Genomic DNA, 72,089 nt, shown 5'->3' with positions numbered 1-72,089 from the left:
AAAAAAAAAAACAGAAACCAGTTCACAAAATATCTAGACTAATAGATAATTTTGTTTTACTTACTAATGAAGGGAGAAAAAAAAGTGTTACCATCCAATATGACCACAGAATCCCTCCTCAGTCAGAGAACTGCCTTTGTTAGAAACATCTCTAATGGACTTTTTAGTTATTAAGGTTGCCCTATAGGCCAAGCCTGGATGGTTCATGGGGAGAGAAAAATGGTTAAACTGTTCTGTACCAGAAGCACATGATAATTTTTGCAGTTGGAGCTGAATGAACCCAGAGGAAACAGGTAGAGGTCCAAGAAGAGAGTCAGAAGGGGTCCAGCAACACTGCAGGAGGCCTTGGAGAAGATGTGACAGGAAGTTCCCTCAGAGGACAGAAAGGCTGAGGACTTCTAAGAACTGGGCCGGTTAAATACGCAGTTGCACGTGTTTTGCCCTTCTCTCCTGTAATGTAGCACCCCCTAACCCTAACACACACATGTACACACACAGCTTCAGGTTGAATTGTGTCCCCTCAAAATTCATGTTGAAGTCCTAAGCCCCAGGACCTCAGAATGGGACCTTATTTGGAAATAGGGTTGTTGCAGATGTCTTCAGTTAAGATCAGTCTTACCGAAGTAGGGTCGGCCCTAATACAATGTGACTGGTGTCCCTGTAAAAAGAGGACATTTGGACATAGACACACACATGGGGAGAATGCCACGTGAATACTGGAGTTATGCTGCCGCAAGCCAAGGCACTACCAGCAGCTAGAGGATGGCCTGGAATAGACTTTCCCCAGCGCCTCCAGAGGAAGCTCAGCCCTACCAGCACCTTGAGCTCAGACTTCCAGTTTTTGGAACTGCAAGACAATGAGATGATACATTTCTGTTGCTTAAGCTGCTCAGTTTGTCTTACTTCGTTACAGCAGCCCTAGGAAACCAACACACACATGTGCACGCACATACACACACACACACACGCACACACACACGCACGCGCGCGCGCGCCATTGCCCACACCTTCATTAAAGTCTGCACCACATGCACAGCTGTGAATAGTGACAGTCTGAGGCCTAGGGGGTGGTGTAGAGGGATCTCAGAAGTGGACAGGACACACAAAAGGAACAAGACGGGCAGGAGGCAGAACAGAGTGGACACAAAGAAGGCAGTGACAGCAGAGATGAGAGGCAGAGGGAACATGGGCTCCTTCCCTATGCCCCACCAGCAAGAATTCTCAGAGCTTTTGGGAAAGTATCAGGCTACCTATTGTGTAAGGGATGGGGGTTTGAGACCACTTTCATTAAATTATAAATGACCAGATAAGCTCAGCAAGCTGGAGAAGTTAGGAACATCTAGTGGCTGACATCTGGCTCTCCCTACTAATGATGTCATGGGGTGTCTGTGGTTCACTGTGAGTGAGCAGTATAAGCAATGAGCGACTGAAGGCAAAATGGCTCACTGCCTTGTCCCTGAAAATGCAGCCCCTGCAACAATCCAGGCTGCTCTGTCCTTGGCCTAAGACTCATTATTTTCTGTGCAGCGATAACAAGGTTGCTGCTTCGTGGGCTTTCAGGGTAAGGGGAAGAGATGAGCTTGGTTTAGGGCTTGCTGACTCTTGAGATGAAGGGGCCATGGCCTGCCTCTGATGCAATGGGTGCACTTAAATCAGGAACAATATCCATTTTCTCTCCAGCAAAGAGGCTCCTAAGGGAGGCTAGCCAAGCATCCACAGACTTAAGAACCCTTTCTCTACTGCCGAGGATGGGGGTAGGAAGCAGCAAGGACATTCTCCCTCAGCCATCCCCTTTCAGCCCCTGTGCAAGCAGGCTGCTGCTAAAGAGAATTAGAGCAGCTGCTGATTCCTATCAGACAGAAATTAGACTAAGCATAGCCAGCACTTATGAAGGGCTGCCTATCTTACTGCCTATCCAGTTAGGCATTAACTGGATGCAAAAAGGAATCAACAATCTTTCACTCCTCAAGGAGTGTGCAATCCAGAAGGGAGTGTTAACAATGAAATGTAGGACAAGGTTAAATGAATTGCAGGCCAAACTGGGCTAAAGTGACACGGGATGGGCTGTCATAGCTGTGTCTTAGGAGATCAAGGAGAGTTCCACACAGAAGATGGCATCTGAGAGCTACGAAGGATTTCCAAAGGCAGAGAATCAGGAAATGACATTCCCAGCCGAGGGAACTGTAGGAGCAATAATACTCAGATTTTTTGGAGTCTGGAAGTATAGTTTGGAAACTGAAGATAAACAAGTTTTGTGTTTGTTTTTAATTCCATGGTTAGGAATTTTAATTTTATTCTAAATACCATGAGGAAAACAATGCAGATTTTTTGAAGCATGGAGTAAGGTAAATTTTATGTTTTAGCAAGGTAATATGTGTTCCAGAAATACATCTGCAACTTACTCAGCACTTGAACATATCTAGGCACAGTGATAAAAGTTTTAGACATTATCTCTCTAGGCAGTTGCTTTTAATATCTTCATTTTACAGATGGGAAGACTGAGACTCAGAGAGATGAAGCATCTTGCCCAGTCAAGCACCTACCATGGGGCACCAAGTCCAAAGCCCATACTCCTGGCCACAGTGGTATTCTGCCCCCCGGTTTGTAGTCCTAGTATATGTAGTCCTAAAGAAATCCATATACTTTGCAATATTCCTTAAGAGTAATTTTGAGGCTAGTAAATTCTAAACAAAGAGCTGAGGCCCCTACAAAAGTGCTTCACAAAACTGAGTTACACAGACTCTCGGGGTGCACAGAAATCTAGGGCATACACTGCCAAATAACTCGGGTCTGTGACCTTTCACTGGATGGTTTTAAAGTGATTTTGCAATATTTCCTCATAAATGTCTAGCAGTTCTCATGGAGGGCAGATGATAAGGATTCCTTTATCACTTGGCCAGGCTTGAAAGTGGAGACCTTAAAGCAATGAGAGTTTTAAAAGTTGCTCAGAAAGTCAGTAGCAGAGCTAACAAGAGAATCCAGTTTGCTGATCTTGCAGCACATGGGTAAATCAAAAATCATATCTCCATGTGCATCAAGAAGATGGAAATGGGGATGAAAAAAAGGCACTGTCTTTCTTGCTTTTAAAAGTAATACATACTTTTGGAAAATACTCTCTTTTTTTGTAAAAAAGTAAAATATAAATGTTCATTATAGAAAATTTGGAAGATACCAAAAGTTCAAAGAAGAAACGAAACCCACCAATAAGCTCACTACCCAGAAATCCAATAAGCTCACTACCCAGAAATAGCCGCTATGAACATTGGTATATTTCCTTCCAGGAGTTCATGTGGTTTTACTGTTTACAGAACGACAGCCCTTCAATCCTTCTCCCTTTTGTGAGAGCGTGGATCCAAGAGATCTAACTCAATCAATAATTAATGCCCTTGCTGTGTGCCCAGCACTCTGCCAGGCACTGCGGGGTCAGAAGGAAGACTGCACGCCTTAATCTAAGAGGCTGCAATCAATTAAAGAGACAATGCACAGACCCAGAATCAGAGAGCGGGGAAGAGTGCCACATAGGCACACTGGCTGCAGGAATTCAGAACAGGAAAGCTGGTCAGGAGAAGCTTAGTGGGGGAAGTGAGCTGGAGCTGAGCCATGAGCAAAGTTTAGACTTGGGGTTGCAGAAAGAAGGGAGAAATGCACTTTGGCATTGAGCAGGAGGAAGATGGGACAAAAACAGCATGGACAAATGCTGGCAGGACAGGGGGCTTAGGTTCCTGAGGATATTGGCCTGGGGTTAGAGATTAGAGGGTGTGAACAGAGGCCCCGACATCCCTGTTTTTGCAGGCATTGCCTCCCCCAGCACTGTATCAAAGCATTTCCTTTCCCAAGACCAATGTAGAGAACAAGGCCACATACCAGAACCCATTTTATTCACTTCCCAGCACAACCAAATCTAGAGATCCAGCCAGAAAACTGCCAACTGATGCTAGAACATGCTTTTGTTCCTTTAGGAAACAGTACAAGTGCATCAGCCTGGAAAGTCCTCAACCTTTCTTGAAGCTGATGTCCAGTAAGTGCTAGGTCAGTGCCTGCGCTGTAGGAGGGACCACAGGAAAAGTGATCATGCAAAACCAAGGCACAAAGTCAAAAACCAGCATGCACTAGGCAAATCTTGCACATATGCCAAACACTGAATTCTGCCACCTTAGTAGCCCTGAAAAAGATAATCCTCTAGGTAGGATGGAGGTGATGTTGTGTCTGGGAAAGTCCCAGGATTGGACCCTGGCAGCTCCACTCACTTGCTTTGAGCTTCAATTTCCTCATCTGTAAAATAAGGATAATAGCATCTGCCTCATACTTCTGATGAGAAGAAGAAGTGAGATAACATAAACAAAGCACCTCACAGGATATCTAGCATTGACTAAGCCCTGGGTAAACACTGGTTCCTCTTCTTTTCCTCCCATTAGTCTAATATTAGCCAGCTCAAGAGGGTCAGTGTGATTTTGGGAAACTAACAAACAGAATATGATGCTAATGAGGCTTGAAGTCTCAGACCACTTTAAAGGTCTTCAGGGCATTATTGGTAATGTCCACCTTCTTACATGGCTCTAAGATTTGCATCTGCTTGAGATGTCACCACTTGATTAATGCTGCCCCTACACGACACTTAGCATCAAATGTTAAGACAGGATCTGGAATAGGATGCTGGAGTGAGCCGGCGCACAGCCCTGAAACCCTGCTTTCTGCCCCCAGCTCAGGCAGGACGGGTGCCAAGGGGAGGTAACTGTGGGGGACTGAAATAATTTCCAAAGGTTTGGCTCACGTAGGAGGAACAGGGACAGAGAAGGCAAAAGAAACACTCCTAAGATTCAGGAAAGGAAAGTCCTCAGCGTAGAACACAGATTGACTGCCAGGAAGCCAGAACAACTTAATAACCCAACTTGACAGGCTGCCAAATGACTTTGGGTAGCTCACTGAAAGTGTGGGTGTTATCAGCCCAGAAGACAAAAACACATAAACAATAGCAGGTAAACTATGAATCAAGCTCCTTAGTGAGTCAGACTGAGAACCCATCGATTACCGAGTCTCTGGGATTCCTGCAAGACACTTACTTTCTCTCTGTCCCTTCTCTTCACTCCTACTGTCCCTGCCCTCATTCAGGCCCACATTCCCTCCCACTAGACCTCCTATCTTTCCATTTCAGTGTCTGCTTGAGCTGTTGTTTCCCAGCCATTCTCACATACCCTTTGTGCTAGTTTCCTAGGGCTGCCACTACAAATTACCACACACTGGGTGGCTTAAAGCAACAGAAACTAATTTTCTTACAATTCTGGAGGCCACAAGTTCAAAAATCAAGGTGTCAGCAGGGTTGGATTTTTCTGGAGGCTCTGAAGGAGAGGCTGTTCTATGCCTCTCTTCTAGCCTCTGGTGGCTGCTGGCAATCCTTGGCACTCCTTGGTGCTCCTTGGCTTGGGGCTGCCAGTCTCTGCCTCTGTCTTCTGATGGCCTTCTTCTGTCTCAAATCTCCCTCTGCCTTTCTCACATAAGGTTACCTTCACTGGCTTTAGGGCCCACCCTAAATCCAGGATGATTTTATCTTGAGATTATTAACTTAATTACATCTGCAAAGTCCTCTTTTCTAAATAGGGTCACATTCACAGGTTCTGGGTGAACAGGTCTTTTGTGGGGAGCACAATTTGATCCACTACACCCTTTAAGACCTTGCTCTATTGCTGCCTCCTCTGTGAACTATGTCCCAACGCCTAGCCCCAGGAAGTATTCTCTCCTTCCTTTGTTAATGCCAAAACATTTAACTGAATTTGACTCTGTGTTATTGTGTGCTTATTCACAAGGCTTATCTTTGGGTGAGCTGCCTAAATCCCCAGGCCTGTTTCCTCATCCTTGAAACTGAGATGATAATTACATGTATTCATAGCATTGTTTTGATAAAAAGAAGTTTTAAGGGACTTAGAACAGTGCCTGGTTGTAGTAAGTCATCAATACAGGCCATTATTATCATTGTCTTTATTATTATTATCATTCATCTTCCCTACTGTATTGCAAGGCCCCTGAAGATAGAGGTCTCCATACCCTCTGTGGTATCTTAAGGGTCTTGCACAGAATAATGGATGAGTGAACACATGGGGGAGGGAGGGAAATGACAGGCCAGTCATCTTGAAATTAAACAGTTATCACAGGGACAGGTTTGGAAATGTTAGGGAGGGATTGACTCCTCTATCCAACACTCCATTATCAGTGAAAAGTGCTCAGATCTTCCCCAAAGGTGGACAGTCTTGTCTTGGTCATTCCTAAGATATTCCTGCCAACAGTTCTGCCCTTTGACTTACACGAAGCACAACTTGGAGATTTGCCATTCAGCACTCCTTCAATGTAAGTACAGCATGTCCAAAGGAGAATTTCTTTTCATAAAGAACATCTTTTGCTGATTTGTCATCATGGTAATTATATCTTATTATTCTCATCGTACCTGTCAGCACTGACGTGGTTCTGAAATAGAAGGGGAAAAGGGGTGGAGGAAGGGCTGACTCCCAGTTTAAGGGAAGAGTGACTCAGTGGCCTTAGGGAGCCTCCTCTCAGGAACTGGGTAGGTGTGTGACTCACTTCAGCCTCAAGCTCTTCCCAAAGGTCGCTGCCTCTCAAGGTCCTCTCAGGAGTTGTAGAAGCCTTTAGTGGCGACACTATAGTTCTTCTTCTCTATACACACCTGTCTTCCCCCACATAATCCCATGAGCTATTTTGTAAAATTGCCTTCTAGAGGGCCAACGCTCCAGACAGATGGTTCATTCTGAAGTTTTCTGAAGCATTTTCACTGTTAGAATTGAGGGCTGGTAGTCACTCTCACCTGGCTGCAATGATAATCCCAGGAAGTCCACCACCATCGACTGGGCACCCATTATGTGCCAGGCACAGTCCTATGTGCTCTCTGATTATTTCATGTAATCTCTACCACAACTCTAGGAAAGACCTACTATTAGCTCCATTTCACAGGGAAAAACATTAAGGCTCACAGATATTAAATAATTTGCTTAAAGTCACAACCCTTGTGTGCTATTAATCAAGGATTCAAACAGAGGTCTAATACCCAAGTCCAGGCTCTTAACCTCTGTACCCCAAGCCTCCTACTATGCATCTGTACAGTGGGAAAGGCAGATTTTCTCTCTCTACAACCGCAAAAGGAGGTCTACTTGATATATAAGTAGTAAATGAAAATAACATTCTTCCTGCATTTCCCAGGTTTGAAACATTGGGACAGATCCTTCACAGATGGGTAAACAGCCTTCTGAAAAGTGTACTTGATTTTGCATAATAAGTGTAAATGTGCTTCATCTTTCTAGAGACTATCAGAATTAAGTTTTCAGATATTAACTCTTGGGGGGAAAAGACTGTGTTGGAGAGCCATTCCCAACTTCACTCTAATTATACAACATGCAAGAGCAGACACGTACAAGGATTCATTTTTTAATAAGGTGTGTTCAAACTGGAGTTCAGCAAGAAGACAGAACCTGAAATCCTTATATGTACTTTCCCAAGCAACTACTGTAAAATCTGCTGTGTGTGGCAGGGAGCAGGTAGCTACTGTCTGGGATTAGACTTCCCTGGACATGTTCAGTTTAGGAAATGGTAAAGCAACCCTCCCCTACCTAATATCAGTGCTGACTGATTTGGTTCTGTTTCCATGTAAGAACTGCCAAAACTAACCTTCTAAATAACACTTCCCAGTTATAATATGCTTTAAAAGATAATGCATACTTTACTGTAGGAACTCTCTGATGGGAGATGTTCACATGGAAGGAAAAGAATAAGGATTAATCAAAAGTAAAAAAGGAACTTATGAAATTTTAATTCTTGTCTTTAATTTTACATGAAATTAAGCCATTTTCATGGGAGAATTAAAATACAGCAAGTCTTCTTTGAGGCCAGAGTAGCTAGGACCATGGAGACTAGCAAGGTTATCTGTGCGTCTGACTAAGCCACTGCATGGGCTCCTTCCTAGGTGCTGACATTTATGCTCCATATCTCTTGAAAAGAGGAAGGATAAATTACTGTGGGTTATTTTTATTTCACATAATTACTGAAAGGACAAGAATTCATGGAATTTTGATCTAGAAAAGACCTTTAAGCAATGCTCAAGTCTACCTTCAAGTTCTTGTGTATAATATCCCTGTCTTGAAATTGACAGCTCAGTGTCAAGATTAATCACAACCAATGTCCATGGCTCCTAAGAGAAAGAGACGGCTGCCTTTCACAAAATTGCCGCAAGATTAAAAAATGTTCTCTCCTAACACGGCCTCAAGAAACCTAATCACATTTATGCAAATTCTTTCTTTTCTGTTTTCTCCTAGGCAGCAGAATTGCTTCTCACATTTAACACCCATCAAGACAGTATGAATGTATATTACTCTACAAGCACTTTTGGTTTAGCCACTATAAATTGAAACTCCTTGTATAAATTGTAAAAATATATTTGCAGTAACTAATCCTATTTATTTTTGGAAGTACCCTCTGGTCTTCTGCCATGGGGAAATATCTGAATTTTTTTTTAACATCTAGGGAATACATGGACCCTTTGTGCTCTAGCCCCAAAAGCTGTTTGCTCCCCAAACCGGAAGATATTCCCTTTAAGAAGAGGAAAGGGCGCCCCCTAGTGAAACAGTGTTTCTCAACATTTCTTCAACACAAGTTCCATCTCCATTTTTCTTGCCAGAGAATCTCAGGCCCCAGCAGCCTGTGACTGCGTTTGAGAGGCTAAGGTGCAGTGTCTAGGACCGAGGAGCTTTTCAAAGACCAGTAAAATTGTTTGAGAGTTGAGAAAAATCGACTGGCTTCAAAAAATTGTTTTAATTCCAAAACTGATATTAGTAAATTTGATTAAATGTCCACAACATATCAACTACTGTAGTGGCAAGTAATTCAACTCTTAACTTGCATTTAAGTTAGATGTGGACTCACTTTAATACTTTCTATGATGAGGGACAAGTCTTCTTAAAATAAGAGTTAAGGGCATATTTCTCATAGAGTTGACCTCTTAATGATTCTTCATGACCATTGACATGGTACATCTAAGTCTTGACATCACTCTCTTGAAGATATTAATAACAATACTTTATACATGCAAACTGCTTGGTAAAAGTTTACACAAACTCCCATTCAACTCATTTAATCTCTACAACATTAAATTAAAAAATAATTAATTGAAAGTTTTGGATAAGGTGGTTTTTTGGTTTTCTTCTTTTTATCAAAGTTCAAAATAGTATAAATTCAGAAGAAAAAAAAATCAGAATCAAAACAGTTAACAAGCACGGTTCAAATGAAAATAAGTTACTAATTTGAAATGGTATATGTAGACCTTTGATGAGAGATAATACATAGCATATGGCTCCATTCAGACATTCTGAACAGGAAGGAGTTATATGACCTGGAACAAGTTACTTAACCTTTCTATGCCTCAGTATCCTCAACTGTGAAATGGGGATAAAAAGAGTACTTAGCTCATAAGGTTGTTAGGGTACTTAAGTGAGTTCACATGTGTGAAGAACTGTGCTTGGTACAAAGAGTTCAATGAATACTGGCTTATTAGCTACTATTCAACCAATCCATATCAAAATCTTTCATTCCCAGAGACAGAACAATTTAAGATTTTGAATAAATTAACTCTCACCAAAACAACCAAAAACACCCACAGAAACAGATATTAATCTTTTATTTTGAAACTTACTTGGAAACAATTTCAAACTTACAAAAAGTTACAAAAATAAAAATAGTTTAAGGAACATTCATGTATCTTTTACCCAAATTTGCTTATTGTTAACATTTTATTCCTTTTCTTTATCATTTGCACTGCAGATTGCTGCAAATCTGTGTCCCTACTTATTATTCATAATTTATGATGTATTCATTTTCTGTTGTTAAGTAACAAATTACCACAAATTTAGTTACTTAAAACAACACCAATTTATAAACTCACAATTCTATAAGTTAAAAGCGTGAGGAGAGTATGGCCACATTCTCTGCTCAGGGTCTTTACAAGGCTAACATTAAGGACTGGCCAGGTTGAGTTCCTTTCTAGAAGCTCTGGGTAGAATCCACTTTCAAGCTTATTCATTACCAATGGCCAGATTCAGTCCCTTGCAGCTATAGGACTGAGGTCCCCATTTCCTTGCTGGCTGTCAAATGTTGGCCACTCTCAGCTCCTAGAGGTCACCCACATTCCTTGCAGCATGGCCCCATCCATCTTCAAAGTTAGCAATGAAGAATCTACTTCATGGCAAATCCTTCTCAGACTTTGATCCTCCCTCCTAAAGAAGAGCCAGTTCCTTTTAAGGGCTCACCTGATTAGACCAGGCTTATCCAGGATAATCTTTCTTAAAGTCAACTGATTTGGGACCTTAATTACATTTGCAAAGTCCCTACACAGCAGCACCCAGGTTAGAATTTGAATGACTGGAAGAAGGTGTGTATACACCAGGGACAGAGATTTTGGTGACCATCTCAGTATTCTTCCTACCAGTATGTTTTTATTTTTTCCTGAACCTGGATATTCACTTTATTGTTATTCTTCTGTTTTCTATATTTATCATTACATTACACAATGTAATCATTTTTTGTGGCCCTTTACCAATTTCTCACTAGTCTCCCCCCGCCACCAAAATGATGAGAGACTTTATAAGTCTTTGTATTAGTCTAATAGGGCTGCCATAACAAAATACCACAGACAGGGTGGCTTAAACAACAGAAATTCATTTTCTCACTGTTCTGGAGGCTGGAATTCCAAGATCAAGGTGTCAGCAGGTGTGGTTTCTCCAGAGGCCTCTGCTTCACTTCCAGCTGACAGCCTTCTTGCTGTGTCCTCACATGGCCTTTTTCTCTGTGTGTGGACATCTCTGTTCTCTCTGTGTCCACATTTCCTCTTCTTCTAAGGACACCAGTCACATTGGATCAGGGCTTCAATATTTGAATTCTGGGGGACACAATTCAATCTCTAAGAGTCTGATAAAATTAAGAGCTAATATTTATCGAGTCATTAGGTAAGTACTGTGCTAAAATATTTTTCTAGGCTATCTCGTTTGACATAAACCATTAGATTAAATTATATGCCATTATAAACCATTATATAAAATTTCAGCTTTATAGAAATGTTTTTTTTTTTTTGGAGGCTGGCTAGTGCAGGGATCCAAAACCCTTGACCTTGGTGTTATAACACCGTGCTCGAACCAACTGAGCTAACTGGCCAGCCCATTTCCTTTATTCTTGATTAGAAATTCTGTATGGTTTCTATTGTGATCTGATTCTTAGAGCGATTTGTCTGCACTATAATGCACTTCCCATGCTTTGTTCTAAGGACAGTTTTCTTAGCCCATCAAGTTTTACTGAATAGATGAGCTTGATACAGAGACACAAAGACGAGTAATCGAAATTCCTACTCTGAGAGTATGTATAATCAAGTAGAAAAGGCATATTTTATGTGTCTCTATGTACATCTAAAAATACCTTACTTAAGCAGTGTCAATTGCTTTATTAGAACCATTTTGTACAGTTAACTTCTTATAAAAGCTGAGGCACTGAAAATTAAAACAATGATTTCGGGAAAGAGAAAGCCTCTCTGAACATCTGGTTTGCATTCTCTCGAGCTGCCTCAACCCTAACTGCAGCAACACACAGTTTTGTATGTAACTTTAGACTGAATTCTCTGTGATCGGAGAAAAACCGCCTGAGATTCGAAGGTGAGAAGTAATAATAACGGAAAAATAATACACCCGATTAGATAAGGTGCCTCAAATTCCACTCACTCTGCTCAGAATTTTAAAAAGCCCCTTTCCCATCCCCACCCCAAGACACAGAAAATCCTTTATCTTCTCACTGTCCAACGCGCTGCCTTTTAAGCTACTTGGCCCGAGACCTTCTCTTCTCAAAGCAAAGGCAGGATTTGCAGGAAACCACATCAGCCGTGGGCAGCGCGGGGACCGCCCCGGGCGCACGCGGCCCCCACGCCGGCCGGGCTCGGCACCTCCTCCGCTCGGTGCGCGGGAGCCAGGCCCGCCCCGCCCCGCCCCGCCGGGCGATAAAGGGCACCTGCGCCCCGCGGGCTCCGCGGCCGCTCGCTCCCCTCGAGCCCCCTGCCTACTCGCGCCCGCCCTCCCGACAGTGGGGCCTCCGCGCATGGAGGAGGAGGAGACGTACCTGGAGCTCTACCTGGGCCAGTGCGCCGTCCAGGTGAGCCTGGGAGCTGCCGCCACTGTCCCGGCCTGAGCGCCACGTCCCGTGTGCGGACGGCCGTGCCTTCCCTGACCCTCGTAAACCTCTTAAGCACCTCAAGAGGAGGGCCTGGGTCTCCACGTCTCTCAGCGGGATATTAGAGGTGAAATGACTTGCCCAAGGTTGGCGACCGGGACTCCACCCTGGTCTAGCGTGAGACACCTGAGGCTTCACTGAGTCAATCACTCTTAAGATTTTGTTTTTTAAAAAATCTTTAAAGTATTGCAGAAAAGAGAGGAAGGAATCTTAAAACAAAAACAAAAGCACTTTTTCCTCCCCCCCCCCCCCCGGGGGGATGTTTAAAAAGACAACAATCAGTGTGGAGGTAGCAGTAGTGACTGTCCATAGCATTTAACATAGCAAAGGAGAGACCACGCAGGAGATGCTCTGGGAAAGAGGAGTTGATGGCTCTGCAAAAATGTATTAACAGAAATGTCTTCAGATGTGAGGCCCAGGATGCGGTGAACACGCTACACGTACGTCCTTCCAGGCGTGCTCCTGCAGGTGAACTTGGAAGGGGGCTGGCAAGGTTCCATTGCCATAAAACATCCCTCTTGGGCATCTTCTTAAATTCCTTGTTGAAGTTTAGTTTCCCGGGTGAGAGCCTTGTCTCCTGCTAAAATGCCATGATGGGAAAAGGGAGGGAGGCAGATATGAGTGCTTTCATGTAAATTGGCTGGAGAGGCCAAGGAAACGATGCAGAGGAAGCAGGGCCCGTTGGCCCAGCTCACTTTTCTTAGGGCCACTCCGTGCGGTGGGGGTGCAGAGGGATGGAGGCTAATTACATAATTCAAAATGAAATAGAGGTCGAAAGTCTTACTTCAAGAGAATAACTGCATTTTTCTAAGGGTTTTCTTTGAACGACTAGTCACCCCTGCCATCTGCTGGACTTGTAATAACAGAACAATTCAATAGGATCTAGCCAGACGTGTGTTAGCTGAGGTAGGCTTCGTCACCGTGAAGATGCGACTCAATGCATTAGTGACCGTTCAGTTGTCACAAGTAAGATATTCTAAGGGACGAGCTTATCCTGCAAGCAGTGCTCAAAATCTGGCCCGCAACTTGGATGAAGCAAGTGGTAATGTGTGCACCAAGGTAACAGGATTTTTTTCCATAATAAAGCACATGAATTTTACATTAGCTGCTTCCCTCAGGTGCATGCCTTGTTCCTCAGCTGCTGGGTAATGGTAGTTGAGCAGCCTTCCCTGGACTGGAAAGACAACACATTGATTTAAACTATTCTTACCATGTAAATTTCAATAACTTTTTTTTCTATTGTAAATTCAGGTAACTAGAAAGTTTTCTAATCTCTCTTTTGACTAGAAGGAATAACAACAGGTCTTCAGTGAGTCATGATTAGCATTCAAGACTATACCTTAAACTTCACTTATTCTCTTTATGAAATGAAAATTCTAATAATTAAGTCAACTAAAGTTTATAATTAAGTAGTACAGTAAATCTATTCTCTCGAAAGTATATACAATTTAGAGCATGGTTGCTCAATTGCTTTACAAAATAGGATTTAGAAAGTTGGCAACTTACTAGGAATCTAGCTACATTTCATGCAAAATGCTTTTCCTGCACTTTTAGACATACTTTCCAGTTTCTATTAAGTGTGCTGGAACCCTGTAATAGAATGTTAATGGCGCTTTGTAGAGAGGCAGGGTGTGAATATAAGCAATACTCGAACTGCCTCTCATACTGAACATGTTACTTGCCTGCCTGCCCGCCATCAAGGTATCTCTTTGGTGTAACATGCTGTTCTGCTTGTTTTGTTTTGTTTGTCTGTTTTGGGATCTGCCTAGGATGACCTTGCCCTACCCAGGTCTACCCTGTTCAGCCCAGGTGTACCTTACGATGTGTACATACCTAATCCATCCAATCCAGAGACTGCATTTAATTCACACCTTGAAGAAGTGAAAGAAACATCTGGCGATTTCTCATCTGTGGATCTTAGCTTCCTACCAGATGAACTTACCCAAGAAAATAAAGACCAAACTGTCATTAGAAGCAAGCATGAAATTGAAAATTGTAAAACTCAGAGTCAAGATAGTAGGTTGCCATTATCCAGCGAAGAGGACGTCAGGCTGGGCGTAAACAGCAGCAGTTTGTCACATTCCCAGTCACACTTGTACCCTGGTGATGCTGACTCAGTCCAGCCCTCTCCTGAGAAACCAAATTCCAACCTCTTGCCTCTGGGGTCCATAGCTCCCATGACACCAATGACCCCAGTTTCAGAATGTTCTAAAATTGTGCCTCAACTACAGTAAGTTTTTGTTTCGTTTTTTTTTAAGTGAGCAATGCTTCTGGGTACACATTTTATATTCCTGAATGTGATGACAACTAATTTCAGGATAATAGCTCAGAGGAGAGAATTTCAGATTATATTATTTTATCAGTTCTTAATGGATTGTGACTTTAGACAGTTTGGTTATCTATAAAATGAAGCACTAACTCTTGATCCCCTAAGAGGGATTTAAGGACTAAAGCACTGAAGTTGCCAAAAATCGTGGCTAGTCATGAGAGTTTAGAAAAAGCTATTTTAGTACTCCACTTTGAGATTTTACATTTTACTAGAAACCATGTTGTTCTGTATTTCTTGTTTAGAAAAATTCTCCCCAAGGAAGTTGCTAACGTATAACTTATGAAATGAGGAGGTTAATAAGTTATTTTTTTCTGTATAATTTTCTAAATTGACTTATTTCTTCAGGAATATAGTTTCCACTGTAAACCTGGCATGTAAATTGGATCTGAAGAAAATAGCTTTGCATGCAAAAAATGCAGAATATAACCCAAAGGTAAAATTTCTCAGTATTTCTTTCAACAATTAGCTTCTCTTTAGATTTACTTTCCTTCATATGACCGTGATATTGACTCATTCTTTTGATTTGTTTTTCTAAAAAAAAAAAAAGGTTTTTTTGTTAGTGGAAAGCTTTTGGCAACTCAAAAGGTTAACTATCTGACTCTGTTTTTAAGTTATAACAAATAATCTCGCTTTTTCTAAATGTCCCACCTAGATGACACTTGTGTATTTTTTCATTTACAAATTCTCTTATTTGAGAAAGCTAAATTATTTAAAACATAATTAAAGCTTCTGCTTACTCTCCTCAAAAGTTCCCCTCAAAGTTTAATAAAATATACTCTTCTGTCCTGCCATGGCCAGGCATCCTGTTTTCAACGGCCTGTTTACCTAGGGGAATTGGATTTGTTAATCTGATCAACATTTAATAATTTAATTTGCTAGGCTCTGTATTTAGGAGTACAAAGATAAGTAAGACCTGGTTCCTACTGGGGAGTAGTTCACTGGCTTGGGTGGTGGACAATTTACAGAGTTAGATGAAAAAGAACCCATGAGTAGGAACACAGAGACCTTGCAAGCATCATTATTTCTGGATTAAATATTTGTTTTTGCTATTGTGGTAGTATTGTTGCTGACATCTGAATTTAAATGTTACCTGAATGTTACCCAAATACAATATAGCTTTCCTTTTTATATCTTATACAGCTGGCTATGATGATGACAGAAATGCAAATGAGCTAGGATTCTTACACCTGCAGCAATGATTGATCACATTGTTGAACAATCAGCATCTTAAGCATATTTTATTCTCCACCATCCTCAGTCCTCCCCTAAATATTTTTTGGGTGAGGGTATATAGGATCTGTTCAAACTTGTACTTGACCGTCAAAGAAATTCTGGCTTGGCACTTAAGCTACCTTAAGAATTTAACAAAATGAGTACTGGGTGAGTGTGTTTACCTTTCAGTAAACACCTGTGTTGTGCTGACTCAGGGTTCTTTTCCTGTCTGTTATCATTTCAAATCTGAAATTGCCTGTCTGCCCTTGAAGTGGTCTATGGTCCTATGGAGTAGCCCTCACCCATGAAACTTGTAGTCTTGCATAGTACCCACCCCAATTCCTTCCCCAGCTTAGTGGGGGAGAGGAGAGAGGAGGAAGAGAGTGTCTGTGGAGGAGCAGAGGAGGGGCAGGTCATTTGATGGCATGTCCACGTGGTGGGCCATGGCTCTCAACCCTCAGTGCATCAGCATCCCTGCAAGGCTTTTTGATGCTGCTGGTCTGGGGACCACACTTGGAGAACTACTGTGGAAGGCGAGGACTTGACAAATCAATTTTTTGTCATTCATCTTCAGCATCCCTATCATTATACATATTCTGTTGTACATTTTGGTTGCTTTTTAGTACATTCATGCCTATAACATACATCTTACTCTTATTTTTTTTGAAAGATTCTTTGGAAAAAAAGGAAGTATGTCAAAGTAAAAAGCACAGTATCTGATTAATTGTGGTTTTAAATCTTTACCATTTCCCGTGTCATGTTGGAGGTTAAATAACTAGTTTCCCTGTGCACTAAATGGGCATACTAATGGACTTGAGTTAGTCCTGCCATAAGAATAAATGAGCTAAAACCTGTAAAGCTCCTAGCATAGGGCCAGAAACATAACAGGCACTCAGATTTTAGCAGTTACTGTTATTATTCTTACCTGATTTTAATAGGTACATTTTAGAATCGTAATTATTTTTGTTAATCTTAATATGGGGAGAATAGACACAGACATTTAGTTTTCCCATCTAGTCTGTTCAAAATTGTTTTCATATGCAGCTCAGGTTTTTGACTGGGATAGTATCCACTCCTAGCAGAGGCTAATTCTCCTTTTGGCTTTTGTGTATAGAGGTTTGCTGCTGTCATAATGAGGATCCGAGAGCCCAGGACAACAGCCCTCATATTTAGCTCTGGCAAAATGGTCTGCACAGGAGCCAAAAGGTATGAGGAACCACCTTTCAACCTTACCAGATAATTTAGTATGCAAAACAAGGGAGCACAGTGTCAATGTTCTAAAGCACATAGTAGCAGCAAAATACTTTTCTTTGCTGAAGAGTTAATTTCATGAAATGCCGACTTTTGGGCTAAACACACTCAGTCTTATGATACTGATTTATATCCCACACTTTCCAGTCCCCCCTATTAAACTGATGGGACTTAACTGGGCTGTTACAGCTTTTTTTTAAAAGGTGCATTTTTTAAAAAGCTACGGTAATGATAAAGTATGTTATAAGCCTGGGGAAGTAGTTATTGAGGATTTTCCTCACTGTAGATAAATGGATAGAACTTTCTAAAGGAGGTAAATTAGACATTTCCTGACCATTAGTCTCAGCATTAGCTCAGGAGGTATCTCTTAAAAGGCTCATCTTTCCTGGATCTCATGCAGAGGAAGCCCTGTGCTGATGTATATTCTTTCACCATAAGACTCCAGTGGGAGAGCTGTTCCTCCCTGTGTTAAAAGAAGAGTAGCAAATTGTTCTCCTAAAAGGTTGTGCCAATTTCTCCTCACTCTAGAGATATACTAAGTGTCCATTTTCTTCCATGAATACTGGGTGTCAATATTTATTTTTTATATTTGCTAAACTGATTGGCAGAAACAGTTATGTTTTAATTTACATTTGTTTGATTTACTAGTGAGATTAAATAACTTTTCATAAGCGTGTAGACTGCTTACCATGTCTTTTGCCCAATAGTCTATGAACATATTTGTCTTTTGTTAACAGCTTTTTGTATTTAAGTATTTTTACCATTTATACTATAAATATCCCCCCCCCATTACTGTTTCTGGTGTTTTATGATGTTTTGTTTAAGAAAACACAATTAAAATTTTTTTGTATATAGCCTACATAATTTTTTTCTTTATGGTTCTTACATTTGGTTTCATGCTTAGGAAGGCATTCCATATGCACAACAGTACAAGGTACTTCAAAAAGTTCATGGAAAGATTTGTATTATCTTTTAATTCTATTTTTCTATGAACTTTTTTGAAGTACCCTCATATATAAATATTGACATCATATATCCTGTCTTTTTCAGGTTCTGCTTTGTATTGGGGAAAGGATAGTTGGCATTTTGATTCATCTATAACTTTCTAGATGATGGGAATGTTCTGTATATGCACTGTCCATTGTGGTAGCCACTAATCACATGTGGCTATTGAGCACTTGAAATACAGCTAATACAACCGAAGGACTGAATTTTGAAATTACGTGGACAGAGTAGGTGTAGAATTTTATTTCAATGTAAGATTTTTTTTTTCAAATGGTCAGTCAGTGCCCAGATATATTTATTGAAGAATCCATTCTTATCCCATTTTCCCCCATCTGTTTTTACATATTAAGTTCTTTACATGTATCTCAGTAAGTTTCTGGACTTTCTCTTCTGTTGATCTGTGGATCCCTGGCCTGGAAATCTCCATTTTAAAATTATTATTGCACAGTTGTGCAAAATGTCTGTAAGGATGTTCATTTCAGCATTCTTTAAAACAGGGAAAACCAAATATCTAATAATAGGGTTTTGATTTTAAGTCCTAAAGTAAAATTGTATTAGACACACACACATACATTGAGCTGGAAGGATGGTCACATTGTGTTTAGTAGGGGTGAGCAGGCAACTAAATTGTAGGTTTTTTATCCAACTTCCATTGTAAAATATTCTCATTATACCCACATTCATGAGTGTCTTTCCCTATCTAAATTTATTTGGTTCCTAAAATCCGATAGTGAAAGCTTGGTTGGTAAGTTCAGATAACAAGAAGTACGTGTCATTTAAATCTATTTGGTTCTTGAAGTTAGATAGTAAGTTGTGAGAATTTGTAGATGAGATACCAGTATTATCTCCCAAAATCTACCCAGACCTATTCTTTACTGGTAATAGCAAGAGTGAGGTTTACTGTGTTGCACAGGAAAAGTGTGGATGGTCAAAATTAAGTGGTTATCACCAGTGGTCGTGATATTTCAAGGTTTTTAATCTGTCTTCTGTTTGCACAATGAACATGTATGTAGACTTTCAACTATTGTTTCGATAGGAACTTCTGTGTAATATCCCAAGAAACTTCAGGACTATGCGAACTCTAAGTTTGAACTTAATAACCTTATGGGAAATGTAATGGATCATCCAGGCAAAATGTAGTTTTTCAAAATGGAAACAGTTTATTTCACTGCTAACTTGGGGACATGGCCTTGCTAAGGACATTTCAGGAGTTAAAGTGGGTGAGGAGAATCGATGTTAAATGAGGTGAAGTAAACAATAGACACAGAGGGAGCAGTGTTGGTGAAGGATCTAGATAACAGTCAAGTGCAAACTGGCTTTTCTTTCAGGTGCTTCTGATTTACAACTTACAAATAGGGATAATCCATGAGGAAGGTGGAGTTCAGATGGCACGTCCACCAAGTGTTGCCCTGTTGTTTTGGCAGTAACAGTTGAAAAGTAGTTCATGAAAAATGAAGCCTCAAATCTTAGGACTCAGTTCTCCGAAGTGGATTTAGGGCTGGAGTAGGAAAAACCCTTGAACATACCCACAAAGTTGGCTGAATGTCTTTCTCATGTTGGGTATGAGCTGAATGACAATCATGGGGGAAAGCCTGAGCAAAACTGGGTAGGTTTTGAGGTATTTTAATGTGGGTGTTTTGGACAATTTGTCCCTTAAAGACGCAAGTCTTGATATCTTGTCTGTGCCACTCAATTAGCACATATCTTAATTCCTCACGTGGATTTTCTTATTTTTGTTGTTCCCAGTTCAATGGCACACACTTTTAGACCAGATGGATGGTTCTCAAACTTTAGTGAGCATCACAATTACCTGGAGAATGTGTTAAACAGATTGCTGGGCCCCACCCCCAGAGTTTCTGCATGTCAGAGGTGGAACCTGGGATTTTGCATTTCTCACAAGTTTCCAGATGATCCTGCTGGGCTGAGGACACCCTTCGAGGACCAGAGAGATAGCTAATTTTATCAAAAAGCACTTAAGGGAGGGGGAATACCTTATGTGAAAGGTGACAGATTGAGATAAAAATTTGTTTATGATTCAGTTCAACAACCATATATTGTACTAGACCTTTTACAAGGTGCTAGGGACAAAAGTATGGGAGGTAAGTTCTTATCACAAAGCCTACAGTTTTGTAGTAGATGAACATAGAAAGAGGACCATGGTTCAAACAGTAAAACTAGAATTGGCACAAGTAGTATAGAGGACATAGTGATTAAGACATCTTTAAACGTATTTGTCCTCCTCAGTGAAGAGCAATCTCGACTTGCAGCAAGAAAGTATGCTCGTGTGGTGCAGAAGCTCGGGTTCCCTGCCAGATTCCTCGATTTTAAAATTCAGAACATGGTTGGAAGCTGTGATGTGAGATTTTCCATCAGGCTGGAAGGTTTGGTGCTAACCCATCAACAGTTCAGTAGGTATGATGGTTCTAGAGCTTAACTTTGAGTTTACCAAGATATTAAAGTCACATTATGGGCTGCTTGTATAATGTGTCTTTCAGAGAAGGTGTGATTATTTGGGGGAAAAAAGGCGGGGGGGGGGGGCACAGTAGGTGAAAGGGTTAAGATGTTACACTTGAGTCCTCATAGGTTACCATATGTGCCCAATCTTTTGAAATAGTGGTTCTCAACTTAAATTGCATAGTAATCACCTGGACAGCTTATTAAAACAGGTGTGCTACTGACCGGGCTGCATCACCAGTGATTTTGCTTGAATTTGCAGTTCTAAAAAGCTCACAGATGATGCCAGTGTTGCTGGCCAGAGGCCCACACGTTGAAGCCCACTGATCAATAGGTTTATCAAATGGGCACACACGGCCTGGTGACAGCACTGGCAGGAAGATAAGGGGTGTGTGATGGCTTAGGCAAGTAAGAGGGGCTGACAGCTGGTGAGGCGAGAAAGTGTTGGAGAGCAGAGGAAAAAAGAATGGCCACAGCACGTTCTGTGAAAGCAATTCTATCTAGATTTGTCCTATTTTGTTTGATTGGGAGGGTTTTTTTTGGTGTGTGTGGCTGTAGCCCCATCACAATGTCTTCTTTAGTGTATTCCATTCCTAGGGGAGTATTTCTAGCTTTCCTGACTTCAAACGCAACTTCCCACCTCAACAGCCAAGTGCTTTCTCCACCCCCAGCTGCTTGGTGCTTCTCCACGAAGCTCAGGCCCTCAGAGCAGAGATGGAGGGTGAGCAAGTCCCTCCACCCTCGGCTATACACCTGGGCCAAGGCACCTGACCTGGTTTGTAATCACAGAGGCTCTTAAATTCTCTTGCTCAAGCTTGAACTTAAGTCCTTTCATTCCAATGTTTTACCTTCTCTTTGCCATCAAGCACTCATTCTGTTTAATAGACTGGATAGGGATCATATAGCTGTGCTTTCTCTAACGTATATTAGCTTCCTTTTAGACATGATCTGAACAGAAGTTTAAAATTGCTTTTTTTCTTAACATTAACATTTCTTTAGTTCATTCTGAGATTTAGCTTTTATAATATGCATCAGGCAATGTTTCTTTTTCTCTTGAATGTATTTTTCTGTTCTGCATCAGTTTTTTCTTTTTTTGGCGACTGGCCAGTATAGGGATATGAACCCTTGACCTTGGTGTTATAACACTGTGCTCTAACCAACTGAGCTAAGTGGCCAGCCTGCATCAGTTTTTTTTCAATGTATGCTTACCAAGTGCCTATAGCATACCCTGTTTTTCAAAAATCTGAGCTCTCCATGAAGTTTCCTCGCCCCCACACCGCCATGCAAGACACACTGCCTCTTTAGGTATCTTTACCTTTCTTCAATCTTGGGATAATTGGTAGATTCCTAGAAAAACCTTCATTTTTAATAGTTTATCTCAACACTTGAGCCCTCTTACCTTCCACACTCTCAAGTCATGAGCCTCCAGCCTATCTTTCTCTGAACCAACTTTTTCTGGGCATACTAAAAAGCTCTGCCTGAACTCTAAGGTACGTGTCTACATTAGACTCAGCGTTCCCCTTTCTGAACATTTAGGGCTCTAAAATGATGTGTGCAGTTCCTCCCAAGTTTGCCTTCATTTCTTTTTGACCAACAGTGTCTTCCTCGCGGAGCAGATGTTAAATCTACAGTAGGAGTGCCCCTTGTCACTAGTTGTACCTTCGGAAAGATAAAACTGCCAGTAGGGCAGAGTTAGAAGTCCTCAGGTGCACTTTTAGCCACTTAAAGTAGGTGCATCCATGCTGTCTTCCTTTTGGCCAGTTTTATGATCTCGTTCGTCTTTTTTTAATCTGGCCCCAGAGTGTGCTTGGTATTCCTATAACTGTCTATTTCTAGTCTCATTCCTTCTTCCCCCAAATGTTCTCCATCCAGGCTTCAGCCTCAGGTTATGGGTTCCAACTCCAGTGGAACCCTGTGTATTCTTGACCCTGGGGACATTAAAAACACCTCTTTCACAATAGATTTGTATCTTTAAAATGAGGCCTCTCTTTAATTGCCTGTAGCTCTGTAGGGGGACCATGGCATACATCAGTTATAATTATCAGGTCAAGTTTGCCTTGTGCTAAAACCTCAAGTTCATTTAATTCCCCAGGTTCTGCAAATTTGCGTATCAACATCTAATAATACTTTTTATTACTGGCCCCCTTCTCCATCAGTCATTCTATGCCATAATCATCTTCACAGTTTTCCCTGAGCATTTTTCCCTCTTCCATTCAATTTTTAATTCATATATCCTGATAATAAATACTTATTAAATGAATAAAATCTAGGTGACTACCATGTAGCAGATACTAGGGTGACAATGGCAAACAATATAGCCATAGTCCCTTGCTCACACAGAGTTCACTATCTAACAGGAAACAGGCAAGTCAGTGATAGTAATGAAGTATGGTAACTATGAAGTTAAGGCACCTCAGGGTGCTAAGGGACCATAAAGCTGGGTACTTAATGTAATTAGGGGTGGGTGGAGGTCAAGGAAGAGTTCCTGGGGGAAGTGACATTTAAGGTGAGACTTAAGAATGAGTCAAAGTTGAGTTGGCCAAGAAATTGGCGGGTATTTGATATTCTTGATTTCTATGAAATGTTCTCTATCCCTAAACAAAACCACTCTTTTTCTCTGCCTCAACCCTCTTTTAGAATGAGGCAGAGAATAAATAAAATGACATATGTCTTTAATTATGCTGTTAACCTTAGAACTATGATTCTGAAAGCCAAATGGAGTTTGCCATCATTTACATCCAAAGCCTTTTGTTTTCTCTTTTCTTAGAGACCTAAGATTCAGCTGGAAGATCAAATTAATTTCTTTCTTCTGTGTCCCCAGCCTTCATTTTCTCGGTCTAGACCTAGGGTTCCAGCTATTATCAAAGTCTCTCTCCCCAGTATTGGGAAGCAGTTAGTGTGTTGATGGAAGTCTTGGCAGGCTTTCTGCAATAAGCAGAGTGATGTTCCAAGAAGACAGGTCCACCCACAGTGACCTCTATTCTGTATACATCAGAAGGGTAGCCTCACCACTGTGATACCTCTTTCTGGTGCCAATAAGAGGTTTCGCTTCTGTTGTTACGGGTCTTATTGCTGAACTGAATGGAGCTTTTCCATGTGGTCTGGATTCATCCTCTAAGTGCGACGATTCATGTGTATTATAGTGTTCATTTCTTGGATTTCTTCTTTTTCTGTGTATCTGTTGTCCATTAGCCATTGTTTTGAGATTAGTTTCATTTTATCAGCCTTCTCTTATCTCCTGTCTTCTTTTTGGCAGACTCCTCAAGTGACTGTAGGACTCTGTCCTGTTCTCTAGGCTGCAGGGTGGAGAGGCAGTTGATAGGTGCTGTCATCCTTTGCTTCATGGAGAAGCCAGTTTACATGTAGTAGTAAATATGAATGAGTTAATATTTAGAAGAACAAATCCTGAATTCCAAAAACTTTTGACAGTTTAATTTACTTTATATAGCTCCTGTTCAAACACAAATAGCAGTGGTCTAGAAACTTTTTTAGATTCTAACTGCTAAAAATGTTTATCCTTAGTAGTTTATAAATGCACATAAACTGTGTTTATTGTTGGGGAACTTGGAAAATCCAGAAAAACATGATATATACTCTTAATGACAGAATTTTTTGGAAAGATAGAGAACATTTAACCAACAAGAGCTTAATATATTAACTCTGATGTCCTAAGTTACCTTAATATCTAATTACCTTTATTTCTAATAATAGCTGCACTTGAAAAACATATTACATCCAAAAATTAATTCTGTTCTTGGTTGCCATAAGAAATTACCTAAGACACTCAAGACTCTACTTTCATCGAGATAGCCAAAAGGTTTTTGATAAAATAGCTAACTTATTTACAATTGCCTTATATGCACTTCAAATGCTGGGTCTTGAATATGGTAAAGTACTACTTTATGGTAAAGTAGTTGAATAGTGCTATTTGTAACTTTTTCCTTTTATGTCTTAACAGTTATGAACCTGAACTGTTTCCTGGCCTTATTTATAGAATGGTAAAACCACGAATTGTGTTGCTTATCTTTGTATCTGGAAAAGTTGTGCTGACAGGTAAATTCTAAGATTATATCCTGACTTTCATAACATTCAATAGCTATGCATATGCTTTGTTTTTCCTCTTAAATAGCTCTGTTCACTGTTACTGCTATTATAGGATATCTGGAAAAATGAAAAGTAGAATATAACTTCCCCCATGGGTCCCTAAAATAATACTTTTTTAATGTTTTTATGTCATTTTGATATGTATATTCATCTTTGCATCCTGCCTTTTTATTAACCATTATATACAGCTTAAGTCATTGTTATAAACTCTTCTTCATGAAGGCTATTAATGGCTGCCCAAAGGAGTCAGCAAACTTTTTTGTATAAAGGGCCAAAAATGAAATATTTTAGGTTTTCTGGGCTATAGGGTCTGTTGGAACTACTGAACCTCTGCCATTGTAGTGCTAAAGCAGCTGTAGATGTTACATAAAGGAATGGGCTCTGAAATGTGAATTCCATGTCATTCACATAATTTATGTGCATCATGTTTATATTATTCTTTTGATTCTTCCCCTCCCCCCACAACCATTTAAATATTAAAAAAAAAAAAAAAAATTCTTAGCTCCCAAGCTAACAAACAGGCAGCAGTCTGGCTTTGGCCAGTAGGCCTACATTTCCTGACCAGTTCTCAAGTATTTTGGAATCACTTATTCTCCCATTGTCAGATATTCAAATGTTCCTTCTTTGTTTGCTCCTTATAAATGGCACAAACATTTGGCTATTTTTGTGTGTGGAGAATGGTCTAGACACTCAGAAATGGTCATATTCTTAAACAAAAGTTCCATTTTTAAGATTCTTGGTACAAATTGCAAAATTCTTTCAAAGGGTTTTACAATACAGTTCTCCCATACTATACATTCCTACCAGCAATGTATATAAATATCTTTTACCAAATCCTCAGCAGTGTTTAAAACAAAACAGTACAGGGCCAGCCTGTGGATCACTCCGGAGAGTGTGGTGCTGATAACACCAAGGCCATGGGTTCGGATCCCATATCAGGATGGCCGGTTAGCTCACTGGGTGAGCATGGTGCTGACAACACCAAGTCAAGGGTTAAGAGCCCCTTACCGGCCATCTTTTAAGATAGATAAATAAATAAAACAAAACAGTACAAAAGGAAACTTTTTAACTGTAGTGAAAATTATCTCACTGCTCTAACCTCACTGGTAATCAGAAATAGAAATCGATCACTTTTCAACAGATCCAATAAATAACATTTTATCTTTTGTAAATAGTGTGTACATAACTTGACTTATTGACTACTTAGTTTTTATTGTTTTTTTCCTAGGGATTTGTATGAGCTCACCAAAATATTAGATAATTACTCTTTGCTCTATTTGTGAGTTTTTCAAGCTGACTTGTTACTACTAATTTTTACATAAAGAAGGTTTTTAAAAATTCTTGAAGGAAATGGCTGAAACTCTTTTCCACCTCATACTCCTGAAGTTTGCTCTTTTTGTCTAGGTTTGTCTGACTTTTTACATTTTCTTCTTCTCTACCAAAATGAATGCCAGATTCATATGGTATGAGCCAAATTGATCTCCCTGCCTCACTCCCATATAGCTACTAGCCAGCCAACTTAACATTACTGTGTTCTTTTCCTCATTAATTTGTGATGACTGTTTTGACCTTTATTTTTATATCTGGGTCTGTTCTCCAGTTCTTCCTTTACTCCGGGATTATGCTATTATAATCCTATTGCATTTATACTATTGTAGCCTTAATTGGTCTCTATTTCTTATATGGCTGATATTTCAGTTTTCCCTCATTATTTCTCTTATGTTTCTTAGCTCCTCTTGAATATTCTTCCAAATTTTAAGATTTTATAAAATCTTGCTTCATCTAAAAAAATAAAGACTTTTGCATCACTTGACTTAATTTAAAAAGAATTATCACTCAGCATCCAGCAGAATGGAATGTCTGTTTTTAAGTCTTCTTTTATAACTCTCAGTAAAGTTTCATAGTTTGCTTTTCTGTAAGAAATAACTGTATCTTCAAAGTGGGGAAAGTCTGTTTGGAATTCAAGAGCCCTTTGAATACAGCAAAGCTACAATTCCTCTGATGCTACCAATTTAGAGTCTGGAGTAATTAAGACCCCCCTAGAGACTGACATAAAGTTTACTTCTATATGTCCTAGAGAAAGCGGGGAGAGCTGCTGAGGAAACTGAATAGCGTAGCTATTGGAGGCAAACATACCCTACTTAAGGGAACAAACTTTTCAAGACTTTTGGAAGGATTTTTTCATATGTTATGTCTCATTACAAATCAATCTTATTAAAAGTGCTAATTGCCAAGTACAGGCTAAGTTCCTATTATAGATTTCTTTAAATACCCTTAATTCAGATCAGCTTCCACACTTACCCCAAATTTAAACAAACAAAAACATGTACACAAATGCTAGAAGTTTCAAATCACAAAAGTAAAGGATTGTCATTAACAGGAAATACATTTTCCTTAGTATTTGTGTTAAGCACACAGAATAGGTAAATATAAATTTCTTCATCTTGAAAGATGTAGATCATCACTTTTGTGCAGGAGGGAATGAAATGTATTAACTGAAATCCAAATCTGCTTATACTAGGGTACCTCAAAAAATTCGCGTTAAAATAGAATTTAAAAATAACACGAATCTTCCTAGATACCTTTTACCTGCAAAGGGATTAAAAACTCAAGAACCCAATTTGTAGTGAACACATAGGGAAAAGGGACCAAGGCAGTTTCCTTTTAGCCTTGCCTCTAGACTGAAGTTGGGGAGGCTTGAGTAGGGTGTTCAGTGAACTCTTAGAGGCTCATATGTTTAATAAGTTTTGCCTAAAAAATGGTAAAGTGTTGAAGTTACAAATGCATTTTGAGTTTTGCTTCTAGAAAATTATGGATCGCAGCTCTTCAGGTAGGGAGCATAGAACACCAACGTACATAGTACTAATATGTGGCAACTTAAAAACCACTATATAACAGGCCATTTGCAGGGTCTTTGAAAATATCCATGTAAAATTGTCATACTCCCCTGAGGTGCCAAAGCTGCAGCCATCATGTCCAAGGCTACATCTGAATGTCCTCATTATAGTTAAGTGAGCTGAGGACAAAGAGGCCCTGCTTTCCTACTTTGTCATGGTCCCTGACAGCAGAAAGCAATGAGACCTGGGCTGAGCTTACACTGTTTTCCCCGGGACGTGCTTGTTTTCTCCAGGACATACTTGTTTTCTGTGGCTGGTGTGACTTTTTTAGGATCCATGTTTTTCCTCAAACCACAGTAAAATTAATAGTATAGCTAGGCTGTGCTGGAATAATATACAACAAACAGCAAACAGGTTAACTTTCACTTCTAAGGTCAGGCATAATAATGAGTGTTAACTTTTACACGGGGTCTAGTTAACTCTGAAGTTCTTTATATCTCAGTCTCCTCACCTGTAAAATGGGGACAATGGAGAGGCTTAGTAACCTTAATAGTGTCCAACAGCTGTATGTGCTGCAGCATGGTGAGGACATAAGCAGTCTGGCCTCAGCACATCATCTTCGCTGTACTGCCCTGTCCCCAGAGATCTAGATGTCTGTGAGGACACCTGTGTGGTCTCCTGTGCACCTTCCTCCTAATTCTTGTCAGCTGAAGGAATGATAAATACCCTCTTGAAGGTGGGAATCAGCAGGTGTGGGGATACGGGGATGGATTCTGGAGTCCAGCTGTCCAGTTTGAATCCAAGCTCTACTAGTTATTGGCTGTGTGACCTTGGGTGATTTTAAGTTCTCTACCTTGGTTTCCATACATATGCAATGCAGGTGGCTATAGAAACCACCTCCTAAATTTTGTGTGGAGCAGACAACAATGCCTAGCACATGGTAAGCACGGTATAAACATTAGCTAGTATTATCTCAGTGAAAACCGATTCTCCTGCTTTTTTCCCTGTCATTGAAAAAAGACTGGAATTTTGCTTTGACGCCTTGCCCTGGTGATAGGAATATGAAGTCTAATGGAGCTTTAGTAAAATGTTCACATTTACTTATTTTTCTCTAGCATAAAGGACTGAGAAACTGGGTCACAGTTACTGAGGGGTTCCCCTCAATCAGCTCAACATCCATGGTTTCTGGGAAGGAGTAGGTCAGAGGGCAACAGAAAAATGGCAAGACAGGTTAGTGAGTGGGTCAAAGAGAGAACAGAATACCCCTGTCAACCATTACTGGTAATCCCCCACTAACAGCAAGTTAGTATATGCTGTGAAATGAATACCTTGAGGGATTTAGTGCTGTTTTTTTTTTTTTAATTTGTAAGATTTTTGATCTGTGTGCATACAACGTGGCATCACTTGGGAAAATGAGATGTGTAGTTATGACTTGGTGTAAGAACAGAATTGGAAAACCCAAGTAGTATTGGAAATAGATATTTGGGCTGAGGAGCAGGGATGAGCTTACAAACCTTATTGACAAATGACAGACATTTAATAAATTGTGGGTGCCTACAGGTATATATGCTGGTGAGGTGCTGAGACAAATATAACATATTCCCCATTTGGCAGGAATCCAGCCCTGGTGAAGGAGACAGAGACAAACAAATTATATGACACTGGCTCTTGCAGAACCAAATGATAAGCCACATGCACTTCCAACATCCCTAATCCTGAAGAATATTCTTCTAGGACAGTAAAATACATCAATCTTATAAAATGTTTGTTTTACAAAAGACTTCCCACAAACGTTAGCTCACTTAACCCTTATCACAACTCTATGAGAAGGTCTATTGTCCTTATTTTATAGCTAAGGAACTAAAACTCAGAGGTTAAATAATTTGCCTGTTATTTCAAAGCTGGTTAGTGCTATAGCTGGGAATTGAGCCCATATTGTTTGATCTCAAAGCCAGTCCTTTCTCCAGTGCACCAGCCACAGAATTTCCACCTCAGTCACCAAGGTTAGGATAGTGTTTATTCCCCAATGTGGCAGTCATCACAGTCTGAAGAAAAGGAATGGTAAGTTGCCTAAAAGACAAGATCATCTCATTAGAGTCTGGTGCTACAAACTCGTTTCTAATTATTGATTTATTAATAGGACTATGGGGTTAATATAGGTTTCCTTAAAGTTTTGATACCAATATTTCAGTGAGGAAATGTTTGACTAAATTGACTAAATCCCCTCATTTTGACACCCAGTTAAACACTGGCAATGTTTATTTGATGGCTTCTGGTATAAAGGAAGGAACACTGGAAACATGAGCTCCTCTCCCACAGCTGCTACTATATTATTCAGGTAACTTCAATTTCTTGGGCCTCATTTTCCCCATCTATGGAATGAGGAAATTGTACGAGATAATTCCCCTAAAGCCCTTGTATCTAAAGTTGTTTTTCCATGATATAAAATAATGATCACTCTCAATGTCCTCTTGAGCTATGGGTGTTTTCTGCTCCCCAGGGGACTCCAGATGGTATACTACGTGCTTGAATGCAATACCCTTAAGTAGGATTTTTTTTAAGTGTTATGGAAAACAAATTATGTGGTTACCCAAAATGCTGAACCTGAACACTCTGTTCTTACACTATGTCAGTAACACCATCTTCCCCATCCCACATCTTTGAGGGTGGAGACCCACAGATAGTTAACTCCTTGGCAATGAGTAAGTAACTTTTTGCCCTTACTTCTCAAAAGAAAAAATTATAAGAATTTCATCCTTGATTCCATAATTTTTTTAAATTGGAGGTGGAATTCAATTAAAACTTAACTATTTTCAAGTGAACAGTTCAGTGGCCTTTAGTACGTTCACAGCGCTGTGCATCGTGAATGTTGTTGTGTGCCACCTCTGTCTTGTTCTGAAACATTTCCATTGCTCCAAGATAAAACCCTTTCCATTAAACAGTTTCCTCCAATTACCCTCTACCCCCAGCCCCTAGCAACCACCAACCTGCATTGTCTCTGTGGATTTATCTATTGTGGATGTTTCATATAAATAGAATCGTATAATATGTGACCTTCTGTGTCTGGCTTCTTTCACTTAGCATGTTTTTGAAGTTCATGCATATTATAGAATGTGTCAGTACTTCATTCCTTTTTATAGTTGAGTAATATTTTGTTGTGTGCATATACTATAAATTTTTATCTATTTATCTGTCGATGGGAATTTAGGCTGTTTCCACCTTTTGGCTATTGGAGTAGCAATGAAATTTAGTGTTATTTGTTTTAGTACCTGTTTTCAATTTGGGGGGTATTTACCCAGGGGTAGAAATGCTAGGTCATGTGGTAATTCTTTAAGTTTTTGAAGAACCACCAAACTGTTTTCCACAGCAGCTGAACCATTTTACATTCCCACCAGCAACCTAACAGGGTTCTGACTTCTCCAGTCTTGCTCTCACTTATTTTCCATTTTTAAATACATATCTTATAGCACATCCTTGATCCTGAATCCTGATATCTACCTACTCAAACCTGTTGATCCCCTTTTCGGTAATTCCCTCTCATTAGTCTTGTAATTAAACCAAATAACTACTTCTCAGATTATTTCTGCTCTCTTACTGAAGCCGTCCTCCTCTCCAACTTTATAGTTCTTAAGGAAGAGTCTGTATCAACTTAAGCTATTTTCCTTGCCTCCAGCCCACAAAAATATTAAATAACAATTTCCTGATTAGCTGAAGCTCCATATAAACATAAGTAGTACCAGTCATAACCCTTGACACAATGTGCCTGCCCACTTTTTGGTTTTTTTTTTTTTGGCTGGCTGGCAAGAGGATCTGAGCCCTTAACCTTGGTGTTAAGACACTGTGCTCTAACCAGCTGAGCTATCTGGCCAGCCTGTCTGCCTAATTTTGAAGGTGGAGGTAGGATGGGGGTGGTTGATAAGAGTACGGACGGACCCATAATATTTCTCAAGGGTGGAGACTGAGTCTAATTCATGTTTTACCCCTGTAAGTCCTAGAACAGTTATGTTGTTTCCAGGGATCTTTAATTATAAGACTGTAAGGGGGACGATGGTAGTTTTTTCCCTCTAATAATTCTTTCCTATACTCTGAAACTTAAAACTCTAGAATAAATTCAGTTTGTCTCAATATTAAGCAATCAAGATGTTAACTAGAGATAAGTGGATTTTGCTGGTAGCTAAATGCCCACAGGTGCTGAAGTTACTCTGGAGTCATGTTCATGGCACACTTAAGAGAAAATTTCATATTCCATGCTGAGCACTGTGTGGCTAAAGACAACACCCACATAATGGAAGTACTAGAAAATTCTGCCTTAAGGTATGTGTTTTGTGGGAATATGGCTGTAGTCACCAAATTATTTTCTTTATGTGGAATAAATGCCACTTCTTGGGTATAGCTAAATAGATGTCATTATATTAAAAGTAATTGGAGATGACACAATGAAATTTTAGTGCCAAGAGAATTTTGGTATTTTTTAATAAATAAAATTGTCTTTATAGTAAAGATTATTTAAACTTGGATTTCTTTATAGGTGCCAAAGAACGTTCTGAGATCTATGAAGCATTTGAAAACATCTATCCTATTCTAAAGGGTTTTAAAAAAGCCTGAGTGTATCATTCAACATCTCACAGAATAATGGTTTGAATATGTGCATAAGCCCAGCACAGAAACAGCTGGATTCTTCTACCTTTATTTGTAGATGTTCCAAAGTATATTTTTACTTATTAAAGCATGATTCTATGTAAATAGCTTTGCCTAAGAAATGAAGAAAACTTCTTATTCAAAATTACTCTTGTAAGTTATTTTAAAAACTGAACAGATAAACTTAAGAATTTGAGAGATTTAGAGCCTTGCAGGAATGATATTGTAGTATCATTAAAAGTCAATTCTCTGTTCTTGTTAAATAGGTAATACATTAACATGTGTTCTCTGAAAATACATAGCAATACATGAAAATCTCTAACAGCATAATCTAGATATTATCTGTAATGTCATCTAGCAGGATAGGAATTAATTTGTCTATATTTTGCCTTTTAAAACATTGAAAAGATGATCCTGACCATTAAGTAAAAGAAATTGAAGAATCCTATCAATACAAATGAAACATGAAAACTCTGAAATTAAAAAAAAAAACAAAAAACACCTTTTGTTTGAAATGATCAGAGAAAATGATTTCTCTTAAAAATAAACTTTCAGGAACTCTTCAGGTTTAGTGTAAGCTCTTTTTTTAAAAAACAATATAGGGAATTTTTGCTTACTTTTATAATCCTATATAATTAAAACACTGGATAAAACTAAGAGGAGCAAAGGGCTCAGGCTCAAGATTTAATTAGGTTGTAGAATCACCAGCATTTGACAATGGAGACGTGGAGGTTAAGAGGGCTAACATGACTCGTGGCTCTTGGCCCAAAGTGGTTAGTTATTGTGTCCTTCACAAAGGTAAGGAAACAGATTTGTGGGGAGGGAAGTTCAGTTTCTGACATGCTGAGTTGGCGGTGGTGGCGGAACATCACTTGATACCTAGCAGGCAGTTATGAATCTCTAGTTTGGAACTTGGGAGAGAAGTCCCGGCTAGAGAGAGAATTCAGGACAGTCATCAATGGCTAGCCCGCTAAAATAATCCTTGAGAATCACTGATCTAAATAATTTGACCTACAAACCCACTTTTCTCTTTTCCTTCTGTAGTTTAGAGGCATATTCAAACACTCTGAGATGATATTCCCAGCCCACACACTTCTCTCTCCCCATTCCCCACCCTCCACCTCTGTCACCAGGAAACTTGCAGGAAAACCCTAACCATCCACCTAGTTCAAATTCTCTTAGCGCATGGCCCAAGGTAGGGAAGAGACGTTGGCCACTAATCTAATTAAAATTCGCTTTTCAGAAAGATACAACTTTGCACGTTCAATATAGTTGTTTTCACAGGTTACTATGGGTAAAGTATTAGATTAATATTAAACGTACTTACGGCGTTAGGGAGGTACTGTAATTGTATCCATTTAACATGAGAAAACAGGCACAGAGAGGTTAAAGAACTGGTCCCAAGTCACACAGCTGTAAGATGGGAGAGCCAAAACAACCTATTTCCAAGACCCAGCCCCTCACTCAACTTTGTTTGCTGTAGTTTCAGCCAAATTTAAAAGCATCCATAGCGAATTAAACTTCCTCATTTTGTTCCCTTTCGGTTTTTCCAGAATCCTGAGGACATTGTATTACTATTTTTGCACAAGTCTGAGGTGTTAACTTGTAGCCTTGGCCTGATCCAGCGGATGATGACATTTTGTTTGGCAGACCCGCCCCTTTAATTTTCCGTGCTGAGGGACCGGCCGCCCCTCAGCAGACAGGAGAGGCGACAGCGCCGGGGACAGGCGCCTACCACCGCGGAGTGTTCCGGGAGGCTGCGCCGGGGGCTCGCTGGGAGCCCCGCCCTCCTCACGCGGCGCCTTCCCACGCCCCTCCTCCTTGCCCAGGATGCACCTGGTTGAAAACAAAGTCCCACGTGACTGGCTGAGCTCTCAGGCCATCATGGCGTCTCCCAGTGGGAAGGAAGCCCGGGCGCCGGAGGCTCCTGGCTGCGGGCCCCGGCCACTCACCCGGGACCTGGAGGACTCCGTGGACGACGCGGAGGGGCTGTACGTGGCGGTCGAGCGGTGTCCGCTGTGCAACACCACCCGCCGACGGCTGACCTGCGCCAAGTGCGTCCAGAACGGCGATTTCGTTTACTTCGACGGCCGCGACCGGGAGAGGTACGGCGGCCGCCACGGCCCTGTTTCTTTTTCGGTGTCTCCTCTGGCCAGGAGACCAAAGGCTGGAACCTGGGCCCCGGAGCCCGGCGAGAGAAGGGGGAGACAAGGATAGTATCTGTTCTGCGCCGGAGCTTTACTGCCGGAGGATGGGGATGGGGGTGGGGGCAGGTGAGAGAAGGTCGCCTTTTTCTCATCACCCATCAGAGATGAGTTTGACACCACGGTGCTCTAGGGTACTAGGGGAAAAAAGAATAGATGGTGACTCTTTGGAGAAGTCTTCTCCTGTTGCTGCCATATAGTTTGATTCCTAGCTCTCTACTGTACTCGTATTCAAAAAGTTGGTTTAACCTTTCCCTATCTTCGAATGATTCATAATCATTTTGCAGAGGAGAGACCAGAAGAGAATCAGATAACTGGTTAAGAGAGAATGGGCCCCGGTAGTCTGAGACTCAGGTGGACCTTGTTATCTGACGTGCTTACTCTAAAGTGTGAACTAGGACTAGCTGGTTGTTCCCTTTTTCCTTCCCTGCCTCCAAAGATTATTTGAATGCTGAGGGATCTGGGGACGTGTTTTGGCTTTGTTTTAAAATTCAGACTGGGAGATACAAGCCCTTAGTTAAGAGAATTGCATTTAGGAACATGTGTTGGCTGCGTTTTGAAATCTAAACAGAGAGCGACAAGCCCTTGGTTAAGATAATTGAAAAATTAACGTGATTGGCTGCGGAGTCTCCCATTCCCAAGTTTTGTTTGAACAACCTAGTGTCAGTAAGATAGCTGAATTCTTAAGGTCAAAAGTTCAGGTATTAATTCACTTAGTGTAGGGATCAGAATTAAAATCCCGACAGCTTGAACCCCATATACCCATGCTTAACCACTAGACCATATAACCTATATATCTGGGAACGTTTTGAGTTCCTAGTATTCCTGTGATCATGGATGCAGTTCTTTTCTTTCTTTCTTGAGGACATTTGTATGACAAGGTCTTTTTAGTTCATTGCTGTGTCTCATCCATGCACTTGATGATTTTAGAAACTGCCAATGTAATTAAGCGATAGCTTTAAAAATTAAACCAGATGTTTTATTATAAGAATATTAAATATGAGATGGAAATATCTAATTGATCGTGTTTATCAAGGGTTCAGTTCTGGACCCTCTTCTATCTATGCTTTTTCCTAGATCCAGTTCCATGATTTAAATACCATCTATATACTAAAGACTGCCAGACTTGTATCTCCAAATCAGATCTTTCCTAAATCCAGAAAACAGCTGCGTATTCAACATCTGTATTTAAATTCACAATAGGTATCTCCGTCTTAATATGGAAAACTGAACTCCCGATTTTCCACCTTAATCTGTACCTCCTACATTCAGGCCGAAAAGCCTTTCCAATCTTCCTTGACTCCTCTTTTAAGCCACCATACATAATCTCATCAGCAAATCCTATCTACTCTTCAAAACCTATCCTAAATCAGACCCTTTCACAGTCACCTGGTCTGATCTACCTGCAGATTATTGCCTATTGTATCTCTGCTTCCACCCTTGCATCCCTTTCATTGTAATTTCCATGTTGCAGCCAGAGTAATGCCTCTCCTCCATTCTTCTGTTCAAATCTTCCAGAGGTTTCCTCTTTTACCTAGAGTAAAAGACGAAGTCCTTAACCAAAATTCTGTATTTTCTGTTCCTCCTCTGACTTAATCTATTATTTTTTCTCTTATCTGTTCTATACCACCTTGGCCACCTTGTCAGTCCTTGAACCTATAAGGCACACTCCTGCCTCAGGGGCTTTGCATTCATATTCAAATTGCCAGGAACTCTTTTCTCCCAGAAATCTTCAGGGCAACCTTTTTTGTTTCCATTAGACCTCTGCTCATACATAAGAGAGACTCCTTCTGACCCTTCAATTAAAATAGTAAACTCTCTCCTACTTAACTCGCTTTGTTTTCTTCCATAGCACTTATCACCATCTGATTGTTTACATATTAATTTGTCTAACTGCTCCCCACTCCAGATATAAACTCTATGGGGGGAAGACTTAATCTGTTTTGTACGCCATTGTATTCTCACATAGTAGGAAGTCAATAAGGATTTATTGAGTGATTATGATTAAATGAATCTACCCCTTCTTCCCAAAGTTAGTCTGTTCTTGGACCATTTCAGTATTATCCATCATGATCTACTTCTTACTAAAGCCAGGAACCTAGGAGTTATCCTAGACTTTTCCTTTTCTCTTATTCCCAGCATTCAAATCATTGGCAAGTCTAATTCAATCTGACGCCTATATATATATATATATATATATATATATTTTTTTTTTTTTTTTTTTTTTTTTTTTTTTTTTTTAAAGATGACTGGTAAGGGGATCTCAACCCTTGGCTTGGTGTTGTCAGCACCATGCCCAGCCAGTGAGCCAACCAGCCATCCCTATATAGGATCTGAACCCGTGGCCTTGGTGCTATCAGCACCGCACTCTACTGAGTGAGCCAGGGGCCTGCCTGCCAAAATATATTTTGAATCTGTCTGTAGTCCAGACGACCATTTCTCTCCTGACTACTTAGTGACTTCCTTTCTTTTATTGAGACGACTCCTGTTCATCCTTCCTCTGGCCTCCACACAGCAGTCACAGTAGAAATATAAATTAGATAATGTCACTGTTTAGCTTAAATCTTTCAATGGCTTTCTACTGCATTTAAAATAAAATCTAAGCTCCTTACCATGGCATATGAATCCCTATATGATTTGGCTACTGCTTACCTCTCTAACTGTAAGGTTGTAAGGTTGAGCAAAAAACATGGGCTTTGGATTCATGCTGCATTGAATTGAATGCAAGCTCCACTACTTGCTGTATGATTTTGAACAAGTTTCTTAACCTCCTGTGCTTGTTTTTTTAATTTTGAAAATGGTGTGGTATCTAGCTTTATAGTTTTCTGGCAGCAATTAACACGAAAGCATACATTTAAAGTGCTTAGCCTGATGTCTAGCATATATTAAATACTCAAAAAATAAACTCATGTCATGCTCTGTCTTACTCACTGCTCCAGTCACGGGCCTTTTCTCAAATCCTCAAACACACAAAATTTTCCACAACTGGGCCTTTTCCCTTATTGTTTCATCTGCCTGGAATACTTTTTCTACTGATTGGCACCTTGTCTGTTACCGCTCAGCTTAAATGTCACTTTCTTAGTGAGGCCTTCTCTGACCTTCCTTCTAAGGTAGGTTCCCACCTTCATCTCTCCTCCCATTATTTGCTATCACAACACTCTATTTCTTTTGTTACTAAACACGAGGTGTAATGTTTATTTAAGGAAGATATCTACATCGAGGACATAGTTCTATGTAGGCATGAATTCTGGTTTTGTTCTATCAGATTGCCAGTGCTTAGCTCAGCAGTGGTGGCTGGCACATGGGCCTGTTGTTGAAGAAAGGCAAAGGCGATATACTTTAAAAATTTACATAATAAATTTCTTTGCTAAATCTGAGCATTAAATTTTTAGAAGAGGGATATGTTATAGTGGATTTCTTTTCCTGACCATGCAGAAAAATGAAGAGCAAACACTAGAACCATTCAAAATTTAGACATAAAAAAGAAACTTTGGGGTTCAGGCATAACAGGACTGCCACTGTGGTCTGCTCAGCCAACTTCACCTCTCTCCATCTTTCCCTTTTATGAACTATGTGTGCCTTAAGAAGAGAGGCTTGTTAGCTTTCCTTTGTTTCCAGAACAGTGCCAAATAGCCAGTAGGATGAAAGAATCTCTTGAGATCTAAAACCACTGTCCCAATAGCCAAATAACTTTTAATGAGCTTTCATGGGTCCTATTATCTGTAAAATATTCTGGCAAGTTAGAGAGGAGAAAGGCAGGTCTCTGCTCTGAAGGATTTACTGCTAATAGGCCTCGAATTGTGTGGGCCAAAGGATGATTGTGGGATATCCTACTGTCTTCATTATTTATGAAAAAATTTGTATTGTTTTTGCTTTTAGTCTCTTTTTCCATTTAGCTTCGTGGAAAAACTCCTCACTAACTGTGGCAAAATACTTGCAAATAAAATACGGAGCTTTACAGCACAGTTTAAAAAACTCTTGTTTAACTTCTGAATCTTTTCAGTAAATTAGATACATTAGCTGTGCCTACATTGATCTTGAATGTGATAACACATATTAAAATTTTTGGAAATGTAAATGTATTTTTTCAGGTTTCATTAATAGAATATATAGGTTTTAATGGTTTAGCAGCTCAGGGAAAATTAGGTATTAAAGAAATAAATCCAAATACCTCAAAATAATTAGTTCCCTAACTCCTAAGAAGGGGTCATGTGTCTTTACACACCTTTGTGGACAATATGAGTTTGACAGATACATAGATTGGTTGAAAAATATCTAAACCCATTACTTTTTTCTTGTAGTTTGGTGGGAAAACTTCCTTATAACTTTGGTATCCTCATCCACATCATTCTTTTCTTGTCTTCCACCTCGCCTCCCAGTGCTAAAACAACACCACTTTCTTTTCTGCTTTTCATCTGCCTTTTAACGTGTATGTTTCCTTAAGGGATGAATGAAGAAGGGGAATGATATTAAGTAAGCAGTACCCACAACACAATCTTCTTTGCATCTTGTACTGCTGGACATTTTTAAGTTACAGCTCTTCTAACAAGAACATAGTTGTCTGGATTATAGATTTATCTGGCACCAAAAACAGCACTGCTACCCAATAGATAACTAATAGGTTGGAGTAATCTTTCTCCTCAAAACTGGGGAGAAAGTTTCCAGTTCATGATAGGTAGATGAATAGGACCGGGAACATGATCAAAGGATGACTAGGGAAATCTGCCTGCTGGTTTAGGAACCAGTGATTTTCAAGTGTGGATTAAAAAGAGAGGCACATTTTATGAGTTTATGGATATTGCTTTCATAAGTATATTTTCAGGAGTGATGCAGCATTACCCTCACTGATGAGTTTTAAGAATATACGATTACACTTTTACCAGGAAATAAATTGAGCAGTGGGATAAAGGATGAGGAAGAAAGCTAGAGTTACTGCAGATGTCAAGGGCAAGGCACAGCCAGTGTTCAAAAAATATCCTTTAGATATTTCTCTTCTCTCTATAGTCTCTTTTTGGTTGTCAGTCACCGTGGCCTATAAAAGTCTACTGTCTTAAGATTTCAGTTCTACATACTGCACGCAGCAGAACAAAAGCCCTACAGGTAGCTGGACTCCCCATTTTTAGACAAGAGTTTGTCAACCTTACTGCTATTTGATTATGTCCTTCAGGAAGGGTCTCAGTTCACATCCAATGCAGTTTATTGATAGTATTCCCACCAATGGATGTGGATCTGCTAAGAAAATATAACTTTTGTTTTCAGTCAGTATCACTGGCTACTCTTATCCTTTTAGAATTTATAAAAGGCTTTTACATTTACTGTCTCATTTGTTCCCTGCCACAACCCCATGAATTATTATTCTGTTTTAAAGATGAGGAAACTGAGACTCAGAATTGTTGTGACTGACACTCCTGAGCTGTGCTAATTCTTAAGTTCACTTCCAGATCTGAACTATATTTTTCTATGGTATGTGTAACAATACCAGAAAAGGAAAACATCCCATTTTATTATACAGATTGAGATATATCTTGGAGGGTCATATGTACTTTAGTGAACCAAGGGCTGGGATGGAGCTGAGAGAGGCAGTGTTCCTCCCATGCACCCTTCCACTGGATTTAGATTCCTGGAATGCCTGGTTTTTCTCACCTCCATGTGGCTGCCATCTACCACTTGCCAGATTCTGATAATCCCCAGGTCCAACATTCGGAAGAGTCTCTCCGATGCCCAGGATGTCTACACTAGATATTTTCAAAGCCTGTCATAATTTAGAAGCATTCTCATAATCTAGTCTCTTTCAAACGCCAAAAGACATACTTCATGGAAAATAAAATGTGATTATAAAAATAATCCTGGGATTTGCCACTTGCTGTTGATAGAGAAGGTAGTAAGTTGATGCAATAATGAAATAGACACTTGCTGCAGACTTAGTGCTTACCTGAGTGTGGTGGAGCAGTGATGGCTCATCTCAGAGGGCTGTGTTAAGGATTGGGAAGGAACATGTGTTTTCTTCTAGAAATTTCTAGAAAGGAGCAGGATGCTTTAAGGCTCAGAGTTGTGGGAAAAGTATTGTGAAATTTCAGTGAGTGGGATTTTTTTTCTCCCCCAGACATTGACACACTGGAACAATGAGTATTTTTTAGTAAGACCAATCCTCTTTCAGTTAGCCAGGTGAAAGTCTTTAGCCCTGGTTTAATCTTTTAAAATATTTTTCAGATGAATTTGTAATTTTTTCTTAAAACTGAATATTTAGTTCTCTTTAATAAGCAAAGTCTGTTTGGGATAGATATTCATGAGCTCCTCTTTTGCTGACCTACCTCAAATAAGCGATGGAATCCTGGCTCCTGGGAGTTCACGTCTGTGGGTCCTTCACTTGGTAGACAGTAACTCTCAGTGACAACTTTCATCCCACCAAAATTTTAAAAATATTTTTATTTTGGATATTTTTCTTCAAACAAGATATAGTTGAATTCAGGTATTTTGAATTTTTACACTGATGAAACCATAAATGTAAAATACATGTCTTTTAGAAGGCTAAATAGTATGTGATATTTAAAATTTTTAAATTTAGTTCAAACATTAACTGTAAAGGAAAAGTCTCTCTGAGTCCCACCACATAGAGGTGCCTCTGTTATAGATGAGGTATAGTTCTCAATATTTTACTTTTTCTATGCTTATTCTGTGCAAAATGGGATCACACAAAACTTACTATTTTGCAGGATTGTTTTTGCATTTAATGTGCCTGAACATATTTTCACATCAATACACAGAATATTGTTCCTTCACAACTGTAAAATTTATCTTTTTTAAAATCCAAAGTTAGGATTATTCAGACTCCATGGAAAAATATAGATTTTACAACTGTCCCTTTTATTTTTCTGTTTATTTACTATCTTGTTAACAAAAATGAATTTTTCTATTTTCATTTTTAAAGGTTGTCTTAATCTAAATTATATAGTAAAATAACTTTTTATAGTACACTGTTTTAAATATGTGAAGAAGAAGCAGGTGTTGTCAGGACTGCCTTATCACTAGTTTCATAATCCCTCATTCTCTTCTCAAAGTCTGATGCTGTAGTTCAGTTTAATATACAGTGAGATTAAGCGCGAAATCACTCATTACAATGAATAGGAGATTAGCATATGTTACATGCTAAGCATATGTACCTGATACTTTCACATTTATCTTATTTAATCCTTGTAACCAAGGATAAGTGCATTAAGTATTAGTCCCATTTTACAAGTGAGGAAACTGAACAATGCTTTGTTTCTATTTTCTATTAATGACTTTTAACCTTTATTCCTGCCAATGGAGTGTTTTTACTGTATTTTCTAATATCCTAAACATTCTAACATACGATAAAAGAATATCCTGATAAGGATTGTATTTTTTATCTTATTTGCCTATAAATATCATACCCTTGTATGTCTGAAGAATTTAAGGGAGAAAAAGTTGATGGCTAGTCATTCTTACCATTTTAGTATCCTAATTCAAGAAATATTTCGTTCTTTAGCCATCTCTACTTAAATATAGAATTAACCATGTTGCTCACTTTTTTTTTTTAAAGACCGGGCTTTGGCAGATACACAGATACACTGTGAGGGTGGCGAGATTGCTCTGCTCACTTCCCCAGGCACATTTGTGCTGTCTCTTACTTACCTGAGAAGGCTCGCTGCCTCACTTCTAGGGACCGAAATTTTCATTAACTCTTCTTCCCCAACCTGTGCCCGAATCAGGGCTTGGCAAAGTTCCCTACCACTGACCTAAAAGCTGTTAGTGCGCATTCTCCTCCATCCACCCCCCTTGATTTAAGGAACCCAGAGAATATAATTTGTCTCAGAGGACTCAAGAACTTTCTATACTTTGGGGAAATTATGCACATATTTTTATAGTGAATATAATCCTCAAAAGGTGAGCATGAGTAATTTTAATTGGTGTCTTTTATTTCTGATTGTGTAGGTATATATGATTATTGTAGAAAACATAGAAACACATAAGGAAGTAGATTGTACCCATATTTTCTCAGCTCTGTAAATATTTTGTTATAATTCCTTCCTGCCTTGTTTTTATGCATGTATGCTCTGTGCATGTATACACATACATGTATATGTATTTTTAATTTGGAATCATATCATTTGCATATAGTTTGTTATTCTACTTTTTTAACCTAATCTCATAAAGGCATACTCATGTCTTTGTCTATAAAAATATTTCAGGGCTGGCCAATTAGCTCAGTTGGTTAGAGCATGGACCAAGGTCAAGGGTTCAGATTCCCACACTGGCCAGCTGCCAAAAAACAAAAGAAAACAAAAATTTTAAGGCCTTAGTGGCAATATACCATTATTTAATTAACAATTCTCCTATTGAACATTAAAGTGGTTTCCAGTTTTTTGCTGTTGTGACTGATTTTGTGATTGGCGGTTTCAGATATAAATCTTTCTCTCCTCATCTCTGTTTTCTTAGGCTAGATTTCTTGAACTGGAGTGACTGCTTCAAAGGGTTTGAATATTTTTTAGGCCCTCAGTTGCTTATTTGAAATGTTATATTTTTTGCCTTTCTTAAAATACATAAATAGTGTTTGTCAGACTTTTCTATTGCTGTAACCTTAGGCAGACAGTAAACATAGAGCACTAGGATGAGGGCGGGCAGGTGGAAGGATCAGAGTTATTTAATGAAAGGTGCTGTGCTTAAGATGCAGTAAGTGCTTAATGAGTTGCGGGTGTTTTGATGATGCAGTGTTAATAGTGTGGATTCCTAATAGAGAACATGTCCTGGCACTGTTTTTCTGGTGGAATGGGTCAGAGTTATGTGAGTAGTCTGACCTGTGGATAGATCCACCCAGTCACCATGATTGTAGTTTGGGAACAGAGTGGAATTTTGAGACACATATATTGAGACCACTGCCTCATTAGCGGCATATTTCCATCACTTATCCCACTTGGTATGTTGAAACACTTTGGTGCAGGACAAATTAATTTTTTACACAGCAGAATTTCCTTTGCCCATAATGCATTCTTTCCCTTAACAGGGCAACTCTAACACCTCCTGTAGTCTCAGCTTAGAAAGGTGTCACTCCTGCAAAGCTCCCTCTAAGCCTGAGCTGTGTTGTGTGGCCTCTCTTCTACTACAGGGCTCTGCATGACCATCATTCTCTATCATAGCATACTGTTTGAAAGTCAGTTTAAGGGAGTACTTTTTTAGGAAAAGAGCACCAAATTATACCAGCATAAAAGAATTTAGTAAATAATTTAGAGAACATTTTTAAATTGGGAGAGAAAATACAGGAAATAGTGTTGTAAAAGCCATGCTTGGGACAGGTTCATTGGCAGATTCCTTTCAGAAAAACTACACAAAAACTAGAATGATTAAACAAAGAAGATTGATAAATGCACCTACATAAAAGTTCAGAAAATTCTGTAGAGCAGAAACACGAGTAGCCAGACAGGAGGTTGAGAAAAAATAATTTCAAGATGTATAAAAGAAAAATGGCTAATTTCCTTGATAAATAATCCTTAAAGAAAAATCTGTAGAAAAATGGATAAAGGACAGAGAAGGGAAGTAACAAAAGAAAAATAAGTAGCCAACAAGATATGAAAAGATGTTCAACCTTTCTAAAAGTGAAATAAAGGCAAATAAGTGAATTATGAACCATCTTTTGGGGGAGGGGTCAGAGGTCAATCAGATTAGCAAAGACTGAAAATAAATGTCCAGTGTTTAGGGAGAATGAGAAAATGCATTCTGTTACCCACTGTTAGTGAGGTTGTAAATTATATGAAATGTTTTAGAGGAAATTTGACGATAACTCAATTTTGCATGTAAATATTCTTTGATCTAGCAGTTTATTTTATTTATTAGAATTTCTCATTGAGAATCGTAAAAGCTTGTAAAGATATGTACACTAGGCTATTCATTTATACCATTACTGATAAAAGTGAAAATTTGGAAACAGTAGCATTGTTCATTAGTAGGAGTTTGTGTAAATAAATGATATGATGTCCATTCAGTGAAATGCTGTGTACCTGTTAAAGAAGGAGATAGATCAGTATGTTTTGGCAGGGAAAAAGATGCAAGGTATTTTATGTGAGAAACCCAATCGAAAAACTGTATGTAAAATATGGATCCTTCCCACTTTAAAAAAAAAAAAAAAATTTTGTCATTAAGTGTGGTTTTAATTTTTTTTTTCTTTTTTTAAATTAAAAAGATGACTGGTAAGGGGATCTTAACCCTTGACTTGGTGTTGTCAGCACCACGCTCTCCCAAGTGAGCCAACCGGCCATCCCTATATAGGGATCCGAACCCATGGCCTTGGTGTTATCAGCACCGCACTCTCCCAAGTGAGCCACGGGCCGGCCCCCAAATGTGGTTTGAATATGGTGACTGTCTGTCTTTCTACTTCTTGGAAACCATATTAAGAGAGCAGACTCAAGGAATGCAGTTTTGATCTGTTTCCATGAGTGGTGGGATGGAGAATGCAGAGAATGGGTGAGTGTACCAAGTGAGCAATGGAAATGCTGACCCCGCCGCATTCCTTGCCATCATCTGCTGTTTAGCTTTGTTGACACCACCTATTTTTAATATCCTTCATGAAGGATAACATGACTCATGTAGTATTTGATATACTAGGAATTATCTTTTATTGTTCCTTCTGTCACCTGTATATTTATTTTTAAGGGTTTTTTTTTTTGGCGTGTTTCTTTTGTTTTTTTCTAGCAAGGCCCAAGAGAATCAACCAGCTTAACATAAAGCTGGACAGAGTTGTCTGTCTTCCTTATTTATTTTACTGCAAAGCGGTGTTTTTACAACAGATCTGAAAGAAGTATTTTTGTAGCCTCTAAAAGCAAGAGTCTATCATCCATGTTGGTCCTCTGCATGGTTTGAGTCTTGGGAGTTTGTCATTTCCTTCAGATTATCGGAACATAAATTGCCACATTGTCTCAGTGATGCAGAAGTAAATAACACATTAGTTTCTCATTTTTGATATGAGGAAATGAAAGCATATAACAAGCGATATGTCCAAGAATACACAGTTAGCTGAAGAAGAATATACCGGTATAATTATATTTCTTAGTATTCTGGAGGATGCTTTGTGGCATGTTCAGGTGCATTGTAAATGCCTGGTAAGTTAACTGATAGATCTATATGGGTTTGCCTACATTCCACATTGGTTTCTGAGTTTTCTAATACTGTTTCATGCCATTGCCAGCTTAATGGACATTAATAGGAGTTTCTGCAGTAATGGAAATGTTCTGTATCTGTGCTGTCCAAGCCATGTGTGGCTGTTGAAATGCGGTCAGTGCAACTGAGAACTGAATTTTTAATTTAAATTAATTTAAATTCTCACATTATAAGTATATAATTCTATCACATGTAATATTGCCTAATTTGCTTTTTTCTTTAATATATGTTGTGCATTTGCAGTGACTATTAAATGTTATTGTCATGATTATACCATTTTATTTCTTCCATTTAGAAGTAGATAATCTTTGGGTATGTTTCAAATATGGGGTTACAGAAATAGTATTTTAGAGAGACTTCTTTTTCTGGATTGTTTTTAGGGCTGCTGTGGTTCTGTTAAATTGTTTTCTTTTATGCTAGGAATTGAGGAGATAGCCAAGCGCCTATTCTAGGACTTCATACCATGTTACTTACTGCAGCATGTAGCATTATCCTTGTTCCCTTGAAAATAGTTAGTGGCCACTGTTCCTACCATTTATAATCAGTTGCATGATGTTAGTCATACAGTTTTTTTCCCCAAATCCTTATTAAAAAACAAGCCACATTTTAGGTGCTCAGTAGCCACATGTGACTGGTAGCTACCGTATTGAACAGCACATATCTAGGAGATCTGAATGACTCTGTCAACCACTTTTAGCTAGTTGACATTTATAGAACACCGTACCCAACAGCTGTAGAGTACACATTCTTTCCACTACACACGGAACCTTCTTCAAGGCAAACCATATACAAGGCCCTAAGACAGTGTCAAGTCAAAAGACTGAAATCACACAGAGCATATTCTGTGACCCCATCAAAATTAAATTAGAAAACAATAAGTTACCTAAAAAAAAAAGTCTATATGTCTGGACATTAAACAATACACTTCTAAATAAATTATGGGTCAAAGAAGGAGTCTTACGGAAAGTTAGAAGTTTCAAACTACATGATAACAAAGATATATCAAAAATTTTTAGGATGTAGCTAACGCAATGCTTAGAGGGAAGTTTATAACTTTATATGGTTACATTAAAAGGGAACAGGGGCTGGCCAGTTAGCTTTATTGGTTAGAGGATGATACAGATAACACCAAGGACCAGGGTTCAATCCCTGTACTGGCCAGCCACCAAAAAATAAAAAAAGATACCCCTTACTTTTGATAACTTTTATTTTTTATTTATTTATTTATTTTTAAAAGATGACCGGTAAGGGGATCTTATCCCTTGATTTGGTGTTGTTAGCACCATGATCTCTGAAGTGAGCTAACCGGCCATCCCTGTATAGGGATCCAAACCTGTGGCCTTGGTGTTATCAGCACCACACTCTCTCAAGTGAACCATGGGCTGGTCCCTTACTTTTGATAACTTTTAGTAAGTAAATTGTTAGCCTGTAATGACTAGCAATAAAATTAGTGAGAAAAAAGTTGTAGTTTAAAATTATAAGGAAAAAGTTTATAGGAGAGGGCAGGATTAAATTAAGCTTAGTAATTAAAATTTATTTTATAATGGAAGCCTTAATTTCCTTGAGTTCAAATTCACTTTAGTGTTCTGATGTTCCTGTTTTGGAAAATAATTTAACCTAGGGGGATCTATAGACATATTTTATAAACCCAGGAAAGAATTTTAAAGTTGAGGATTTGAACTTAGTTTTAAAATAACCAAATGGTAAGCAGCTGTATGCATCCCATTGAGGAGAAATGTATTTACTTTCAGGACAGTGACATTTCCATGTGAATCTGCAGACATGACTGGCTCTCGGGAATTTGCAGTCTTATTGAACTGAATTAAATGAACATTTAAAGAAAACATTGAATTTTTTTTCTTATAGGTTTATTGACAAGAAGGAAAGGTTAAACCGACTTAAGATCAAGCAAGAAGAATTTCAAAAAGAGTGAGTTTTTTGATTTGCCTTTTAATTTGTGGAGGTCATCTCGTCACCACTTCGTTTAATTTGTTGCTTTGGTGTGCAGATTGCTAACTTAATTAGTTTAGGGTGCAGTCTCTTAAAGTGTAGAAAATGAATGTGTTTGGATAAGTAAAGGAGGACATATTATCAAGTTTCTAGAAAATATTGGACTCAAACGTGGTGCCTGGTACACAGTAGGTACTCAGTGAGTATTTGGATGGATGAGTCAAACCCTGCCCCTGATAATTGATGTGCGGCAAATGGGTCCAGGACAGTAGGCTTGATTAGACCTAAATTAGTGCTGGTAGCTCCTGTAGGATATTACTGCTTCCATTTACCATTTTTCTGTCTGTATCAGTGTTTGATAGAGTGTTACCTGCAGATCATCTATGTGAGAATTCATTAACTAAGGTAGTGGTTAAAAATGCATATTCTTGGAATCCTATCCTCAGGTATTCCAATCCAGTAGGTCTGCGATGAGGACAGGGAATCTGAGTTATTAACAAGCACTCCTGATGAATCTCTCACTGCCTGGGTTTGAGAATTGTCCTAGAGAACCTTCTGCCCCCAAACTGATCCCATCACTGTTGTCCAGACACATCCCTGGTGTTTGCATCTCTGGGCCTTCACTCACAGTTTGTCTGCCTCAGTGCCTTTCCTCTTCTCCATGCAAGTCCTGCCCATCTCTCAGGACTCTCTAGGGATCATCTCTTCCTTGAGGCTTTCCCAAACCATGCCAACTTGGAGGTCTCACTCCTGTAGTGAAAACAGTTGATAGCTGTGCCAGTGAGTCTCACAGTGTGATCTGAGCTTCTCAAGAGAGTGTGCAGTGGTCTGATAAGCACATTCATGAGCATATTAAATCTTCTAAAATATCCTGCATTAGAGAAACCTGCTTAAATTTATTTAACTCAGCAATTTCTCTAACTTACTCGATCGCAGAAACTTATTTTTTCCCATAGAAAAGATTTTGGGCATTTCTTTGGGAACTAACTATAGTATTTTATATCGTGAATTGTCTTATAATAATTATTATTAATTATGAATGATGTAGAGTATTATGACTGAGGACAAAGGCTAGGGCTATTGTGGAAATTTACTGTGGATGTTTGTAGAAAGGCTCTTGGCAGTGTTGTGTTAGAAGTGCAAAAGGAAGGCTGGCTAGTTAGCTCAGCTGGTTAGAGTGCAGCCTTGTAACACCAAGGTCAAGAGTTCGGTTCCCTGAGCCAGCCAGCTGCCAAAAAAAAAAAGAAAGAAAGAAAGAAAGAAATTGCAAAAGGAAGGAGGTGAAAAAAAACTGCAGAGAACAGGAATTTGGAAAATATTTAAAATGCTAAATCCCACTATGGTATTTCTAGCCATTTCTAAGAACTTATTTTTAAAAGTTGTTGATTTTATGTTTTTGAGCTTCACAAAATTTTATTAAGAATTTATTTTCTATGTCTGTTTTCCATATAGAGTGTTAAAAGCGATGGAAGGAAAATGGATAACAGATCAGTTGGTAAGTTGTAAAACGTATTTATTTATTTATTTATTTATTTATTATTTGATTTGATTTGATTTTGTCGATATACAATGTGGTTGATTATTGTGGCCCATTACCGAAACCTCCCTCCCTCCTCCCTCTCCCCCCTGTAAAACGTATTTAAATTAATATTTTTTATACTTGAGGCTACATGTGTTTAAGTTGCTAGAGCTTAAAAAATCATTTTGAATTTAAATATATTTTTATCATTTTTGGCAGTTCTCTATTCAAATATATTATTTGTAGTATTTCATCTACATACCAAAAACAGGGTAGGGGCGATTAATTATGGAGCCATCATAAAGAATAATTGTGAAGTCTGGTATTCACATAGAAAAATGAAAACAATGGGCTATCCTTTTTGCAAGAATTATTCATAATAAACACACATTCCAGATTGAATAATGATTCAATGTAAAAAGTGAACTCATAAAAATATTAAAAGAAAATAAGGTTACATAAGTATTTATGTAACTTTAGGGTGGGGAGAAACTTTATGAACTATAGAGGAAAGCATTTTGACAGATTACATAAAAGTTAAAAAGTTCTGCATGTTAAAGACCCTAAGCACAATTAACGATTGATTAAACTGGGAAAGAATGAGCACGAAATGAAAATAAGTAGTTTGATTGACAGCACCGTACACTTTTACTCCCTGTTGGTGGAAGTATCCATTAACAGGTTTATTTGGGGGACAATTTGGTGGTAGTTGTTGTCTTTTGTTGTTGTTGTTGTTTTTTAAAGCACATATAGTATATCCAGCAATTTTCCTCATAAGGAAATACGCATGGATGCAGAAACGTATGGGTAAAGAAGCGGATTATCTGCAGCACTGGTGGTAAAATTGATATATAAATAATCTAAATGTTTATCAATCAGGATGAGATAAATTATGATTCTGTGTAGCCATTAAAAAAATGTTCAGTCTACGTGTATTGATATGGAAAGATGTCTAAGATGTTTTTTAATGAAAAAAACAAAGGCTAGGATAAAGTATGATTTCATTTGTGTGAATATATATTTTAAATAGAAGTGTACTCTAAAATATCTGAAAAGATACACGTGAAACTTTAATTTTAAGAGGTTACCCCTGAGGAATGGGAAGGAGTCAGGCTAACAGTCACATTTCCTTTTTTTCTTCTGCAGTGTTTAATTTTTTTTTTTTTAATAGTAAGCACCATCCATAATTTTTTTATTACACCTAAAGAATATTTGTGATAGAAGTGAATTTTGCTTAGGTTCTCAATTTTATAGTAAACAAAATATGTTCTATGGAAAACTTTTCTAAAGTCTTTGTAATGTTTTCTAGTTTTTCTGTCAGAAACTTCAATATTGATTCTTAAAGACTACTACTTTTAAAAGTGAAGATGTCTCATTTCCAATTTATTTCCAAACTTTTCATTACTGATGAATCTGTTTTCGAAAGTCTCTCTGACTCCATTAGAAGGGTTAGAGTTTTACTTGCTGCAACATCCCTGTAATCTAGTCTGTATCTTGTGCTATCCGACTTTTTAGATAAGTGTAACACCGTAAACGTTTGAACACTGTTTGAAGCTTTTAATTATTCACATTTACGGAGACATTAGAGAATAATCACAGTTTTTACCTAACTAGTAAGTCCTGTTTTTTCTGATCCTTTATTACTTTAGGGGGAGCTGTTCCTAAATCCTGGTAATGTGAAGAGGCTATTTCGTGTTTCATATTGTTTCTGAGGCTTTTCAGGAAATCTTTGAGTTATGCGCTTTTTAAAAAAAACCTCTGTGTTGTTGTGGTTTTTATTAATTGGCAAGTAATATTCACTCATTTTGTGAGATAACACAAGGATGTTAATAGTCTCCGCAGTAACCAGCACTGGAAGTTTGAGCAGTGCATCAATAGGGCTTTCTGTGCTGATGCAAATGTTCTGTCTGTGCCATCCAGTACAGTAGCCTCTAGACGTGTGGGGTGTTGATCATTTGACGTTCGGGTAGTGTGAGTAAGGAACTGGATTTTTTTTTTTTTTAATGTAATTTTAATTGAGTTTTAAATAGTCTCATGTGGCTGGTAGGTATGTACTTAACAGAGCAGGTTTAAAGAATGTCCTCCTACATTTTTCTCTGTGCTCACTGACACAGGGTAAAAGAACTATGTGAATTTCCTTCTCAATTTCCTAGTGGCTTCTGCCTTGATCCAAAAAAACATTGTTTTCTTTTTCTTAATGTACCATCGTTACAAAAGCAGTAACAAATATAATTATGTTGGTTTTTTCTCCATTGTGTTTTCTAAGGTATACCTGAAAATAAGTAATGAGCCCAGATAGATAATCATATTAATCATGAGATCAATGTTTGTGATATTTATTGCATATCTTTTTCAGAGATGGAAAATAATGTCCTGCAAGATGAGGATTGAACAACTGAAACAAACAATATGTAAAGGAAATGAAGAAATGAAGAAAAGTAAGTAATTTGCCCCCTTCCTGCTGGCCCTAATAAAGGGCCCATATGGAATTTCATGGGATTAATAAGCTAAAGAGACAGAGAAAGAGAGGAAGGGGGTACGGGCAATAGAAACTTGGAAAAGTTTACTACTTGCCTTTCTTTCTCCTTGTAAAACATTTATATAAGGAATTTTTTAAATATATAAACACAATTATAGAGGCCTTAAATAATCTGCTACCTTTCTCAATTGAAAAAGTTAAAGAATGTATGTTCCCGTTTGCCTTAGCTAACAGGAATCTCAGAGTCTAACTTGGTACTCACTTGTAATTGTTATTAGATCATTCTAGAAACGCAGAATATTGGCTTTTACCCCTTAGTCTCCTACTAATATTAATCTGTATTAATTTTACATTATATTTGTACCCTTCATACTTATCCTAGGTGGTTGTCAAAGAGTCCTCTTAGAAATCCTGCACATCCTTAGAAACATGTATTTTTGAAGATCAGTGTTTAAACTTTAGATTGAGTCACTATAATATCTCATGATGACTCCCTTTCTTGCCTACTCATTGCTTTCAGAAGCAAGTATTTTATAGTGGTATGTCATGGTGTAAAAGCTTCCTTTGAATGTTGTAATAAAGTGCTCACGTGGAGTTTCACAGGATTAATAAACTAGAGAAGCAGGGCGGCATTGTGAAAAGGTGTTCAGAGCTACAGTCAAGCGATTATCCACCCCATTTCTCATGCATCCTCCAAAAGCTCTGGTTCAATAGCAGTGCAAGAACTCACTACTTAAAATTGGTTCACTCTCTTTCCCCATCCTCCCATGGTGTTTAGACCAGGGGTTTGCCACCAGGCATCTGGGAACCTTCTGAAATTAACTTACTGATCATGTACATTTCTCTGATGAGCAAGTTTAAAGCTTTGATCAGCTCATTTTAACAGATTCCTAACCCCCCAAAACAAAAACGACAGCCACAGAAAATAAAAAACAAGGCTCTAAAGCAATAGACTCTATATCAGTGGTTTCCATCCCTAACAAATCATCAGAGTTACCTGGTGACCTTTTTAAAATCTGGAGAGAATCCTAGGATCTACCCTGAACTTAGGAAAATGACCACATGCTTGAATGTCATGGCAATGTTTAAGTTTCCATGTAGAAGGAAAAAGTTTCTACATAGCTATTCTCTATTTTGTATTCCTCTCATCATGGCTGGTAACTGTTTGCAGATGGGCCCAGATCCATAGGCCACACTTTGGGTAGCACTACTCTGGGTGTTTCTGATGGCCTGCTAGGGTTGGGAACTACTGCTGTTTATAACGTAAATGCAGTCTTGTTCTTCCCATCCTGTAAACCAGACTCAAAATTTTGCAAGCAGTTTTAAAGGAGTTATTGGATTACAGAATTTATGCTTGGCCTCAAGCCCACAGATTAAGTGCTTGCTACCCAATAATTTTTTTTTTTTTAACTTTGTTGTTGAAATATCACATGTATTCAGGAAGGGGCACAAATTATAAACTGTAGAGCCTGATGAATTATTTCTCCAGAATCTTTTGATTTAAGGTTTTATGATACAGTATAATATATAGATACGTTATACAGTATAGATAGGGAAGTTAGATTATAGCAATTGCAGCATCAGTTGCTTTTTTTTTTTTTTTTTTTTCCTTATGATGACTGGTAAGGGGATCTTAACCCTTTGACTTGGTGTTGTCAGCACCACACTCTTCCGAGTGAGCCTTGGGCCAGCCCAGCATCAAACGTTTTGACATTTGGGGGGAGGCAGAAGTAAGACAACTCCGATTGCACCTGCATCCCCAGGTGCAGATGGGGTGACCATGGTGATTTCCTGTTACCTATGAGGGGTCATGATATTAAGTTTGAAACTGTCCTAAAGAAAACAGTCTGACCACTGTATAACTCGGGACCGTGGGTAGGTAGATCCATTTGAGCACCAATAAAGAGCTCAGTAGAGATCATGAAAATAAATGAGCTTGCTGGAAAGAAAGCATGTGATGGAACCAAGAGACTGAAGCTTTATTACATTCATACTAAGCAGGAATGGTAAAGAGATGCATCTGTGGAGAAACAAAGCTGTAAGAAATCTCATGGCTGCAACTAAATATCTAGGCTCAGTGGTCCTCAGTAAAAAAGGGTAGTTTGGGTTCACATACCCAAATCAGATGCTTGTTACATTCTAATCAGGAGACCATAAGGCTTCAGTGGGATCTGGTGTAAGAAACAGAGAACTAGAGGCCCTAGGAGGAGTCCACACAAATACATTACTGTAGAGTTTTGAGGAGCAAAAGATCTGGGAGTGTATATGGAGGGGGGCCTTGCTGAATGAGTAAAATTTGCACTAGTGGAAAATACGAGCAAATAGAGAGGATTCCTGGAGAGAAGTTGATTTGAACAGTATGGGGATGAACGTTTAGGGAATTATGAAAGGTTCGGCATCCATCCATTCATTCATCCATCCATCCAACTATTTAAGTGGTTTCATCTTGGTGTACAAAAGGGTACTGTGGGGAACATACCAGTTTGGAGGTGGCCTTGAGGCTAGAGTTTGGTCTGTATTTGATGGGCAGTGGAGAACAGCTGAGCACTGGCTACAGTTTGTAAAGACTGAGTGAGTGAAAGAGGACATGAAGGCTTGGAGTTAAGCCAAGGTGGGGATAGGCAGAGTTTTGGTGAATGTTAACTAGGATTGTGGTAGTGGGATTGAAAAGAAAGGCCTAGATATAGGGAATTGTAAGACATCTAATAGAATTGATGATCAAGGGATTAATTAGGCAGTGGACAAGTCAAAAACTAGCTTAAAATGTATCAAGAGGAGGTTTTCCTAGAAAAATAATGAGCTTGCTTTTAAACTTCAGTATAAGCTTGCTAAGTGATTCCTAGGTGTCTTTCTGAGAGTTTACAACATGTTTGTGTTATTCAAGCAAAGTTCAGCTGCAGTCCAATAGCCCTAGCCAATCTTAGGACCCAGGATCTGAAGGAGCTCTGCACAGGACCTCAATCTGACAGGATAAGTGTGTGTCTCCTCTCCTGGTTGTGTGGCCAGGCTTTTGTTTCCCTTGCAGCACTTAAAATGCTGGGCATATGTGTTCCAGATATCTCACTCTTCCGCTGGTTGCTGCCGCACTCCACTGTGACTTTTCAGATCTCTTGGGCTGTTTCTGTTGCCTATCCTCCTTTGCTGCATGACCATCTGCTGTGAGATTGTCCCTGGGTTCTCTGATTGGAACCCAAGGCACACATAAGAGGTTTCTAAAGAAAATCAGATAACCAGTAAGTTTTTCAAACTTGACTTAGATATCTTTTCTGCCCAACATGACTATTCTTTGGTGCTTACTGTAAGAAAGGAACTGCTTATGTTAAACTTAAACTTGATAGTCATTGAGTGACTCCTTAATAATGATGATTGGATGTGGCAATCCAGAGTCATTTTAGTAGTGGTCATCTTTGCTTTATGTGTAATATCTACTTGAACTAAACTCTCAAAATTTCCAATTATTGAACATTAGTTGGTTTCATTGAGGTTTTGCTTTTCATTTTAGCTAGCAGAGGAAACTTTGAGGTGGGCTTCTGCAGTACACAGGAACTATTTGCAGACATAATTGTTGGGTGTGGTTTATTTATTTTAGACTCTGAAGGTCTTCTCAAAACCAAGGAAAAGAATCAGAAGCTTTACAGTCGAGCACAACGGCACCAAGAGAAAAAGGAGAAGATTCAGAGGCACAACCGCAAACTTGGTGACCTGGTAGAAAAAAAAAACATTGACTTAAAAAGTCATTATGAGCGTCTGGCAGAACTTCGGCGATCCCGTATATTGGAGCTCACCTCTGTCATTTTCCCAATTGAGGAAGTAAAAACTGGTGTGAGGTACAGTAAGCAAGTCTTTGACTCTAGGAATAAATCAAGTTCCAAATGCTCTTTTTCAGCATGTCAGCACCTCATTTATTGGGCCTCATTCTAGGGTCATTGGTTTTTCTGGTAATGGAACTTCTCACACTCCTGATTGAGACCCATTTGATGGGTAATGTCGTTTATTAGTTGTGTAATGTGATTCACCTTCTTGGATCTCGAAGTCTTATTTCCTTGTCTATTAAATGGGGATTTAAAAATGCTTCGAGAAATCATGGGTTAATATGTAAGAAAACACCTAGTGCTTAGGATGTCTTACATGTGGACACTACATGTTGACTTAGCCTGTTCCTGGTCACTGTCATTTATTGTATTAGCTGCTGCCAAGCTATGGATACTGTGATTTTAGTCTTAGGCAGTAATGCATGGACATCCTCAGGAGTCAGTAAGGATGGACAAGACAGTGGTCCCCCACCTGGCTGTTCATCATAGTCACCCTAGGTGCTTTTGAAAATTAGAGGTTCCAGACAGCACACCTCCAGGCTCCCAGTCTGTCTTGTAATACTCCTATATTTTCAAACTTCCCTGATGCTGCTGCTAATGAAGGTTTTTGTTTGCTCTTTCACTAACCACCAGGTTGTGCTAGCTGAGCGTTTTCCTGTCTCTTCTGGCTGCTCTCACTTTCCTGCACCTTTCCCTGGAATCAGTCAGTGGACTATTGCTGCTTTTGTAACTACTTTTTCCTGCCTCTACTTTAGTCTATCCTTTGGTCTGTTGCCAAAGTTGGCTTCCTAAAAGCCTAAAAATCTTTTTGTTGCTTCCAACTTGAAAACCTATTCTCTGACTCTAAGTAATTTGTCATTAGTAACCGTATGAGTCTGTTTCTGTTGCTTGTAACAGAAATATCTGAAATTGGGTAATGTATAAAGAAACAGTTTCAGAGGCTGGGAAGTCCAAAGTCCAAGGAACACATCTGGTCAGGGCCTTGTTGGTGGGTTATGACTTCACAGCAGTGAAGGGTGTCACATGGCTAATGGCTTAAGCAAGAAAGTTAACCTGTTCACTCACTCTTTAAATTTTTCCCAGTTTTAATTTCTAATATAGTAAATATCAATAATCTAACTCACATAAACAAAAGTTCTTTGGGATCCTCAAAATTTTTTAAGCATGTGAAGGGGTGTTGAGGCTCAGTAATTTGAGAACTTAATATATTAGGCTCTCGCTCATGGTGCCATCTTCTTCACATATGTGCTCTGTGCCACTGGTTTGATCTTCATCTCTGATAGCAATTACTTATCAATATATATTCCAATTAAATTCCTGTGCTCATGTGCAACCTTTCAGTATTCTGGCACATCTGGCAAGTATAGAGCATACCCTTAAAAATCCAGTCTCTGGAAATCTGTATGTGTCTTCTGATTTTTAGAGATCCCGCAGATGTGTCTTCAGAGAGTGACAGTGCCATGACCTCCAGCACCGTGAGCAAGCTCGCCGAAGCCCGGAGGACAACTTACCTTTCAGGACGATGGGTCTGTGACGATCACAATGGAGATACCAGCATTAGCATTACAGGGCCTTGGATTAGCCTCCCTAATAACGGGGACTACTCTGCCTACTACAACTGGGTGGAAGAGAAGAAAACGACGCAGGGGCCTGGTGAGAAGCAAAATATTCTTTGAAAACTTACAAATATATATAAATTTTTTAATGGAGGTAAAATTTACATAACAAAATTAACACTTTTAATGTGAACAACTCATTGGCATTTAGTACATTCACAGCATTGTGCAACCATCACCCCTATGTAGTTCTAAAACATTTTCATCATTCCAAATGGAAACTCCATGGCATGAAGCTGTCATACCCTACATTCTCCCCCTCTCCCCAGCTTCACGGTTCATCCACATTATAGCATATATCAGTATTTCATTCCTTTTTTATGGCTGAATAATATCCCATTGTGTGGATATACTGCATTTTGCTTATCCATTCATCACTTAATGAACTGAAAATGTGTGGGGTTTTTTTTTTTTTTTTTTAGCTATTTCACGTTTTAGGGGTTAATACTGCTTTAATTATGTAAAAAGACCTCACTATTTAAAGAAGTGTATTATTCTCTTGAGTCCTATTTTTAATATGTAACTTTGTAACATGTTTTTTTTTAGTAGTCCTAAACAGAGATTGAAATATCCTAAAAGAAAAACCCTTTAGAACCCCTGCAGTTTCTCTGATGGAGAAGGATTGTTCATTTAGTCATTCAGCAAATATTTAGTGAGCACGTGCTTTGGGTCATGCACAGTGCTGGGTGCTGGTGATACAAAGGTGACCAAGACAGGTGTGACTATTTGCCCTTCTCTGGGGAGAAGAGCAGGAAATAAGTAAATGATCAAAGGCACCATACATGGAGTGGGTGCTGTGGAAGGAACCAGCAGCATCATGGGGCAGGGCAGGGGTACAAAGGAAGGGATGACGTTTCTGTAGGGCAGTCAGGGAATGGCTCTCTGAGAAGATGACCTTAGGTTGGGCATTAATTGTTCTGATAATACATTATCAGGTCCAAGCAATTCATACTTTAATTTATGCTGGGCCTGTTTAGGTCCATTTTCTTATGTCACATTCCACGCAGCAGGAAAACAAACAGTGGACTGTTTATGTCTGACCATGGAGCATCTATTAAATAAGGAGTAAAACTTAATCCTCACTAATGTAATGACAAAATTACAAATCATAATAAAATCTTGGTTCATTAATATTTTGGTTGAAATCAAAGTTGTTTTGTGTGTGTTTGTTATGTTTGTTTTAGACATGGAGCATAATAACCCTGCTTACACAATCAGTGCTGCATTGTGCTATGCGACTCAGCTGGTCAACATTCTGTCTCATATACTTGATGTAAATCTTCCCAAAAAGCTGTGCAACAGGCAAGTACTCGAAGGCAGTGATGTCATCTTTATCATAGATCTCTTGAGTTTCTATTGTGTTATTTATTCTAATTAAACAAAAAACAAGAATTTAAATATTATTAAGACAGAAAAGGTCTGATATATTGAGATTAATTTCAAAAGCCTCGTGCAAATTTGTTTCATTATTTTAAAATTGCACATGAAGTCTGTATTAGTCTGTTTTGTGTTGCTATAACAAAATACCTGTTACTGGGTGATTTATAAAGAAAATGAAATTTATTGCTTACAGTTTCTGAGGCTGGGAAGTCCAAAGTCCATTTGGTGGTGGTGACTGTGACCCAGGGGTCTCACATTGCAAGATGGTGGAGGCAGAGAGAGCAGAGAGAGAGAGAGAGACTCTCTTCTCTCTTCTTTTAAAGCCCTCAGAACCACACCCCTGACCACCATTTTTAATCCATTCACTAGGGCATGGTCCTACAGTCCAATCACCTCTTCAAGGCTCTACCTTTCAATTACCATAATAGGATTTCCCACCCTCTTACCAGTCACAGTGGGGGCTAAGTTTCTAATACATAAAAATTGGGGGACACAATTCAAACTTCAGTGAATTTTGGGGGGACATAATCCACAGCAAAGTCTTTGAGAAGACCACAGAGAATTCTCCTACTTAAAAAAAAACAATAAAAGGAAAAATCAGGACAATCATAGGATATGCTGCAGATCTTCATCTGTAAGAACTGGGTAAATTTTAAGGTTTTTTTTAATTTAATTTTTTAAAAATAAAAACCTAACATGGTTTAAAATTCAAAAAAATTTAAAGATGTACAGTCTATGTAGTTTCCACTAAGCCCTTGCTACCAGCCTCCCGTTACACTTGCATTTTAAGCAAATATAAACATATTATTATCACCCTTCCTTTTAAACACAAGTGATAGCATGCTATACTCAGGTGTTTTGCACTTTGCTTTTTAAGTTTTTATTTATCTAACAAATATTTATTGAGCACGTGCTGTGTGCCAGACACTGTTCCAGGCACTGGGAGGTCCATTGGTGACAAAAACATAATCCCTGCCCTCTTGGAGGTTACATTTTAATAAAGGGCACATATAATAAAAAAATGAACAGAATGTCAGATGGTGATCAGTGCTGTGGAAAATATTAAAATGGGGAGAGAAAGGGAATGTGGCGATAGGGAATGGCTTGCTGGGCTTGAGTAGGCAGGTACGTGGTCACAGGAGAACCTGGGGGAGGGAGGGAGCAGCCATATGGATCCCTAAGGAAAAAGGCTGCGGGCAAAGAGAATGGCAAGGTTAGCACCCTGGTAAGAGTAAGTGTGGAGGAGAGCAGCAGAGAAGAGGGCAGGGAGGAAGATGGGGTGCAAATCTCCTCATAGGGCCATTGTAAGCCTTCGGCTATCATTCTGCATAAAGTGGACAGGTGCATGGTTTTTTTCCCTTCTATAAATGTACCAAGACCTTACAGTCCCCTGTTGATGCTTCAAGGAATAATCTTGTATATCATCATTTCATTAGTGTACAAGCCTCTGTGTAGAATAAATTTCCTGAAATGGAATTGCTTGGTCAAAGGGTATATGCATTTGGGGCCAACCCCGTGGCTCACTCGGGAGAGTGCGGCGCTAGGAGCACAGCAGCGCTCCCACCGCAGGTTCGGATCCTATATGGGGATGGCCGGTTCACTCACTGGCTGAGCGCGGTCACAAAAAAGGACAAAAAAAAAAAAAAAAAAAAAAAAGGGTATATGCATTTGTAATTTGCATAGATGCAGTGAAATTGCTCTCCATCACGGCAGTAGTTCATTCTTAGAAAGTGTCTGTTAAGTACAGTTCACTAAGGAAGCAAAGGACACAGAGTATATTTTATATCAAACTGTAGTGTAAAACGTACTGTTCAAAATGAACATTGTCGGGCCGAGCCCGTGGCGCACTCGGTAGAGTGCTGCGCTGGGAGCGCGGCAACGCTCCCGCCACGGGTTCGGATCCTATATAGGAATGACCGGTGCACTCACTGGCTGAGTGCCGGTCACGAAAAAACGACAAAAAAAAAAAAAAAAAAAACCAATACAACTTTACAAATTGTATGTTTGTTTTACAGTGAATTTTGTGGGGAAAATCTCAGCAAACAGAAATTTACTCGAGCTGTGAAGAAATTGAATGCAAATATCCTTTACCTTTGTTTCTCTCAGGTATGGAAAATGTACTGTGAACTAATTTTTAATTTGTTACATAGTTGAAAACATTAATCAATTCTTTGCTTTTTCTAGCATGTAAATTTAGATCAATTACAACCACTGCATACCCTCAGGAATCTAATGTACCTGGTCAGTCCGAACTCTGAACACCTAGGCAGGTAAGAAGGGTATTTGTTGCTTTTCTCTGAGGGTTGTTTTTGTGACTACTTTTAAGTAGAGTTGTACGTGTTGATAGAGCACTGGGGCCTGTTCCCCCGTCCCAAACTCTCCAAAAAGGAAAAGATAGTGCAGTCCCATACAGAAGGGAGCAATGGCTATTTGTATTTGAACTTTTATAGTTCTTTCCTAATCATTTCTCAGAGAAAATTAATATCAAACGTTTTTTAACACCTAACATGCAATACAAGAATCCAAATATTCCTGGAGTAGGGCCTTTTTGTGCTCTCTCTGAAGACCAAAGCCCATTTCTTTGAATCCACATCTGTTTTCTTTTCTAACGCTGCCTAGTGTCTGCCTAATTTCTTGTGCATGTTCTTTTCTGCCTGCTAGTTCTTGCCCATTGTAACAGTTCTTCACAATTTTCTTTTTACCACCGAGTCAATCTGGTCACTATCTGTTGGAGATAAAGGGTATTAGAAGTTCATGAGATGAACTAGTTTGAAATCCATTGACTTAAAGACAGAAGTCATTAACAAAAAAGACCAACCAGGGCTGGTCTGTGGGACCTTCTTAGTCTCTTATGAAAACATGAAATAGATGAGGCTCATCTTCGGTGTCATCCAGGCACCCCTTCTCTGGTTGCTTACCCCTTTTTTCCTTTCTCTTAGCAATGTGTTCACACTTTTCTGCAGGGATATGATGTGGTTAAGGTATTCATACTTCGGAAATAGAATTCAAAGAAAAATAAAAGGGGGAAAGTTACTTTGGAATTCCCTTCCCCATCCATTTGCTTTGACACTGGAACCCAAGGCATAAGCGGAGTCTCCTCCACTGACAGGTGTGCCTGGCATCCTCCACATTGCAGTTAACTCTCAGTGATGATCTGCCTTTAACCGTTGTCTTATGCTCCTTCCCCACCTCACCTCACCTCACCCCACCCCCATCTCAAATAGTAGTTATCTCTTCTGGGATGTATACTCCTTTGAAAAAGGCTCTGAACTCTCTCCAGGAAACTGCACATTTACCCAAAATTTTGTGCCATTTTATAGGGAGTTCATGCCCCTTTCCCCCAATCCCATTCATTGATTCATGATCCATGGAAATCTGAATGTTAAAAATCAATCCTAGTTTCAGTGGTTGATTTCTGTAGGTTTGCTCACTATCCTCTCTGCGGCTTATCTGTAAAGGGTTCAAGATTAGGAAATTGAGCCAATATTTCTTGACACTGGGCTAACCACTTTACATGACTTAAATCACATTATTCCCGTTTTACAGAGGGGAGAAACTGAAGCTTTAGTGTGGTCAAGTAACTCATGCCCATGGTCACAGAGCCAGTAAATGTGGAGGAGCCAGGGTCCCAAATCATCTGGCTGACTCCAAAGTAGCAGATACTTATGCTCTTAACCAGTGTACATTACTTCATCACATTAACAGATTAAAGAAGAAAAAAATAAGATCAGCCTGATAGATGCCAGAAGAGAATTAAATAAAATCCAGTTCCAATTAATAAAGAAAAAAATGATTAGGCAGTTAAAAATAGATTATTAATAAAGGATATCTATCATAAACCCACAAGAAAAGTTATACTTAATGACACATTACTTACATAGATACTTAATAGAAGCATTCCCCTACCATGAGGAAAAAACAAGGATGCCTACTATCATTATTATATTAACATTGATCCAGAGGCCTAGCCAAGGCAAGGAATTTTTTAAAAGAAGTAAGTTATGTTTATATTGGGAAAAAAGAAACTAAGTTGACATTATTGTAGATGATATAATTATTGAACTGGATATCCAAGAGAACTAAGAAACTAAGAACTTACTTTGATACGTCAGTATGGTAACTAGATACAAGATCAACATACAAAAAAAAAAGAAGTTGCTTTCTTATATGCTAACAACCAGTTAGAAAATTAATAGAAAAAAATTCCTTTTATTATAGCATCAAAAACTATATATTACACTGTAATAATCCTAACAGTATATGCAAAAATCTATATAAAGAAAATTATGAAACTTACTCTCTCTTATTCAACATGTATGTGTCTAATGCCTGCTAGGCACTGTATGAGGAATGTGACTGAATGAAAAAAGGCCTGGGGCACTGAAGGTCCCTTATTATTATCTAGGATGGGAAGGGCTTAGTATTTCAAAAATGCTACTTCTCCCCAAAAGAAAAACTGATGAGAATTTCAACAGCTATTTCATGGAGCTTTGACAAGCTGATTCTAAAGTTCAGCTAGAATGATAGTCTGCAAGGAAATTTTGAAAAATAATGAGGGAGGGGAAGGGCTTGGTCCCTTTCAAAACATAGTATAAAGATAATTAAGACAGGGAGCTATTAGCATGCTAATAGGTGGAGCGATTAGAGGAAGAGAATACAGATTCCTGAAACAGGCTCTTGTATGTGCGGGAATATAATACACGATAGGGGTGGCATGTTGGATCAGCTAATAATAGCTCAGTAGTGTTGGGCCACTTGGGTATTCATGTGGGAAAAAAGATGGATCCGTACCACATTCATATACAAAAATAAATCCCAGAAGATATAAAAGACCTTTTTAAACAAAAAACAAAACAAAACAAAAAACTATAAGAGAAAGGACAATGTTTTATAATCATAGGGTGGAGAGGGAACTCTCAAGCAAGCCACAAAAGCCAAAAACCATAAAGGAAAGGAGTTACACATTTTACTGTGTATAAAAACCATAAAGGTCTCTGGTAAAAGATACCATAAAGATAGGTTTTGCAGGCTGTGTAATAGACAATGGATTAAGATCTAGACTACTTAAAGTAGTCTTTCAAATCAGTAAAGGGAAGACAAACTAATAGAAAAATAGACAAAGGATTTAAATAGGTAGGTCACACAAAAGAAATGGAAGTAGTCAGTATTCAAATGAAAAAAATCTTCAACCTCACTCAAGAATAAAGAAATGCAATTTGAAACAGTTTTCTGTTTGACAAAAATGGCAAGGATTGGTGATATCCAGTGCTGGCTGTTGAGGGAAACAGGTGCTCTTTGTAAAGTGGAGGTGGATTTCTCTGGAGAGCAATTTGGAGGACCTGAAGTTTTCTATTGGCTTACCCGAATCAGCTCTTCCATTCAGAGGGCTCCGCCTGGAAGAAGTACACACACAGCGAGGCTGTTGTCACATCTGAGTTCATGGTCTGTGAGTCAGAGGTCAAGAAGTAGAGCTTCTAAATTCCCTTTTTCACTCCTGCCTCACTCAAAATCAAGGCTTAGAAATTTTTAATGGAACCTGGGTGGGACTTTCTTTTTCCATTCAGGTCAGCAGAACTGAGTATCCCACCCTGAATCCAAGATAAACTTTTTTCCCTTTGAAATAAATTCAAAATAAAAATAGTACAAAGACCCATATACCCTTTACCCAGATTCATTTTTTTTTTCCCAGATTCATTTTTTAATATTTGCTTATCATTTGTGTAGTCTCTCTCTCCCGTCTCCATAAATACACCCATTCATACACACACACTTTTTTTTTTCCTAAACCCTGTGAGGATAAGTTGCATACATCATGGCTCTTGACCCCTAAATACTTCAGTAGTGTTATTTCCTAAAAATGGGTTTTTTTTTTTTATTTAACCATAGTACATTTATCAACATCGGCACATTTATTTATTTGTTTATTATTTTTATTTACTCAAAATAGATGATACAGATATTTGGGGTTCAGCATTGAGATATGTTGATCAAATCAATATTACAAGCATATATGCTGTTACAAATCGTAATTATTCTTTATGCCCTTGTCCAATCTCTCCCTTCCCCTTCTCCCTCCCCCCTCTAATTACCCTAGACTTCTTCTCTCCTTCTGAAAAAATAATGGTTACTCTGTCAATTTGTTGCCTAGATGATCTGTCCAATGCTGAGAAGTATGATCAGGTCCCCCAATATCATAGAGCAGATGCTTCTGTCACTCTGAAATGGACTTTGTGGAGAGAGGCATCCTCTTCTTTTCTTCAGTCTCTTCTGGTGACTCTCCTTGTGTCAGTGCACTCCAGTGGCTGGCAGACCATCTGCATGATGGTTGTGGCATCTAGATGCTTTTGCAGCAGCCATGGTTATAGTGGTGGCTGTGGTGGGCCACCCACATGGAGGTGATATTTTTGACATGCTCCTTTGTGCTGGCAGTGTGCCTGGTTCTGGGGAGTGTCTGGTCCCTGGATCCATGCCTTGGGACCCTGGGTAGGCCCCAAATCACTGGCGCAGTGTGCCTGGTTGTGGGAGGGGGGTCCGGTCTCCTTCTCCATGCCTTGGGTCCCCAGGTGGGCCCCAGCTGGCATGGTGTGCCTGGTTGTGGGAGGGGGGGTCTGGTCCTCTTCTCCATGTCCCAGGCCCCTGGGCAGGGCCCTGAGGTGCTAGCGGTGTGCCTTATTGTGGGCAGGGGGGGTCTGGTCCCTGGCTGTATGTCCTGGGCCCTAAGGTGCTGGCAGTATGCCTGGATGTGGGAGTGGGGTCTGGTTCCCAGCTCCAAGCCTCGCTTTCACAGGCAGACCCTGAGACACTGGCAGTGTGAGTGGTCTGGTCCCTGGCTTCATGCCTCTTGTCTCCTGGTGGGTCCCAAGGCACTGGTGGTGTGCCTGGGCCAGAACTAGTTTTTTGTCCTTTGCTTACTTCTAAAATGGGGGAACTTCCTGTGGGAACCACTAGTTGAGCTGTGTGGTTGAGCTAAATTGCTGCTTTGCTGCTATTTCCCTAAGGAAGGCTTTTTGTGCAGCTCAGGGTTTAATGGTTGACCTTATAGGTACTTCCAGCTCTCCAGAGACTCAGTGCACCTGGGTTGTGTAGAAACTCTGATCTGGGCCTTAATCTTTTCATCAAATTGCACCCCATGCAATTCTGCATTCCCGACCAGTCTCCTCTGAGTGGTCCTTCACTGATTGGGGGCAGATTGGCTGTCCTTGCTGTGTCCCAGTGTTCTCCGTGTGGGTCCATCTCCCCCACTGCCCATGCTCCAAACACTTCCCATGGAACAGGCCCTGTGCCGGTCCCTTGGGATGACTCACCAGCCTCTGAATGGCTCCTTTTTTCAGTTGTTCTGGCTCCTTGCTTCTGTGTGGGTCCACGGGAAACCTATTAGTGGTCTTGCTGCCCTGGGGGCCACCAAGGCCCTCTTCTCCCCTGCTGCCTTCAAGTATCTCCATCTGAAGGGCACAGCTGTGGCTTCTGCCGGCTCCTGCTCCATGCGCTCAGCAACTTGAGCCTTAAAGCGGCCATGGCCCGAAACACTCAGTTTTTTCTTTCTCTCATCGTGGTTTCTCCCGCCTTCATGAACTCCATAGGTCTCCTTCCTCTTCCCCTTAGCTCCAGCAGCCCCAGCGTGGCTGATGTTACATTTTTATAGTTGTAAATTGGTTGATTTATGGGAGAGACTGACACTGTGGACCATCTATTCTGCCAGCTTTACCAGAACTCAGCATCAGCAAATTTAACATTGATGCAATACTTTAATCTACTGCCTGTATTCTCATTTTGTCAGTGGACCTGGTAATATCCTTTATAGCATTTTTCTCCATCCGTTACAGGATCCATAATAGAGTCAGGTGTTGCATTTAGTTGCTGTGTCTCTTTAACCTCCTCTAAATCTGGAACATTTTCACAGCTTACTTTGTCTTTCACAACATTAGCATTTTTAAAAGCAAAGAGTCCCCCCACCCCTTTAAATAAAACTTTCATTTTGGGTTTTTCTGATTTTTCCTCACAATTAGAATCAGGCTCTGCATTCTAGGCCAGAATACTGCCTGGAGGGGGAGTCGGGTCTACTTCTGGACATCACACCTGGAGGCACACATCTGTCCCTCATTGGGGTGGTTTATTTGATTACCCAGTCAAGGTGCTTTCCAGTTTCCCTTCTGTATAGTTCTTATATTTTTCCTCCCTTGCAACTAATAAACAGTCTGTCAGGAGACACTTTCAGATTGCAGATACCTTCTCATCAAAGTTTCCCCCTGGGAGGCTAGGCAATTAGCAATGGTAACACCAGGGTCATGGGTTCAGATCCCCGTACTGGCCAACTGCCAAAAACAAAAAACATTCACAGTTTCCCCCTGGGTTTAGTATAGATTGATGATTTTAATCTGATCCAGTCTTTACCATGATAGTGTCTACATTAACACATCATTATCTAGAGTTCATAATTTACATTAGATTCAACATTGTACATTCTACCCATCAGATGGTATTTTGAAATAAGATGTTTTGCAAAATAGACTTTTACAAAGCCAAAAAGATCATTTGGTTGCCTTAACTGATAGAATAACTCCCTACAGCATCATGAGAAAATGAGTATTCTAGTCTCAGGGTCTTGAATAAAAAGTTACCAATTATTCAGCTAAACCAAATATTAGAGAGACGATTTTATTACCTTTATTCTCCAAAGATATTAAGTGAAAAATAATTCTTTTGCTGGTTAGTTTGGTGTGCTATGTCTCTAGCTTGGGGTATGCTAGGCAGTAATGTATCTTTAACCTAGAGGAGATGGGAGAGAGGCAATGGGTGGAGAAACATCTCAGGGGCCTCTGGAGGGCTCTCTTTTTGCTCCTGTGGCTTTTCAGAAACATCAGTTATTTGTTGGAACCAAACTTGTTCCAAACTGGCTGCTTTAGGAATCATTTATCCATTCATTTTTCATTTTAAGTACTTAACTGAGCACCTGCTCCATGCCAAGTAGACGCCCTACGGGATTCTAAGTAGAGAACTGGAGTACAGCTTGGCTTCTGGCAGGCAATTCTGCCTGGAGGTGCTGGTGGTGCAGGGCGGACCTAAGCTGGTGATAATGGAAGAGGCTTATTTGATGACCCCAGACATGGGGCAGGAGAGGGGAATCCCAGCTGGCTTATGTTTGAGACTGGTCGGCTGGCTCGAATGTCTGAAAAGATGAGTCTGAGGGGTTAGTAACTGTCAGACTGAGCAATCTGGCAAGCAAAAGGATATTTGGGAGTAGAGCTAGGAGAAGAAACTGGAAACATAGCTTTGGAGTAGACCTTTTTTTTGCCAAGGAAAAGAAAAAAGGCAGGGAGAAAAGAAAGGAAGTGGAAGGAGAACCTTGAAACAAAAAAGGGATACTCAGGGCTAAGGTCGTTGGCTGCAGTGGTCATTAGTCTGGCAGAGAAAGTTTCAAGGAGAAGTAGGAAGATGGTGGGGAGAACGTCCCTCCCAATTCTGATTCCCTCCACCCCTTGCAAAATAGACTTCTGGACAGGGTCTTAGGGAAGACAACATATTATCTCATGTTGTAGAATGGTGGTTGTCTTAAAGAGGCCCCTCACTGTCTGCACACAGGTCAGGACCCTTTGAAGTGCGAGCAGACCTTGAGGAGTCCATGGAATTTGTGGATCCTGGAGTTGCTGCTGGAGAATCAGATGAGAGTGGAGACGAGCACATAAGTGATGAGGAAACCGACTTGGGGACGGACTGGGAGAACCTGCCAAGCCCCCGGTTTTGTGATATCCCTTCCCAGCCCGTGGAAGTCTCCCAGACCCAGAGCACCCAGGTGTCTCCACCCATCGCAAGCAGCAGTGCAGGTGGGATGATCTCCTCCGCTGCAGCCTCCGTGACCTCCTGGTTTAAAGCTTACACTGGACACCGTTAATGAGCGTGGACCAAAACATGTCAAGTTTGCATCAGGAAAGTTCTCCCACTACATTCTAGTAAACCTTATCTGTTCAGTTATGATAGCACCTGTAACAAAAAGAGGTTAAACCGTTTTGTTTTTTTAAGCCCAGAGATGGCATTTCTATTTGTCAAATGGTCTATGATGGTGACCTACATTCTTATAATTAATAGAACAGATGGGGCAAAGGTCCTTCTCCCCAGACCAGTGCTGGTAGAAGGACCCGTGTGTGTGGCCGTTTCTTTTGAGGAAGAGATTTGGGCTCCCTCTGGTCCCAGGCCACAGGACCCACAGGCACTGGTCAGCGTCTTGGTCCTTGTGTTGCTGAGACTGTTCCTGAGAGATTGGTTGAATCACAAGAAAGTGATTCTTGATTAGGACTTGAAAGATAAAAACTGTTCTAATATGAGTGTTTTTCGGCCATTGTTTTTTGTGCAGAGAACCAAAAGGCAATTTGAAATATTTGATTTATTTGGTCATCTTTGGTTTTTAGATCAAGGATTTTGATTTTTGTTTGGGAGGGGGATAGTTTAACACTTATTTTATTTGTACTGCTGTCATAGCTTGTCAGACATTCCTGTTTTTCTTTCTCCCACACACCAAAGAAACAGGTCTTTTTTTCTTTAGGACCCACATCCATCAACAGAAGAAATCCTAGCTGCAGTAATGTCCTGAAGATTTTTTTTAACTATTTCCTTGTATCCTGAAGGGAATTAATCTCATTCTTACCTAGGTTATTGAATTCCTGTCATCCACACTTTGCATTTTGAGATTGAACTTACTTTCTATGGGCAAAAATAAGTCATTAAGGTCATTCCCTTGTGTAAGCTAAATGCCTGTCTGGGCATAGGTTAAAAGCCACTTAAGTGGCCTTTGGTCATTCTTCCAGTGTCCAGTTGCTTTCTAAGGGATTTAATAAGATGGCAAGTGTATCCAGGGAAAATCATCCTGCTTGTTTCCTAGAGGTCTTTGTTGCTCTGAGGACACTACCTTTGCTCAAAGATGTAAAGCAGATCCTTATAGATGATACTCTCTTCTCTATCCAGGGGAAGCTCAGATATAAAGAATTTTCCCTCACCAGGAGATCATTTTCAGCTTATGTGTCTAATCATTCTCTTAGTGACAATCTTACAAGAAAACTAATGAGAGGCATTATGTACAAATATGTAAGTAGTTTATTTTTAATTGCAAAAAAACTATGTAACAGCTCCAAAAAATCCTATGAAAAATTCTTAACAGGCATTATTACCCTATCTTATTAGTGTGACTAGCATGACAGTACTCAGATAAATCATTTGGAGGTTTGCCACGCCTTAGCTTCTTTCCTTATTGTCATTATTATAGTTGATACTTTGCCTCCAAATCCGAGGTGCTATATAGCTTTTGCTATTGGTATATTTGGTGTTTGGTAGCGTTTGAGGTAGAGTTGCAGAAGAAGGGAGTTTATTCCCATCCAGAAGTCCCAAGTTCCTTGGCTCTATGAATTTTCCACTTAGGGAGGAAACAGGCTTTTCCCCTTGTGTGTTCTTATACAGCTGGTATCTGTTTTAAGTGCCCAGCTTCATGGTTCCTGGGCTTGTATTTTACCAGCCAGTTCCAGATTTCATAGAGAGTGGATGTGATAGACTTGAACAAATACCAGATGAACTAAAAATCTCATGAGTTATCTACTTCAAACCCTTAGAAGGAAGAACTTAGTCTCAAGAGTTGGAAAACTAGGATTTGGGGCTTGGGAGTAGAGACTGACTTCCTCTGAGAGGCAGAATAGTTATGGTCTTCCCGAATAAGCCTCTTATAACCATGATGTAAGATGAAGCTAAAAAACAGAAGCCAGAGATCACAAACTCATATCTAGAGTAATTCAACAAAACTTATAAAGATGTATGAAATTTAGGAATTGATAAGGGTCCTTATTTTTGTTAATATCAACTAGAGGCACTTTACGTAGGGTTAAGTGGTCATACTCATTAATGGTTTTGAACACCAACATACTGACTTACACACTGCTGAAATATTTTGGGTTTCATTATTTTGCACTGGATCCACCCTGTAAATATCCTTAAATATACATTTGAACCACTGTTTTTTCTACTTTTTGCTGCTCATTAAAATCTTTCATGTAGGTACCAGAACCATATGTAAACAGCTTCTTAAAAAATTGAAGCTGGTGGGTTTTTTTTAAACAAAAAGCCATAGAACTTGATCATGTTTTCCATTTTAAAATGATTTGTTGAAACAAGGTAATACTAATAAAAACCCACAGGCACCAAATAGGTTGCTTAAAATGATCTGTTAAAGACATTTTTTTGTAATGAATATAACTAAGTTTTGCACATCTGTAAGTTAAAGGGAAAAACAGCATGTCACCATAGGATACCCAATTAGGATTTATCTAAGGACTCATGTAAGTTGGGAAAGAGCATTCAGTGGCATGCTGTATAGAAAGAACTAGGTCTGAGAAGCTCTTTGCAGTGTCATGTTGCAGGAATTTCCCTTTGCTCTGCAACTTCCAAACCAGTTTGAGTCATACAAATGTTTTCTAAACTTTTATTGTATTGCTGCAATAAATCTTTTAACAGTACTTTGCTAATATGTCTTTTTCAAACTGATTCATTTCCACTGCTACGTTGAGGGTAGTTAAGAATGAGATCCAGGACTGTAGTATTTTGAACAAATTATAGAATACTTTAAGAATTTTTTGGCCAGGTAAGAAAAAAATGCCCAATACATTTTTTAAATTATAGATCATGGTGGTATTAATCATAATGGTCCACCTTCAGCAAGCTGGGAAGCTGGTTGCTTACCAGTTACTTGCTTTCTCTAAAGATGTGTTTTTCTTTAGTAGCCAGCATATGATGCATGTGACCTACTGTGGCTTCCCTGGGGAAGGAGTGGGCCTCTAGGAACCTGCCCAGACTTTCTTTGGGACAAGACAGAAAGGGAAATGTTAGAAGGGGACCTCTTCTAGATGGATCCCCTACCCATCTAACCTTTCAGGTTAGATTACTGTGGAAAAGGGCCACCTGCAGGTGGAGGGGGATACCAAGAGTGACTGACTACTGTGGAACAGCTGGGCCAGCTAGGAGAAATACCAAGGAACTATTGCCAGAGTTGCCCTACACCTTGACCTGGAGTTGGCCAGCCGGCAAAAGGAGGAAATGGGCAAAGAAATGGAAGAGTTCTCAAATAGTGTGCTTGGGTGTTGCTATCTGCCTTGGGTTGATGTCCCCCTCAAACTTAATTCCCACTGTAACTGTTGAGGGTGAGAGATCCTATTATGGTAATTGAAAGGTGGAGCCCTGATGAGGTAATTAGATTCTGAGGACCATGCTCTAGTGAATGGATTAATGGTGGTGGTCAAGGGCTTGGTTCTGAGGGCTTTAAAAGAAGAGTGCATGAGAAGTTTTCTCTCTGCTCCACCATTTTCTGCCACGAGACCCCTGCATTGCTGTAAAGCCACCACCAAAGAGGACCCTCACTAGATGGACTTCGGACTTCCCAGCCCCTCAAACTGTAAGCAATAAATTTCATTTTCTTACAAAGTACCCAGTGTTCCAGGTATTTTGTTATAAGCAACAGAAATGGACTAAGACACTGTCCTTTCTAGGTAACAGTTAAGAGCATGCTCCCACCTAGTGTATAAAGGGAGATTCCCTGTGCCCAGAGTTACATCAGGGTTGATGCAAGAATCAGATTGATGCAGATGGGAAGAACTTTGTCATTAGTGGCTGAGGAAGTCATTCGGAACTTGCTTTAAGATGACGTACCAGGAAATCTGAAACTGGGCTCTTGGGCAAGCCATCTGTGCCTCAGCTGTGAAATGCTCAGCGAGGAAAACCACCACCACCAGCACCCCATTTCAAAGATCTGGTGAGAAAATACTCTGGGAAAAGGTTCACAGTCTGCTTAGAGTTATATAGATGAAGCAGTTTGTTTTCTTTTGTTTTTTTTAACTAGAAACC

At 39.5% G+C, this 72,089-nt stretch overlaps 2 protein-coding genes across 2 annotated transcripts; both read left to right on the top strand.

The window, feature by feature from the left end:
- The first annotated feature begins 12,111 nt into the window (after window positions 1-12,111).
- TBPL2 (TATA-box binding protein like 2) lies at window positions 12,112-32,055 on the top strand. The gene is made up of 7 exons (XM_063091509.1): window positions 12,112-12,180; window positions 14,028-14,488; window positions 14,933-15,020; window positions 16,914-17,005; window positions 20,300-20,467; window positions 24,468-24,562; window positions 31,979-32,055. The coding sequence occupies exons 1-7, from the start codon at window positions 12,127-12,129 to the stop codon at window positions 32,053-32,055; spliced, it is 1,035 nt and encodes a 344-aa protein (XP_062947579.1). The 5' UTR covers window positions 12,112-12,126.
- A 1,917-nt stretch (window positions 32,056-33,972) lies between these two features.
- On the top strand, window positions 33,973-71,621 carry ATG14 (autophagy related 14). Its single transcript, XM_063089523.1, has 10 exons — window positions 33,973-34,193; window positions 47,328-47,390; window positions 48,864-48,906; window positions 51,287-51,368; window positions 54,999-55,236; window positions 56,645-56,874; window positions 58,022-58,139; window positions 60,233-60,323; window positions 60,402-60,487; window positions 67,797-71,621. Exons 1-10 carry the CDS (start codon window positions 33,973-33,975, stop codon window positions 68,104-68,106), a joined length of 1,482 nt encoding a protein of 493 aa, XP_062945593.1. The 3' UTR covers window positions 68,107-71,621.
- The last annotated feature ends 468 nt before the right edge of the window (window positions 71,622-72,089 follow it).

Source organism: Cynocephalus volans, chromosome 3 (genome assembly GCF_027409185.1).
Source record: "Cynocephalus volans isolate mCynVol1 chromosome 3, mCynVol1.pri, whole genome shotgun sequence".
Classification (NCBI taxonomy): Eukaryota; Metazoa; Chordata; class Mammalia; order Dermoptera; family Cynocephalidae; genus Cynocephalus; species Cynocephalus volans.
Note: the sequence above shows the minus strand (reverse complement) of the source record. Positions and strands in the feature narration are given on the sequence as shown.

Coding starts and splice junctions, on each gene's coding strand:
- TBPL2 (XM_063091509.1), top strand. CDS start 12,127: ATGGAGGAGGAGGAGACGTACCTGGAGCTCTACCTGGGCCAGTGCGCC. Junction 17,006..20,299: donor GTCTGCACAGGAGCCAAAAG/GTATGAGGAACC, acceptor TGTCCTCCTCAG/TGAAGAGCAATCTCGACTTG. Junction 24,563..31,978: donor TGGAAAAGTTGTGCTGACAG/GTAAATTCTAAG, acceptor ATTTCTTTATAG/GTGCCAAAGAACGTTCTGAG.
- ATG14 (XM_063089523.1), top strand. CDS start 33,973: ATGGCGTCTCCCAGTGGGAAGGAAGCCCGGGCGCCGGAGGCTCCTGGC. Junction 51,369..54,998: donor AAATGAAGAAATGAAGAAAA/GTAAGTAATTTG, acceptor TATTTATTTTAG/ACTCTGAAGGTCTTCTCAAA. Junction 55,237..56,644: donor GAAGTAAAAACTGGTGTGAG/GTACAGTAAGCA, acceptor TCTGATTTTTAG/AGATCCCGCAGATGTGTCTT.